Below are 72,089 nucleotides of genomic sequence, written 5' to 3'. Positions count from 1 at the left end.
AGTTCTTCTGCCTGTCATGCTTTTCTGCTGAAGGTTTCCAGTTTCCTATAGGCTTCTGTGATTCCTATAGATATTTTATAATGGCTTCTGGGAAGCTGTGACATTCCTTGCATTTATTTATTTATTTATTTATTCATTTATTTATTTTAATGAACCTCTTTGGGCTGTATGACTGCATCACCTGTTCTCCTAAGCAATATTCCTATAAGTAAGACCCAAATACCTATAAGTATTAGGTCAGAGGTTGGACTCGATGATCTTGAGGTCTCTTCCAACCTAGAAATTCTGTGATTCTGTGATTCTCTAGCCCTGGGGCCAAATGATACTGCTCAGGCTGTGTCCATATGGCTTGGTTCTTTTGCCCCAGCACAGAGTGGACTTTTCCATGCTGCCCATCAGGAACATCCTTTGGCCTGTGCCCATCTCTAGACCACTTGGGCATTGCCTCATCTGTTTGCTGGCACGGGACAGCTGGACTGGATGGCTCGAGGCCAATCCAAAGTCAGTGAGAGGGAGCTCTCTTTGACAGAGGCCCTGAAGATGTCACAGCTGGGAAGAGAGATGGTCAGTAGAAAAGGGCTGACCCTTCTGCACCTACCACATCATGCAGTGGCATTGGTTCGGGCTAATTCGGGATGATAAGTAAACATGGATCATCCAAACCTACTGCTGAAGAAAACTTCTCAACCATAGCAGTTATCTATGGCTGCAAACTGTCAAGGGAAACAAAACATCAATGCCACCTTCTCCAGCTCTTCCTATCTCCCCCTATCTCCTACAACCAGAGGGGGACATGTTCTAGCTCTTAATCAAGCCTTGATTATGCTGAAGCCTGAGTCACAATCTGTCTGATGCCTCCAACACTGACAAGAGAGGACCCAAAGCCCTCACCCTCATCTGTTTGGCTTCATGCATCACTGCAGCAGTTGCCTATACGACCTCCAGGCCATGAAGTTAGCGAGGACATTTAGTTTTGTTCATGATACAGCCAAATCATCATCTCCCCCTGTCTCCCTCTGAGCTAAACTAGCAGCATCACTAAGCTAAACGAATTTAAATACAAAGCTTTTTTGACACTGTGATGGGGCAAACTGGAATCTGGCTAGCAATAAACTTTATCTCCCTTTGTAACAATGCCTCAGCTCTGCTTAGTCAATGATTCGGATGGTGTCAAGGGTTTGTTTCCCTGGAACAATGTGTCTCTGCCCTGGAACAAGGCTTTCTTAGGATGGGAGGGGTGCTGAGAATGGAAGGGGGGTTGGCTCTGGGGGAGAGGGCTGGCAGAGTTCGAGGGACTGCAGAGAAGTGATGCTCTGATACAGCCCCTTTCTCTACTGCAAAAGTTAAGATGCTGCAAAATGGGGATTTTTCTGTATTTTTTTTTTCTTGCTTGTAGCTCCTTTAGCATCAGCACAGATGTCCACTCAAGGGAATTGCTCTCTTTTCCTTTTTTTTTTTTTTTCCTTTTTCTGCCAGACAATGAAATAACAGGGAATAGCACTCCCATCCTTCACTGGATGTTTATAACAAGCCAGTTCCAGCTAAACAAACTCCGGAGGAGACATGTATATTTTGCAAGCCCTCAGAAACAAAGGCTGCTGATAACGACTCATAAAAACCTTGCTGGAGACCATGCCCCATGGCCAAGGAGTGGTGACTGCATTCAGTACTCAGCTCCTGGATGAGTACAGCCCAGTTCTGGCAGAATTGCAGATGAAAGGTGCTTCACCCTCTAAAGAGAGTCGCTAAAGTAGGTGCTGAGAAGCCTCAAGGCTTTGCACAGGGATGTTAGGAGGTCCCTGGAAGATCACAAAGTTGGGTACAGATCCAAGGTGACCTTTCTTACCACGTCCTTGATTGCTTAGGTACGGTGATGCCTGCATCCCAGTCCAACAATTCCTGTGTCCACACACAATCCTCAGCTTTGAAAGGACAAGATATTGCTTTGCATGAGCAGGAAAGAAAATGAATTCACTTGGGTCAGAGTCCAAACCCCTGTCACACAGAATTTACAAATTAACACTTTTACCCTCTTTGTTTTTTTTTTTTCCACATTGGTTTTGGTAAAATCTGAAGATGGAAGCCATCTGAAATATAGCCATGCTGCTTACAGCTGTGATTTGCTAAAAGAACCTCTCATTTATGCCTCTGGGCTGGGAATTTAGTATTTGTATTGGGATATGAGCACTCTGGATGGTCATTGTGATGGCAGGCTGAGCATCACAAAACATGAGGACCCCCCGGCCTTGCCATGTCCAGTTTCTCTCTGGTTTTCCCCTTCAAGGTTGTTCTTGTCTATCCCATGCATCTCCAAGCCTGTCTGCTGTGCTTGACCACGTTCCTCCTAGGTAATTTCTGACCAGTTTCTCCTCCATCCCACCTTCCTAAGTCCCCATCCTCACCAGTTGCCAGTGGACATGGAAACAAGCGATGGTGATGGGCAACCTTCAGCCAGGCAGGGCAAGGCTACCCCTGTGAAACACCCAGTTCCTTCCCTCTCCTTCCTACTGGGACCAGTAAAGGGATAAATCAACTGTTCTTCCCCTTCTGTCCTCACTAATGAAGAGGGACAAACCCATAGCTTATCTCCTGTGATTCTGGGATGATTTATCAACCACAAACTCCAACGCTGCCCAACGCGGAGTGAAGTGGGAGACCCAGCTCACCAGCCAGGCACCACCACCTGGGGCTGAGCATCCCTTTAATCACAGCTGAGGGCATTCCCTCTCCCCGGAGGAAGGAGCCGGGGTGTTTTTCAAGCGTCATGCTTCATTAAGTGTTTTTATAGCATTACTTTGCAGCTGCAGGGCCAGGGCAAGCGGGGGGCTGCCGCTCTGACTCGCTCATTAGCGCGAGGGCTCGTACACACTTGGCTTGATGAGACCAGCAATCATCTGAGCAGGAAAGAAAAAAAAAAAAAAGAAAAAAACAACACACAGGATGGCAGAAAATCAGGAGTGGTTGTGATAAGTCTGGCGTGTGGGGAGTCCTCTGAACTGTCTGTCATCCTCAGACACTCACCACGAGGGAAACTTAATTAAAGTGACACATTGCGAGGGGCTCGCTGCTCTTCTCTCACTGCTTAATCAGGGAAACAAAGCGCTGGCTTACTGGAATAACCGAGGCTCTTTGGGACAGGAAATCCCCAAATATGAAAAGAAAGGCTGAAGGCATTGAGATATATTTTACCAGCACTGTTTTCAGCTTGCTCGGTGAGGATCAAAGTCCGGCTGGTGACAATTTAGTCTGGATGACGAAGTGGCAAATCACACTTGTAACTTGCACTTGGTAAAACGCGTGGCTGGGAGAAGAGAAAAAACCCTCCCTTGTCATGGTCTTCTGTTTTGCTTACAAGGGTTTGTGTCCTGAAGAAATATTTTCCTGGGAAAAAAATAAAAATTACAAATTATAAGACCTAATGCGTCGCGTCCGGTTCCCAGGGAGCTGACTTTGCTGGGATTTAGGGGTGAGAAGGCGACTGGAAAGCAGCCCAGGGACCAAGCCACCCTGATGAGCTTCTTTCCAGTTTAACCAGTTGGAGAAGTGTGTGGTCTGCCAGAGAGGGAGCGCTCTCTCGTGGGCTACACAAGGCATGAGCATGTGTCAGCTGCATTGGCTCAGAGGTGATTAAAAAGGAAAATAAATGAGGCTGTGGAAGAACGACATGACATAAACCAGGACGGCAGTAAAGGACAACCAGATGTCAGGTTGTTTTGATCTTCTCAAGGAATAGGGATGGCAAATAAATGCCACAGCCAGCTTTGGCACCCGCTGGGATGAAGGGGAAGGTCCAACACATCGCACGTCCCTGGCTGGGGGCTGCAAGCTGCAGCAGAGTATGGGACGTCTTGCTGCAGGGCATAAACACACTGGGTTTGCTCTGCCTTCCCCATATCAGGGCTTTGGCAAAGCAGCATGTGAGGGTGGTGGCAGGACCAGCGTATTCTGGGTGTGTGTTAGTCTGGTGAGAAGGGGGTAAACACAAAGAGAAGAGGATGAGAAGAAGAACCTGTACGTTGTTGGCTCAAGGCTGACTCATACCTGCCCTTATAATGTCATGCAGCCGTGTTTCCTGTTGCTGTATGGATGAAATGATTTTATTTGTGGCCTTAAGCAAGTCTGTGACAAAGCAGGGAGGTCTGAAACCTCTTCTCCCTACCCCTGCAATACACTCACCTCTTTGGACCTGCCTTGGTACCCAGTGAAGAAGATGCATATTCCTGTACTCCCACTGCATTCACATACCAAATTTCTGTTACATCTCAAGGCACAGCAGCTTTCAGAAACTAGAACAGCCACCAGAAAACCCCAGAAAGACAGTGAGAGCCTTTTGCAGCCCAGCTCCAAAACATGGAGATGAGCTAATTTGCGAAAAGTTGATTCTTACAGTTAATCATATCCTTACGTGCTTTAATGTATAGAGGTTCTTCCTGCCCCAGGAGAAAAAACCCTTGGCCTTTCCACCCCAAGGATGTTGCCCAGAGGCTGGAATAGGACCAGAACTGGAATTTGATATTACTATATCAATAGTAATATAAATAATAATAATATTAGTAATAAATGGTAATAATATATCAATATTCAAAATACATCAAATATCAAATATAATCTCAAATATACCAGTTTGATATATTACTATATGACTATATCAAACTAGTATATGTGAGATTATATTTGATATTTGATATATTTTGAACATTGATATATTATTACATTTGATATTTGATATTACTTTATCAAACCATATTAGCATCGGCTGAATACCTGACTGCATATTCACACTACTCCTTCAAGTCCTCCCTGCCAGTCAGGCAGGCGTGAAATCCTTTGGCAGACCCTGATCTAAACAGTTTAGTGCTCGGGAAGAACAGTGCAAATTGCTCAATATGGAGTAAAACGTGGCTTGCACATATGTCTGCAGCCTTAGGGAAGAAGCAGAAGTGACAGCTCTCTGCTGCACCTGCTGCATTATCGGCTCGGTGTTTCAGTCACCCGTAGTGGTGCTGATCCAGATGTGGGCTTGGAAGTGTTTTACGCTTTCTAAAACACAGAAAAGTTATTCCAGGATCCAGTACAGACAACATCATCTGCTCTAGTGACAGCTGCAGAAGGTGAAGTGTTAGAAGAAAAGAGGCAACAGCGGTATCTCTTTTTCATAGCACAGAGCTGGCAGTACTAGTACCAAAAGGCAGCCTTGTCCCTACTAAATCTATCTAAGGAGGCAGCCCTAGGACTGGGGAAATGATTTCTTACCAGGCCTCTCTATTTGGCCTGCCTTTGAGGGCTGCAAGCCTCACAGTGATACTCTGATATCAATCTGAAAGGTGAAATGAGAACTGGCTTGTCCACGGTTTGAGTCTGGGCTTGGGCTGGCTGTAGAGCTTAATTACCCTTAATGGGAAGTGAAGACAGCTGAAAATGGAACCTTGAGAAGTCAGGACCAGCCCACAAAGCCACAGGCAGTTTGGGACTGGACTTTTCTAAGCCACCTCTGATTAGTCTCCCTGCAGCTCTCTCTACAGATCCCTGCAGACATCCATGCGCCCTGGCCTTGCCATTGGCAAACCAGCTGGTTCCTTGGGCAGAAAACCCTTCAGTGAGGTGCAACACAACCCAATGGCCAGAGAGAAAGCTCATTCCATTTCCCAGCACTGTCCTGGCCATGTACCCCAGGCAGACATCTCCTCGGGTCTAGAAATGTGGTCCAGATCCTGCTGCCCTTGTCTCTGGCCCTGCTGTGTCCCTGCCTCTGCCCAGCATGGATCTGATCCAAATCTGATCCAAATCTGACCACTGCTCATGCCAGCTACTGCTGCCTGCCATTGTCACTGATAAAAGCCAATAAAAGCCTTGTGCTAGGAGGAGGCCTCTTTGGATGTCAGCCTACATCATGATTTAGGCAAACAGCGATATCAGGATAACCATGACCAGAAACTCCAGGGAAGCTGTAATGTTTTGCACCAGAAATGCCACCCCTGGAATAATCATTCTGAGCCTTCCAGGTGCAAGAGGGGTGAAAAGAAAGCAGAAGGAATCCATGGAGGGCAATTCCTGTTCTTCGTGCACTACAGAGAAACACTGAATGAGATTTAGAGCAACAAGGAGGAGACCTCCATTCAACAGCAGCCAGAATGCACCCCAAGGACAACTGGAAAACTGGCAGAACCTGGCTCTTAGGGGTCCCCATCCAACATTTCCACAGTTCTGTAGATAACTGAAAAGCTTCTCCCAGGCCCAGATCAGAGGACTGGCCCCTCAGGAACGTGCTGCTTCACCAGACCTGGCTGCTGCTCATCAATTTTCCACGATTTCCAAGGCTGGATTGCAGAGCTACGAGCACTAACTACCAGCATCTCGTGTCTGCTGCCCATCCAGGCCCTGCTGGACCCAACAGAGCAACACACAGCCAGCCTGAGAGGCTTATCATTATCGGCTTAGGAGATGTAGGTCTGCGGGGAATTTTAATCAGCAGAAACACTTTCACACCCAAAGAGACAAAGATGTTACCAATTCCCTTAAACAGGCACCAGAAGAGCTGAGCTGCAGGACTCTTCCTCCATGCATCCTGATGATATAAGTCACTCCAAGGACCACAGCAGGGCCATGGGGATCCCTAGCAGTTAATCCTATGGCTCTTCAGCCATGGATGTACTTTGAAAATTTAATTTCCTGGCCACAGAAGGATTTCTTTATCCACTTGAGACACCCCGCTCGCTTCTCTTGCTGCTCTGAAATGTACCCTACATGATTGCCACCCCCCCAAAAAAAAAGCTGAACTGGGTGACATAAAAGTGACTTGCTGTCTTTGGAACATTTTCACGAGTCGTTTTGATCTGTTTTTTTTTCTCTCCCTCTCTGGCCTGCTGCAGTGTGCCATGCTGTGCAGCAACAGATAACAGGGACTTAGCGAGGTGTTAGCCCTGCTCTGCGTGTTTCAGACTCAGGGATTAATACCTGGGGGCTTGCTTGGGACTGACTCCTGCAGAACCTGGGTTTGAAGTACAGCAATATTTACACCAGCATTCGGTTTTTGTCTTGCATCTGTCAACACTATTCATGAGAGTCTCCTTAAAAATCACACAGTTGGCATGAATATAGATAAAAGCACTTTATTTTTACTCTCTTTTTTTTTTTTTTTTTCATTGGGTGAATTGTAGGTTATTTGATGGCTGGGTCACAGTTCAGGCTGATTATTTCTTCGTGCTCCAGGAGGCAGAGAAAAAGAAACATTGGGGGTGTTTTCACTTTGTTATCTCAGGTCTTATCTTTACTGAAGAGTTCAAGCATGTGATTAGCAGATGAGCTGCTCCAGCTGGATTAACTGAGCTTGAGCAACACTACAAAATAACCATCTGCAATGGTCCCTGCAGTTTGAATGGCCTTCAGAAACAAACATCTCAAGGGTTATCTTTATGAGTGGCAATTAAAGGGCATTAAAAATAGGTGTGGTCTGAGACCATGTACATTGACCCTCATTAAAGTTTTGTGCAGGCTCTGGAAAAGAAGCAGGTGAAATCAAAACAAGATTGCTTTCCTTCGGACAGGATCCTCAGAAAGACTCTAATACAATTTAAATAACCACCTGTAGAAATTCCTTTTCATTAGCTTTTCCGCCAGTCTGAAATAAGGCCAATTTATTCCCAGTTAACCGAGAATATTTATTCCCAGTTAACCATTTCCTCAACCCTGTAGGCACAGTGGCAGTGGAAAGGTTTGGGAGGACCACGGGGTCTTCATGGGAGGGGGTTTTGCAGGGAGTCAGCAGAGACAGAGCTGCAGGACACTGCCAGAGCAGCCCAAAGGGCTTGGACAACGTCTGAAACAGGAGAGATGAAACCCTGGTTTAGATAGCACAGTGCTGTGCCATGCTCCATAGTTTGTTTATTGATTGATTGATTGATTTTTCCTTGGTGCTCCCAATTATGGATGAAGTGGTATTAGAAAATGGGGATATAAGGAGATCATTGCATATGCTACTGGTAAATTAATAAAGTGTGTTGTGATGAGAGGGCTCTTATGCAGAATTCAGGAGCTGGGCAGCCCAGATGCTGGTAGAGAAGTGAGTTGGGGCTGCATGGACGTGTGACTTGGGGCCTGGGGTGGTTTCTTCATCTGCTGCTGACTGGTCTTCTGTGTAACATCTGAAAGGTCATGCACCAGATGATCTCAGAAGTCTTTTCCAACCTAAATAATTCCACAAAAACAAAAACAAAACAAAAACAAACAAACAAACAAACAAACAAAGAAGACCTGGCCTAAGTCCTGCATGGTAGAAATTATAACTGAGGGTACATAACTCTTGAGTTTTTCTTTACACTAAAAGGAACATAAAATTTGGGGAGAGTACACTCATTTCCTGTGTAGCCTGGGGTAGTTAGTTAAATGTTGTGTTTCTTCCAAAACTTTAAATGGTGATACTGGTTCTCTTCTACCACCAATATCTGCTAGAGATTTGGGTAGCCTGATAACAGGGGACAAAGGTTTTCAGGCGATGGGCAGGACTAGAGATGGAGGAAGAGAAAGAGCAGTAGTATATGGCCAGTGCAGTAGTTCAATATCCAAGTTAATGTCTCTCCAGTAAACATTTGAAAGTTCAGATATATAGATAAAGTTGTAAAACTGGCTATTTTCCTCAAGCTGCCAAAAATGCTGGAGGCTAGGAGCAATTTACTGGGACAGAAATATCCCGGGATTATTTTCTCCCTGGGGTTTGTAAAGTCTTGATGTAAAGCAAATGCAAGCCGGTGTCATGTTCAAACTTTATTTTAGGGAGAAACGCTATTTATCAGATCTGGCAGGATCTGATAAACCCTCCAGTGAGGTTATGTGGTTGCGGGAAAGTTTGCAACATAGCAAAGTGTAAGTCATCATGCAAAACGCCAGCCAGCCATTCATGAGTCAATTGACGCATTTGGAAGCCGTGTTACCATTCACCGTGAACAGAGCTGGCCAAAGCCCATCATTCTTTGTCTGCCAGAAGGTTTTGTGTGATTTTATTTCTTTTTCCTTTTCATATTTTTGGCTGGGCTGCACTGAGAGCGTTTATTTCTGAACTGTCCGAGGAACTGTGGGCTTCCTGAGCTCTACAAGTACAGGGTGGGTTTGCTGTTCTCCTCGGGTTTTCTGTTAAAGCCATCAATGAAATTGTCATTGTCATGGAGCTGCTGTGGCTGGCTTCCAGGCTCCTTTGCAAGAGCCAGGCTTGCAGGGTTTATATCAAACACTCACCTGCTTTCAGCTTCCCTGCCTACGAGACAGACCTGCTCGGTATCTTTATTTACAGACAAAACTCCTGGCAATTTCTAAGGTCTCCAGACACAGATCCAGGCATGTCTCAGATCTTGTTGAACCATACTGCAAGAAAAACATTTTAGATTAATTGGGCAAGTGCTTTTTCAGTTGATACCACGTGAGACACTCACTCCATCTCCTCCAACACCTAATTTTAACTTGCTAAATAGTCCAGCCTCACTTAGCCTCATGTAAAGAAAGCAGTGAACAGTAGCCACTTTTTAGGTCAAATCATAGAGGGATCTAAGATGTTTAGAAATCTCCCCTGGAAGAGGAGTGTTTCTCTATTTATTGCTATGTAACGAGCTTCTGGAGATGAGGTTGTCAAATTAAACACTCGGGTTTTGATGCCTAAACAAATACAGATATTAATACCTCATCTGGTGTCATAACGCCAGCCTCTGCCAGCTCTAATATTGACTATCCAAACTACCTGCAACGTCATATATTCCACACAGGTCAGTGCCAGAGACCTCAGATCTCACAGGCTACAAAAGCAGCATCCAAGAAAATCGAATAAATGGAAACGTTTGGGGAAAGAAATCACCTGAACCTGACTGTACAGGACTGCTCGGGGGCTGACAGGTAGCAGCCCTGGTACAAAGCAGATAATCTGGGGAGAAAAAAAAAAAAAAAAAAAAAAAAAAAAGGAGAGAAAGGGATTCCATGTGAAAACTTGAAAACAGGGTAATGTGGCACAGCAGGACACTCCCACCCCAAAAAAACAGAACTGTCAAAACTGTGGGACATCAAACCTTCCTGTGCTGGCCTGCCAAGAAACTGATGTCAGATCAGGTTGACATCAAGCTCACTCCAAGTCACAGAAAGGACAAAACGAAGAGGAACTCGTAATTGAAAATTACAGGATGGAGATTAACTAATGCCAGTCAGTGATGTTGAGAGATGATAAATCTTGTCGGTTTGACTTTACATCATTTTCTGATGGAGTCCTAAGTCTGGCAGATAAAGACAAGTGGTGATGTCTCAAACTCCTACAAGGTATCAGCTAACAGAAAGGTGATATTGAGGGAGAGAACTAGTGCTGCACAGTCAGTGTGCCCACATCATAAAGAGACAAAAAATGATTAATTGATAACACGAAATAAGATAGTAGATGTGAATGCCTCATTTGGCATTTTCTGGTGGAGCCTCTGGGGAATCTCATTTTTTTTTCCAGTGCTGTTCAATAACTGTATCACATTATCTTGAAAGAAACAGAAAAAAAAAAACATTATTTATAAAACTTGCAGATTGGTCTGGACCTTTCATTTAGGAAACACATTTGAAAAGCGTCCTTTAAACCGAACCAAAATGGGTTTATATACTTTTGGGAATAAAAATTTCATGTCGCACTTCCAAGGCAGGGGGTTTCACTGAGGAAAGCAGAGACGAGCTTGCAAGCAGTGATGCTGCAACAGTGCTCATGTGAGCAAAAGCATTAAAGTGGAGAGAAATGAAATGAAATGGGTGACAAAAGATGCTATCAGCTCTATATTCACCCATTATAGAGTGGGGGATTGCTAACAAGTGCTGTTTCTAATTTATCCGAGAGAGGGAGAAGGGAAATTTTGAAATGAATGTGGAGAGTGCTATAGGGATGAAATCCTGAAAGGCACGCTCTATGGCAAAAGCCTGAAGGAGTTGTTTATTTATTTTACCCAGAGGATGACTAGGATGTGAGCTAATTATGGTGTGCAAGTGCCTTCAGAGAGGTGATATTTATTGTGCTTCCCGGCTTTTTGTTTCTCAGGCAAAGGCAGAGAGACAGCCAGGCGCAGGAAGCAGAAGCCAGACGCACTAGACACGAGGTGGATATTTTTAATGTTGACGGTAATTAACAGTTGGAATAATAGACAGGGGAACCTGGCAGATCCTCCAAGGCTGGAGCTTTTAATTAAGGCTCGGAGGACGTGAAGAAAGGCTAACGCCGGAGTTGCCATCCCTCAATTTTCTCTAAAATCTGTGGAAATGGAGACTTTTCTGCAGGAAGAGTCAGAAAGGGAGCCAAGCCTTCCCCTGCCTCTCTCTGCTGGCTGCAGAGGGTTTCCAGCTTTAGTCAGCAGTACCCTGTGGGAGAAGTCATTACAAAATGCATTTTATTTCCAGCACGCTTGAGGAGCTCAGCGCAGCAGCTCCTGGGAGGCTGCTTGGCCAGGCTGATGCGGGAGGTCAGAGCAGAGATTAGAGCACCCTCTTCTGCTCTGAAAATTTAAAGCAAAGCGAGACAGCTGTGCCTCAGCCTTCCCTGGGGAAATGTTATGGATGTACAAGCACACGCATCGCTTGCTTGCTTTGGTGAATACTGAAGTGTTGGGAATCCAATGGTATACAAATAATAAATCACATCACAGACAAACACTGTATGAGGTGGTTGTTGCAGCAGTGATGAGCCGCAAATTCGAGGAAAAAGCAAGGTTTTGGGGACATAGGATCTTTAACACTAATTCTAGACAAATAAATTATCTTATTAACATTTTTTTTTTCCTTCAGCTGCAAGACTTGCCTTACTGAGACAAATCATGCAATGCCAGGACCTGAGCTTGTTTTGCAAGCATGGCAGAGCCCTTTCGGGTGAGAGACCTGGCAGAGCTATTTGGGGTAACCAGCTTGCCATACAGAGGGTGGACTCCTGCCACTGGCATTATTTGATTGCACGCAGTTCTGTTCTTTCACTGGGGAAACAAGAAGCAGAAGAAAAAGGAGAAAGTGGTGCAGGTTTCAACCCACTTGGCTATGTAAAAATACAAATTGTTACATGTCAGAGTAAGCACACTAGTAAAAAGACCTCCACATCATTATTTTTTTTTAATCTTTCAGTGGGGGCTTAACACACTTTTTTTTTTTTTTGCTTTCTTTTTTTTTTTTCCCCCAACATGGGACATTTTAATGCTATAAACATCCCCCATAAATGAGCCAGTGGAGCTACTGCAGGAGGCTTTGAAACTGCTGATCCTGAGTGGAATTAAACTGCGCAGTACCATTGTCAATATAATAATATTGAATAAAATAATAGTAATAGTAATAGTAATAATAATAAAGACAACAGGGGACATATTAGACATGTATGTAGCTATAGGTATATTTGGTTATAGACATATACATAAATTAAACTTTTACACTCAGTTCAAAAAATCACACTCCTAGTGCACAAGCTTTATTTTATTTTACTTTGATCTGAGCCTGGCGTGTAAGCCTAACGCACGAGTAGCATACATAGCAGTGTTCTGAGTTCAGGCCTGACATTTGATGTCTTTTAAGTACTTTCCAAAAGTGAAGCACTTTGGTAATTCCTGATAACCGTCTTGAGCTGCTCCAGTCCCCAGTAAAGCACATTTCCAGGAACCTTCCTGAATCCTTGCAAGGAAATGAATGAACGGAAGGAAATGAATAAAACAAATGGAAAGAGCTGCTCTCCCCACTGCATCTGAGTGACTTTGTGGCTTCCCCTAATCATTAGTCACAAAGAACAAGCTACTACTGAACACACGTCAAGGAGATTGTATGATTTATATGACATATTTCAAGTTAATACCGCTAAAAGGTTGAGTTACAAATGGTTCCCTCTAGACAAAATGCTGGTCCTACGGCCTCGGCTAAATTATTGCAAGGGGCTTCCTAGCTGGGGCAGGTGTGGTAATGTTCGAGGTCTTTCCAGGTTGACAGTTTTTTTGCCAGGTCTGCTAAGGAATGAAGGTGTCTGGGAATGTGGAGGGGGTTACTGGGGGCTTCAGCTGTAGAGAGAGATCTAAAGAGCCCAGGGAGACAGGAATATTATGCTGCAAATGTAAAAAACTCTGTGTATGTTATGATGGGTACTAGAGAAAAACAAGGAAGGTGGGACTGTAAAAAAAAACATCAGCAGGATGGTGGGGTCTGAAATCAAATATTTTGCTTACCCCAGGCCTGAAAAAGCTCTTGGCTCTGCTGCTTCAGGGTGGAAGGGGAGCTGTGGTGCAGAGACTTAAGGATCTGTTCTGCAAGGGGCAGATCCCAGGAGCTAAATCCCACTAATCCAAAGGCAGAGCCTTAAGACGCCATCCCTACAATTACTGAGTTAGATATGAATAAGTCCTTGCACTGAGGCAGTTCGGAGTAAGGCAGCCTTGGAGTTCTGCAAGACCTTCACCGAGGTCCAAAGATCTTGGGGTGATGCACCCCGAGTCATGAAACCCTGGAGGAGAAGGATGGTCCTCACCAAAGGGGGCACAGGAAGATTTTGAGACTGCTGGAGGGTCCCAGAGCTCCAGCTGGGGGGTCCTGTGCAAACCCCAGCCTGAAGGAGGTGGGCACTTGCATGGAGGCCCACCATGCATCGCCTCTCCCTGGGGCAGGACCCACGTCCCAGGAGATCCATCACCACCAGTGAGATGTTGCTCTGCTGGTGGGTGGCTTTTCCTGGAGGGCTCTCTCCATAAAGGACCTGTGGGTGTATTTATAGCTCACTCAGCCTCCGTGGATGAAGATCCAAGATAAAAATACTTCTCTGGTGATGAACAGGTAAGCTGGTAAGGGGGCTGCTGCTTTTAGAGCACAAACTTGTTTGGATCAGCAAATTTTCTCAGCCATGGGATGACGCTATTGATGGTGGAGGAGCTGCTGCGGGTTTGGGATTTCTGTGCCTGGCTGTGAGGGGTGGGTCCTTTACTCCCCAAAACATATGGCTCTTAGTCTTTAAAAACAGATATTTTACGCCAAGCTTGAACACAAAGCTTCTGCCATGGCAGTTGTTTAACAGTTCTTAGCTAAATTCCAATCATAATCCTGCTTTTCCCTTGTTTTGTGACTACCTGGATTTCAACCTTTCCATATGCCAGGTTTAAAAGACACTGGCAAATGAGATAAGTTTGACCTTGAAAAACCTTTTCAGAACATTTTAATATCATATGCATTTACATATACAACTCTAAGTACCTACATATATGGGCCAGTACCTGTTTGTGTGCGTGTGTTTATGTGTATATGGGCTTTGGTTCATTTTCACAGCTCACTGAGGTTTTGGGAGTGGCAAAAGTTGCTGGCTCAGTGCATTTTATCTTTTTGTGCTCTTATTTATGTGTTTTTCTATGTGGTTTGGGATTTATCTTTCGAAGAACTGAAAAAATGCTGTACGCATAGGCTGCATTTTTTGCTGCAAACAGAGTCACTCTTCACTGGCTTGTTTCAAAATATATTGCGAAACTTTAAAAAATGTTAATATAGGTGTGCATTTTAGGACCACAGGGAGTTTAACTGGCAATCGGTAGGGTTTTCTGTGTGGTACAATGGCTTTTGTGGTGCATATCCATGGGGCTATGCAGGTTTTTGGCACCCCATACACTTGCACCTTGAGAGCTGTTGTATAATTTGGGCTGATTCAGCTCTACCTACATGCACCGAGCAAATACGTACACAGGAAGGCAAATGTAATCTGCTTTTCTTCCAGCAGCTGGTAATGCACTGCTTGGCTTCCTGACGAGCTCAGCTTCGGTCTCCCTGCCTGTAAAACAATGTCATTTCTCCTACCGTGTCCTAACAGCTTGCTCTGGGTGCTGTCGAGGCACATTAAGTTGCAGACGTTCAACACTGGAAATTCATTCAAGACATTTTTCCACGCTCTCTGGTGGCTGCTGTTGGGAATAATCACAGTTTCCCCTCCGGTGCATTGTTCCATTTTTAAAATTGGACTGCTCGGACCCTGGGACTGTGATCCCTTCTTCTCCAAAGCCTTTCCCCATGCGGCTGCCAGGTTAGCGGTGGAACGAATAAGCAAAGACCCTTCGCTAGACCTTGGCCAGAGATTGGATTATGTGGTCCTGCAAGAAGATTGTGAGACATCAAGAGCTCTGGTTAGATTCATTGACTTTGGAAAATTTTCCTCAGCTTTCGTAGGCCCTCTGAACCCTGGCTTCTGTGAGGTGGCTACTCTTTTAGGGGAAAACTGGAATAAAACCATCTTCTCATGGACGTGCATCAATTATAAACTGGATTCCACCACCCATCACCCTGCATTTGCCAGGACCCTGCCCTCTCCAACCCAAGTTTTGTTTACAATCATGAAATATTTTAACTGGGCTCACGTTGGCATCATTGCTTCCAACCAGGATGTTTGGATGGACACAGCCAACAAGTTAGCAAGTGCACTCAGGAACGAGGGGCTTCCTGTAGGCATTGTTACAGCCATGGGTAAAGGAGAAAAAGGCATTGAAGACACTTGGAACAAGATCAAAAAAGTTGGTGGCATTAAAAGTAAGTACTTTGAGTGCTTTGAGTCTCACTCCTTTTCTTTTTACTTTTTTTTTTTTTTTTTTTTTTTTTTCTCCAGGGTATGGCCTGCATTGTTATCCATGAACATAACCTAGAGAATGAAATTCTGAAGTTATTTAAGTCAAGCAGAACTTTATCTCTGACCTTAACAGAGCCAGGGTTTCATGTGAAAGAATGCTGGGCATTTTGTATGTGAAGGAGATAGAATAAAATTGTAGTCTACAGCATCAAAGTCTGTGTCCAGCTCGTGTGAAAAGACAGTATTTAGTAGAGATAGGTGTCTCAGCTTGACCCTATCAAGTGTAAAGAGGGGTTTGTAGGAAGGTTTTGTATTGTTGGTGTTTTGAATTATCAGAAATCTCACGCTTTGGAAATGCTGTGTCCTTGCTACCTGGGTTCAGTGAATTTTTGGGGGTGAAATCCAGTGTTACACACCGCATACTAAAGCAACAAAAGCATCCCTGCTGGTGTACAACGCATGTAGTAAAGAATGCTCTGTTTTCTCTTAAGAAAATGGGTAAAAGCCTTGTTGTCCTGGTTCAAAGCCCTTCAGAAAGTCTGTGACACAGCTCTGATCCTGGATGTACATCTTTGCAATCAGCACTGCAAATCCAGCTGAGGATGCATTTTAAATAAAATTTGCTTTTTAGGCTAAAGGCGAACAAAAAGGGGTAGGAAGGTTGTGTATAACTTGAGTTTTATCAGTGCTCAGCTCTATGACGGAGAGCAAAACCACCTTGGGTGGGTTCATCTCATCTCCATCACTACTCTGTTTGAGCTAGAGATGATAGGCTGCTTCCATTAACAAAGAACCAGTCCCTTCTCAAACACGATTCATCTGGCCAGCTTAAGCTCCCTGCTATGTATAGTACGTGACAAATCACTGCCTAGAAGTACCTGCTTGTTTCCTGTAATTCAAACACCTGAAAAAATGCTCTTGTTCACTTCAGCTCCTCATTTGTCAGGAATACTTTCTTTCCTAAGGAGTGTCCAACCAAAATCTCTATAGCTGGTGATGGGATGAATGGGTGGAAGTTGGGCACTGCTGATGACTCTGTGGTGTCCTTCAGCTCAAGGCACACGAAGAGAAAGCTCACGTCTCAGTTAATGACAGCATAGGATCATGATTGCCCTCCTGTTTTATTTTGAAAAGCCCAAATGGATTAATAACACTGTCTGTGGTCCTTGTGTTTCAGTTATACTTCTGTGCATGCATTCTGTGCTCATTGGAGGGGAGGAACAGGCCACCTTGCTCACAAAAGCTCGGGAAATGGGACTAACGGATGGAAGATACGTCCTCATTCCATATGACACTTTACTTTACAGTCTTCCTTACCAAAATATCTCATTCTATGCCCTCGACAATGACACCAAGCTCCAGGAAGCATATGATGCTGTGCTGACTATTACACTGGAATCTGGGAACAGGACTTTTTATGATGCATTCAGGGAAGCTAAAGAAAATGGTGAAATAGCCAGGGAGCTGGAAGCTACACAGGTAAATATTCTTTTTCTTGAGCTTTTCCGGGACATGGTAACAGGACACGTAGTTCAAGCAATAACTACAGAGAAAGGACAGGGGAGAGAAAACCCAGACTGTGCGTGCTTGTATTTTGAGAAAAATATGGTGAAGGTTGGGTGTTGTCTGCACTTGTTTGGAAAAGGTATTTCTCCTGATTGTCTGGCAATCTAAGTCAGTTCAACTGCAGAGCCATGATGGGAATTCAAGAGAAATGGGCTGTCTCCAAGGCTCTCAGATTTAGTTTAACTTAGTTAACTGCAGTAAACCCAAGCTAAAGTGGTCTCTCTTCAGGTGGATAAAGTCTGTGACCCCAGCTTAAAGCACCAAAATAAGATTCCCACATCTGATAATTTTTGGGGGGGCTGCAACAAACAAAATACTGGATGGTTCTAGGTGGAAGTGCTTATTATTATTGCTGCCTCGTGCTTCTTAGTACTTCAGTCAAAGTTGTTCTTTTGAACATGCCAGAACAACTATCTCAATGTCTATCTAAAAAACAAACAAACAAAAAACAAACCAAACCCCACAGTCAAGTTCTACCTTTTAGACATTAGAATTGGAGATCTGTTGTGCTGGTGAGGAGATGCAGGATTCAGCTGCACTAATCTTTGAATCTCACTAGGATCTTCCAAAAATTTAAGCACTTTTAAGGCACAATTTATCAGATCTGCATGGGTGTCTACTTTAGAAAGAAAGGAATCATGTCTTAAGCATCCATATCTTTTCCTTCACTGCAATGAGAGCCCAGGGTAACTATACTGAGTGTAGGATTCTTCACTGTAGGTGTCTACATCTGGTCAACAAATCCTTCCATAGACATCAAATTCTGTAGTTCCCAGCAGCACTTCTCATTTTATAATGAGTGTATTGGCTATAATCTCTCTTCAACTACCAACTGTGAATGATCATATGTCTACAAAAACAACCATTTTTTGGGGGGAGAGGGAAAGGTACAGACTCTTAAATCAAGTCTGGCACAGAGGGGAGCAATGCAAAAGGCTCTGGTACCCCAGAGGACAGGTTTTCTGTGGAAGTGAATTTTATGTTTTAGGAATAATCAATGCTTTGACAGAGAGGACTGATAACCTGAGTATGACATTTTTCCTAGCTGGGTAGGGAGCCGAGTCTCTTGCTGTGATCTTTTATTTGTGGAAGATGTTTTAGCTCAATCCTTTGAGGCTGGCTGTCATAAAAAGCCAGATGAACGTCAGGTTCATAGTCTTGCTTCTTCCCATAAAGTAATTTGACTTGATTTTAAAAATATTTTGAAAGTGTATTTTGGGAAGCAACCATAAGAAATGTTCACATATGTTTTGGACAGAGCTACCTTCAATCTAAGATTCTTCAAACCCGTTTTTCTGTGAGCCTTAATGCTCACGGGTTCAAGTACCTCCCTTTAGCATTTTTGATACTTCAGATGGCCAAAAGTTTTCAAGATCTTATACCTAGACTTAATGTTGAATGGAAAACAAAGATATTCAAGTCCTCTAATATATCCTCCTAGATCCAGCTATCAGTCTGAATTTGCACAGAAGGTCTGTGACAAACCTGGAGAACAAAACCTATTGTCTCAATTCTTGAGTTTACAGATAAGCCAGAGGGACATCTTCTGATGTCGATGTTAAACCAGAAGTTAGCAGCAGTATGTCCTGACCAGAATTTTATCTGTAATTTCAGGTTTCTCCACTCTTTGGGACAATCTATGATGCCATTTACTTCATGGCAATGGCTATAAGCAGTGCTCGGAAAAAAGGAGCCTGGGTCTCAGGAGTTAACATAACAGAACACACAAAAAATGTCAGTTTCCCTGGATTTAGCCAGTGGGTAGAGACAGACAGCTGTGGGAAGTGGCTGAGCAACTATGTGGTACTGGACACAGATGGTCATGGGAGCCAGCTCTTCCCAACCCACTTGCTGGACATGTCTTTAGAGGATGTGACATCCCTCGGCCAGGACATCCACTTTCCCAGTGGAGCCCCTCCCAAGGCAGACTGCAGCTGTTGGTTCAATCCAGACGTTCTCTGCACTGGAGGTAAGAAAAACAAAATATTATGGTCAAATGTCATCAGGCCTACCCTTCTTATTTATTTCATCTTTTTTTCTTACGCTGTGTAATTATCTACTAAGTTAGATTTCCCCAAAGAGAAAAGACCAAACCTAAGAAATTCCCATGAAGATGACCGGTCTTCACACTACTTGTAGTGGGAGTCCTGTGCAGAGATCTTACATTTATCCACAAGATTCTCTTACTGTTTTTTCAGATCAATAATGTAGTTGCCACTTTTGGATTCTGGAAAGAGTTTTCCAGGTCTAACAGTCAACATCTGCAAGTAATATATGCTAGATAGCAACCAATATATGCCAGTGGCTCCACCCAGCAAAGTGTCCCTGTCCTTTTGAGGGACAGGGAACTAAGAGGATTTGTGCTGAAGACATTGTTCTTAGGTTGCACATGGCTCTCACCATCAGCCCTGGTAAACTCCAGCTTCTTTAAAGAGTTAGGTATGTGGTGTTAGGGCTCATCAGAGCTCATCAAGAAAAGAAAATAATCATTACTCAAACTGTTGGAGTAGACAAATGAAGTGGTCATTGAAGACCTAAGAAGACTGAAGAAATATTTTCCTGGGTTTGCTAGACTGAACACCGGTTGCACTTACTGTTTTTAACTTGAGGCAACTGTGCTGCAGTTTTAAAGTCAACAGGGAAACCTAATTCTCAGGGTAGGATACTTAGCTTCCACTTGACATATTTGTTTATAATAATACACGTTTATTCCTACTGTTCTGGGATATGACTTAAATAAACAAACTTAACCACTTCTACAGAATATTTCATTCAGCAGCTGAGGAAAGCACTCCCCTTGGCTCAGTTGTAGCTGATTTAAGTCAGAGTAGCTCCATGGAGATTGGAGATATACTGATCTTAGAGCAGTCGACAAGTATATATAATCTCGCCATATATCTAATTCTTCATTGTCACTAGGAACAGTACAGCAATTCAGCATCCCATTGCAGTCTACAGAAAGATTCCACTGACTTTTAGAGAGATCAGGTTTTATGTTCCCACCTTTACAAAAGCATAAAAGCATTTGTCAGGGAAGTGGCAGTTTATTATTATTACTGATATTTCAGAAACTGGATTTTATGACTGGAACTAAACCTAGGCCTCAGTCTGGCTTTTGTATGGAGTTAGGGGTAGAGGAGGTGTGGATGTGAAGCTGCCAAGGTGCTGAGAGAGGGAGAGAAGGGTCTGGAGATCCCCAAGGAAGAGCCCCCAGCCCCTCGCTGGGCAGCCTGTGCCAGGGCTCCGGCACCCGCCCAGCCCAGCAGTGCTTCCTGAGGGGCAGAGGGCACCTCCTGGGCTCCAGGCTGGGCCCAGGGCCTCTTTGGCTCTCCCCAGGGTGCCAAACCCTTTGATCTCTCCAGGAGCCGGCTTCCACACCTACCGTCTCTGGCAGCAGGCTCCCAGACCCCTTATCTTACTCACTGATTTAACTGACTTGATGCCTTCAAGCATCACACACAGGCAGCATAGAGAACACCCTCACCTAGGAGAAAAAAAAAAAAAAAAAAAAAAAAAAAAGGAATAGGAGATGGTAGGACAGATTGTGATAAGCATGTGCAGTGTTTAGCCAGAAAAATGCACGTTTGTGTATGACCAGCATCCCATCCTCTCCCTTACCCCATTCTTGAGCTTCAACCCATCCCCAGTGATTCCTTTTCCCCATTTTTATCCCTACCTCTATACATCCCAGAAGAAGTTTCACATACTCTCACCGTCCCTTTAATGAGTGCAACACAATCCCCCAAAGTCCCTTGAGTATGACTTAAATTTGCCCATTCTGGTGAGCCCATTTTAACCTTGTTTTCACTTCTAATGAGTTACAAAGTTCTGACTGAGTTTCCTAAAGGCTTTACATGGTGACATGAGCACTCTCATCTTTGGTATTGACTCTGCTAACTCCTGTTACTTAAGGTTTGTTTATCTGGGTGCTTATTTTTCACTTCTTTTGTCCTTTTACTGTCTCTCATTCATCCCAGTGAATTTTGTGCTTCAACCAGGTCTCACGTAGCCTACCAGGTGCTGCTTCAGTGAAGGAAATGGGACTTAGGCATTTTTCAGTTGTGGAAGAGTCCTTTCACCATGATGGGTTACAGGGGGCTATCTGAGGAAGCTTAGGAGACAGCACTGGTAAAAAAAAAAAAAAAAAAAAAAAAAAAAAAAAAAAAACACCAACAACAAAAATAAACAAAATAAACAACCATACCAAACACAACTGGATGCAGAAGAGAACATCAGCAAACTCTACATTATTCCTACCACGATGTGGTCTGGCATACAGATTCTCTCTGAAATTGTTGGATGACCATGCAGGGATGTGAGATGGGATTTTCATACCCCTACACTGTACCACTATCTAGTTGGGAAGGCATTTGCTCCTTTGTGCAGCAAGAAACCCAACCCATGCCCCTGTGACTGAGTTATTCGAGGGTATTCTCTCTTCAGTAATAGGTTTCCCAGCAGATAACCACAGGTGCAGAGCACCAAGTGTCCTGCAAGTCTGCCTCTAAGCTGATCCAGTCCCTCTTTTTTCATGGCTCTAGACATGAAAGCAGAGTGACTTATATGCATAAGGACAATCAGGGACTGGAGCCCTGGGCTGAAACAGAAAATTAGTACAAATCTAGCAGGAAAATTTCGACTAAAATGTTTTGTCTGCCCCTGGAAAATATGCAATTTTTCAAAAATTCCTGCAGCTTTCACTGGGAAGCTCCATGTCTCACAAAATGCCCTGAGACTTAGGTGCAAGAGAGACTTAGAGTCATGAACTTTTTATCAACCCAAATTTCTGCATGCTTGTTTGTGTTAGAGGATCTCTGAACACAGAGAGAATAAAGTAAATATAAATCAAAGATAGAAGAGGCAGAGGCAGCAAACTCTTCCCGCTGGAATTGAGCTCATCCATTCATGTCAGTTTTCCTTAGCTCCCTAGCAAATAAACTCATGAGCAAACCATCTCCAGTACATTCTGTCAATGGGCCCATTGAGACATCAACCTCGTCTCCCTGCTCTTCTGCTCTTTTCAGCATTAGACATCAGTAGCAGGGAATGAAAAATCCCAGATGGACTGGTGACTCACACTGGCAGTCAGTTTGGTACCACATGATAAAGCTTCTTCAGTGTTTCAGTTCCTGGAGAGAAGAGGGTCAAATGTTCAGAAGTTATGAACTTTGTAGAAGCTGTCTGTACGACTTAATTCTTGTCTGTGAGTCCAGTTATTTACTATTTTTCCCACTGATTCAGGACTCTGTATCTCATTAAAAAAAAAAAAAAAAAAAAAAAAAAAAAGGAGAAAAATGTGCATGCATGTAAGTAAAAAATTAAAGTAGTTTCATGCAAATACAGTGAGCCATTGTGTATTCCCAAATTAACATTAAATAAGAACCGTTTTCTAGCATCTTTCTAGCTTAATATTTGACTTTGTAGTCTGAAGGCATTATATTTGTTATTTTAATATTATTGCCTAAATCAAATTATTTTTTCTTATTTATTCTAATTATTTAAATATCATTCCAATTCTTAATTATTATTCTAATGAATCAATTTTCTAATCCACCGATTTTTCCCCCTCTCTTTGCACAGGGATTGAGCCTACAATCATGATTTTGGGAGCAATGCTGATATTTGCCCTGGTTCTTTGTGCTGTGGGCCTAGCTTATCTTATCAGGTGAGAATTGCAGCACTTATTTGATTTAGAGCTAATTTTACCTTCTGTGGGAGGCTTGCCAGCAGCTTGGGCCATGTGTTGCAGGTTTGGTTGCGGTCTCTGCCCTCCAGCCAAATGTCTCTTCATTTTATTAAGGGATTGAGGCTTGGGTGGTGTGATCACTGGTTCTGCAGTCTCGGGTGGAGCCATTTCACACTTAATCCAGTCCAGTTTTAGAAGAAGATTGTAGTTTGCTGCAGGAAGGATTAACTGGATGATGTCTCTGAAGCATTACAAAGATGAGTATCTCTTTGGAAGTGCAAAGTATGCCCTACAAATCAACAACAGGAATCTGCTTTGAGAACTTCAGGGTGGAGAACAAGAGGGCTGCCATTTTAAATGTCCTTTTTCTTATTCCAGATCATTCTTTTCTGCATTTCTGTCTCCTATGTGATTTACCTACCTAGCACATACGCTGACCCTCTTCCTTTTTTCCATGCATTGGAAAGAAAGAGAGAGAGACTCTCTCTGGAAAGGGTTTGGAGCAATGAACTAGAACACCTCTTTATTGTCAAGCCAATTTATTCCCTGCTATGAGCTGGAGTCCAGGTCCCTGGTCACTCACATTACATATACATTGTTCTGGGCATAGGATTTGCTCTGATGAGGAAGAGACAGCTTCCACCAATTGTACAAACCACACTTCTGTCCCAACTGTATATCCAAGGTGGATATGAGCCAACATGAACTTTGGTGGCTTGATCTTTGTGAGGACAGCATAGCCACAATCTAATGTGCTCTTCTACTCCAAACCCTCCCCTGGAGGAATCTGTCTGTCATTGGTGACACCTACATGGTACAGGACTGAAATGAGAAGGCATATTTATCCAGCAGCAATGGGTTCAGCAGAGCAGGGCTCCTGGAATTTCCCATCCAGCTCAGCCTGTCAGATCATCCTCAAACGTGTTCTCTCCCCACTCCTGAATCATTCCTCCAAACCCATATGATGTAAGGCCACCCAACAAGCAACACCTCAAGCAGCACCCCCGTTTATGACACACAGCTGCTTCTAATACTTGATAATTGCAGGCACCGAGGAGGTGGCCTCCATCCACCCACATCTTAAAGCCCTGCTCTATGCCTTGGCCACCAGCCTCTATGATTACACAAATAAAAGACTTTTTTTTTTTCTGCCTATTCTACGTGAAAGCTCTTCCACAAGTACCAGACTGTGCCTGGGAAGGCTTAGTCGTAAAGTAAAGATGTATGGCCATCTGCAGGGGAAAAGAGAAAAAAAAAATAAAGTCCAGTGTGACTCAGACAATGATTTATGTTAGGGCAGGGCATGTCTGGAACTAAATTTAAACCACAGCGTGGACTGAGTTCAGATGTGGGAGCACTGGTCTAAGCTCTGCCAGGGATCTGCTACATGACCTTAAATGAGTCACTCCACTCTCTGTGCTTTGCTTTCAGCAGCAGGGTGCTTTCCTCCATGCCTGGGGGAGAGGATGTGCGTGATCGAGCAGGGTTTTCTGCAGGGCAGGTGAAGGGTACATGAGTGATGAGCTTTTTGCATGGAACTGACTTGGGTGGCTAGGGACAAAGCAGTTAGAGAATGATGATAATCAATCAGCCAAGGTGATGCAGACATATGGATGAGCCTCCCTCTGAACTCCAAAGAGCTGTGCTGTTCTGAAATGCCCAGATTGGTACATGCAATGAAAAAGTAAATCACGGTGATCTGCGGACATATTGCAAAATGAGTTCTTCCACAACATGGTTAGTAAAAGGAGTCTTACTGCCAACAAGATCAAATATGTTTCTTTGGAATCAAATATGGTTTTTTGGGATCTCATCAGGAAAAGTTCTAGTTGTCTTAGCAGGCAATCAAACATGAACTTAGTCTTACCAGATGACCAGACATCTGCTGGAGTGTAAACAAAATACTTGAAAAAGAAAAAAAAAGTAATAATGGGGGCAATTGAGAGCTTTTATTTCCCTTTTCTGTACTTGTCTGATGAATTTTTGACTGTCTCATAGACAGGATGTTTCGTGCTCAGTGTTAGACCTTGGCATTCATTGAAAGAGTAGTGTGTGACTTCTATCTTGTTCCTGAGTCCACAAAATGTCCAAGTGCTGTCATGTCCGAGTGTCAGATGAATCCCAGCTGAAAACTACCCATGAAAATCTGGAATGTTTCATATTAATTTGTGCAAGACTGTCTGAACTAGCCCATGAACGTGTTGTCCTTGCTAGTGCATCCTTTCCTGCTATGCCAGTTTTAGAGAAGCTGGGCAAGTAGCAGGCAACATCTTTTTTTTCTGACAAGTACATTGAATTTCCTATCTCCCCTGAGGCAATTCTGCAAATCTGGTAGTCTTTCCAGGAGTCCAGAGTCATCCCTTGGAAAACAAGCAGCAGCATCCCTGGGAGATGCCAGAAGAACATTTGTCCTGTGCTGCACAGTATGCGATAGACATCCCATCTGGCTCAGATCCTGGAAGTAGATCTGAATCAGCACAGTCTTCTGCTTGATATAATCACTCATGGCCAAGAAGAAGAGCACTGTCTCAGCAATATTGCTTCCAAGACCTCCACGCTGCATTGCCACGTACAACAAACCTCTCATCCCTTGCAGACTTCCCCTCTGTTATGAGTTTGCAGTCATTACAAGGAGGTAGCTTGCTGTGGGGTTCGTACTGCACCATGCTACAATATTCATCTAGCATGCTTGGATGGTGACTGTTGTCCGGGCTGCTTTTATAAATTACCAAAGGTTCAGCCCTAAGAAAGGCTAGTGTGCCTGAAAGCTGGTTTGTTTTTTTCACCAGATAGGCTGGTCTAATAAATCCTGCTATTCTCCCTAGTACAGAATGGCTGGGGATATGAAAAAGAAATGCAAGCAGAACAAAGTATGCAATTACATACACCTCCAGTTCATATTTGTAAGCAGATTAACTCAAAGCCTCTATTTGTGCTGAGACCCTCTGAGATTAAAGATTTTGCTGTTTGTGAATTGGTGACCCTTGCTGTTTGACTCAGAGGATTTCAGTCCAAGTCAGGACATCTTGGCTTGTCTTCTGCTTTCACCCACATCCAGCACCACTGCACTTTCCTAATACTGCAGTGAAGCCAGACATAGGGGGATCACTGTCAGAAACTACTTACCTGGCTAAAAGTGGTAACTGTGGCTCTCTCAATCTCCCAGGCACAGCATCCTGAACAGCCAGTTATTCAGGGGGCCTAACAAGATAATACTGACCCTGGATGACCTTATCTTTATCAACCCAGAGCTACATAAAAAGGTAAGTCTTTCCACTAATGCAGTTAATCCTGTGGGACCCTCAAAGACAGGTTTTCTGCATGGCATTTCCATACCCCTGTAGCTCTGGGAAGGTCCTTCACTTTCCCATACCTCATTTCCTCCTGCACGTCAAATATTTTCCCATATGCTGAGTGGTTTTGAGTCTCAGGTTAGATGCACTCACAATGTTAGAGCTGTTAGAAAGTTAGAGGTTGGAAAAGCCCTCCAAGATCATCTGGTCCAACTACCCCCCTACCACTCATGTCACCACCAAACCCTGTCCCCAAGCACCACGTCCAACCTCTCCTTGAACACCCCCAGGGACGGGGACTCCCCCACCTCCCTGGGCAACCCGTCCCAAGGCCTGACCGCTCTTGCTGAGCAGAAATGTCTCCTCATTGCCAACCTGAGCCTCCCCTGGCACAACTCGAGGCCATTCCCTCTGGTTCTATCACTAGTTATGGACTGCTGCGGGGCAATCCCATTGCTTAAATTGATGGCATGTATATATTGGGCAGAGCTGGGATGGAGGATCACAACCAGAGGTGTGAACTGTCCTGCATCTACTTTCTTTGCCTTTCAGAGGCTGACCTTGGACAGCCTGACTGATGCAAACAGCGTAGCAGCTGAAACCAGAAGCCAGAAGTCCCCAACCCGCTCCTTTTCCTTGAAAAGCACAGCTGCCACCCACGAAACCTCCAACGTGGCTTTGTATGAGGTAGGTATGGACACCATACAGCCTCCCACTACTTTGGGTCACCGAGCTGCTTAGGTGGGGAAAATCTGGGGCTGCAGTACTGTAGATCCTGGGATGCTAGTACTGTTGATGGCCCCAGAGGGTGAAAATAGAATAAAATGAAAATAACGAATAAAATAAAATAAAATAAAATAAAATAAAATAAAATAAAATAAAATAAAATAAAATAAAATAAAATAAAATTCACTCAATTCTTTCCAAAAATACAACTTTTTGATAAATGGCATGGCAATTCTTGTAAAGAGACAAAGGAAACCAGATTATTAAGGCCAGAGAATCTGTAGAGGGTTACTTTCTCTTTTAATCAATGTATCATTGTTTTTTAGATACTAATAATATTAATTTAATAATTTATATTGTTAATTAGATACTAATAGGTACTTCCAGCTATGAAGTTCTGTGCTAGGTAAAGGTCCTGCCTCAACCCCATTTTTGTAGTGTTTCCTCTGGATTCTCACTTGGGTGCAATACAGAAAGAACCTACTGCCAAGGACGTTGAAAATCCCCAACCACTTTTAGAGTCAAGGATCTGGAATTCGGATCTAGGTCTCAGTGTTAGACGTTGTTCAGAGACTTGCTCTATCATTCACCCACCTGTATTGTGGACAGGGTGACTGGGTGTGGCTGAAAAAATTTGAGACGGGAGCAATTCACCATCTGCGGCAAAGCTCCACCAGCATCCTGAGGAAGGTAGGAACAGGGGCTGAGTGGGGACGCGGAGGGAAGGTTGTCTGGGGGCCTTTGCAACAGCAGGGAATTTTTATTCTCCTTGTCTCCTGTTTATACCCATTGAAACACACTTCCTGGCTTTCAGTAATTCTTGCCTGATTAAACCTGGGAGAAAGGACCATGCAGGATTGCATCTGACAAACCTGCCAGGGACCAATGTGTCCCAGCCCATCCTGGGCATCGTACTTCAGAGCTGGTGCAAGACTAAATGTACAACGAGTCCTCTAAACAAAGTTGTCTGCAAAGACAGAGTGGTTTGCGGGAAACCACACCATTTTGTATCAGGGCGGGGTAATGCACTGCTAGCTATTTTTATGTGCTGTTTGCTGACGGTCTAGCAGTTTGGCACAGACATAGCTGTGCATTTCTCTGGGATTTGGTTTGTATTTCCAGCTAAGGCTCCCTTCAAAAGTTTAGTTTTCTATCCTATTATTATTAGCTGACAAGCAAACGCACTTATTTTCCGTATTCAAGGCCATTAGCTGTTGGCAGTTATTGCTAACAAATGAATGGCATTATTATGCATAGAAATACAGCAAATTTACCAGTGTATTTAGCCAAAGCCACCATTGATGGATGACTTTGGATACTCCAGGCATGGTATTGCTTTTCAGATCAAACCAGAGCTGAAGCAAGGCCCCACATGCTGAACTCAGCTTACGCCACCTAAACCATTTTGTCCTGGTGAAAAATCCAGTCCAGCTTGTCTGAAGAAAAACATGTTGCGGCTCAGTTTGTCTTTGATATCTTACTTTTGTTGTCTTAATGGTTAGACTAAGATGAGCAAAGCTTAAAAAAAAGTGTAGGACAGATGAATGTAAGCAGCAAAGATAATGTTTTCTTCCCCATTCTTGTGTGAAAGGTTGTTTGGAAAGACAGGAATGGTAAGGGCATCTGATGATGCTGAGCAGATGTCTGGCTGACTTGGTCTCCTGTGATTCACTGTCTTGTTTCAGATGAAAGATTTGCGTCACGAAAATGTGAATCTGTTCCTGGGCTTTTTCTCTGACTGTGGCATCTTTGCCATAGTGACAGAGTACTGCTCCCGAGGAAGCCTGGAAGACCTACTGAGAAATGAAGATATGAAGCTGGATTGGATGTTCAAGTCCTCCCTCCTGATGGATCTAATTAAAGTAAATCCATTGCTTCTGCTGAGGCCTGACCAGCATGTGATTTTTAGATTGACATAGCTATTTCCTCCAGGACTGTGAGATTTTAAGAGTAATGTAGGGAAAAACAATGTGACTGTAATTATTCTGGTATACGTGGGTTTTTAGTAGAGACCTCTTACTCCCGTTCTGTTACCATCTGAGAAATACTGTTTAGAGTAATAGGACTACATCCTCAACAGCAGGTTGAGAGGTTAAAACCACAAACTGGAACTGACCACCTAGAACAGTGAATTTGGTGACAAAATCCTACTTTCCAGAGGCCTTTTCCTGTCATAAATCAGAAATGGTTCCAGCACAGAACCAAACCATAGACATCCTCTGCCACTGGGTGGATGCATCTGTGGTCACTTTGCAAGAGTGTTCACACACTTCCAGTAGTGTCCTGCATGTTTTTATCCCATAATCATGAACTAGGAGTCCGGGGTAGATGGCTTGAAGAGGGTATACTTCCAGAAACCCACCTTCTGCTCCTCCTTTGAGGAGGAGGAGGATGTCAGGGCATCCAGCTCTCACCACCTCTGTAGCTTCCCTTCATTTAACCATTTGGTACCACTTGTGTCCACCTTCATAACCTCATCCAAAAGTACAGCTTCTGAGTGCAATGAGTCCTAAGGCTACAAAGAAGGAGGCATTGGACTCCTAATGGTGCTAGTCTTTTTCAGTATTACTTCAGGGTGCAGCCAAATTCTTGTTCCTAAGCAATTTCTGAACTTCTCCCCTAGTTTCCTGGACTGATTAATGCTGGTTGTGTAGTTTGGAGCCTTCCAGATGATGATATCTTAATTGACTTCTGCCTTTGCCATGGAGTCAGTGCTGTATTTGGTGCTCTCCACAGTGGCTTAGTGCCTCTGAACGCTGATGGATAACACAGTCTCAAAGAATAGTCTCAATCTTTTCTGTATTTTATAGGGAATTAGGTATTTGCACCACCGAGATTTTGCCCATGGACGTCTGAAGTCTCGTAACTGTGTTGTGGACGGACGGTTTGTGCTGAAGATCACTGACTATGGTTATAACGAGCTCTTAGAAGCACAGAAATGCCCTTATATTCAGCCACCCCCTGAAGGTAGGTGCCCTAAGGAAATATTCGGGGGAAATATTGATCCATTGATTTATCAGCCAGTGGTCACATGAGGATTTACATCTCACAACATCCAGGTACCAGTATACGATGAATTGTTGTAGAAAAGAACATGCAAAGTTTTTCAGACTTCCCAAAGGTTTATAGCAGAGTGTCGTGGTAATGGAAAGAGATTTTGTTGTAAATAGTGACAGAGCTCAAGCTTTTTGTAATTGGAGAAGGGTTTAAGTGCACCTCAAATCTGAAGCAATTCTGAATTTCTCTGACTGGTGGAATTGGCTTCACGTTCTTAGCTCCAACCCCATCTTTGAAGTTTTATGTTAAGCCAAATAAAAAGAGATAAAAAGAGCCTTTTTTAAAACAAAACAAGACAAAACAAACAAACAAACAAACAAAAAACTAATTTATCTGAAACACAGGATGATAACAGTCTCTTTGAAATAGGTCCTTCACATGCCAGTCACCAAAGGCTGCCACATGACATTACCACCTCTTAGGGACAGCATCTCAAGGGACTGAGTTTGAAGATTTTGATGAGATTTCTTTCCGGGTGAAAAGAAATTGCCAGCACTCGTCTTGAATTCCTATTGTATCCCAGCTTATCCTAGAAAGCTGGTTTCAAGTGGCATGTAGTGCTTTGATCCCTCTATCACAGGTTTTGGTTCCTATACATTACCAGTTTCTCAGCTGTGTAAGCTGCCAGAAGACCCATCTTCTTCTCCTTTACTTTAATTATATATATTACAGTAGCTGAAAATTTCTGTATTCCCATTGCCCACAGTGCACAAATGCCAGGGTAACAAAATCCCAGTTTGAAAAAAAATCATTTCCTGATAAGTCTGGGTATGTTTTTTCCAACTATGTCTTTCATCACTTGAAGTATAGGACTATAAAGACTGGTCATACTTCAGACTGCCACAAACTTCTGTGATGGAAACTGCTTTCATCTGAGAACTACGTAAAATACTTTATTAACTCTTTCGTCATTGATAAACAGCACCTGTAACAAGAAACCCAAGCTTTAGCACCAGCATATTGTCTGAGTGATGTTTTTTCAAACAAAAAAAAAATAATAGTTAAAGATTCTGACACTGGTCAGACGACTCCTTATATAGAAGTTCAGGACTAGTGTTATACAATGTAAATTATTGGTACAGCAGACTTTTTTTTAAAAGGTAGAGTGAAATTTGGAAAATTTCTCAACAGTATGGAAGTTTAGTATTTCTAACACATTGCAAGAAATAAAAGATTCAATAACCAATGAAATATGTTCCCACCTCTTCTCAAATGACTGAAATGAAGTATGCATTTAAATACGGGGAGAATCACTGCAATTAGCAAGTCTGAAGCCAAATATAAGAAGTTTGATGCCCTTGATTTTTTTTTAGAATTGCTCTGGACAGCCCCTGAGCTGCTGAGGGACCCAGACATGCGCAGAAAAGGCACATTCAAAGGAGACATTTACAGCTTTGCGATTATCCTGCAAGAAGTGGTTGTTCGGGGCCCACCATACTGCACATCAGACCTCTCAGCTGAAGGTAGGCCATGATTTCTGTTCAGTTTTAAGGCTTTACACAGAGCACTCACAAGAAGTCTGCTCAAGCCCCTTGGGTAAAATGTTGCCGTGAAAGTGATGTCTCAATCTCATGACCATTCTCAGTGAAAAAAAAAATCAAATGTATATTTTCAATAAAACATCCATAATGAACATCAAAATGTACACTTCTGATCTCAGCCTTGGTTTATGAGTAATCTCTCCTGTTAGTGGGGTTGGGGCACTGGGTCACCGCCCTAGATGCTTCAGAGCTGGCCAGCTCTGCTGTAGTTTCTTCCCACCCATTATTCCTTTTATGTCTGTTGTAAGAGGGGTGAGGTTTTTGAGCTGGACCCCATGCTAGCCATGTCTTTTTCCTGCTTTGTCCATCAACCCATCTATTTTTCCTTAATTGCTTCCCCATTTAAAGAGGTTCTGTCTCCTTGGCAGAGATCAAAGTGATGCATTATGACCCTGGTGACTTCTACTGAAGGCAGCTCAGATCAGAAATAGCAGATAGGTGAATTCCTTGGGAACTGTTCATGGTGCAGCTCACGTTTGTTCAAACCCTGTTGGGAGGGCATAGGAAGAGCAAACACACTGCAATCAGGGTCAAGTCACAGCACTTGGACAGGGAGGGGGGGTGAGAAGAGTCAGAAAAGAGCTGATTTCAGTGAATGCCCATTGTAAACCCACTTAGGTTGGACAGTCACCAGGTGGGGTATGGCCATTTGGTGCCTGGAAAAACGGCAGTGGTCCAAGCTGCTGCTGCAATGCAGTGACAATGATGATTATGGTATAATTCAGAGCTGGACTATGATGCAATCTATGATGTAATTTGCAGGTGTTCTCCCTCCTGGACCCCTAGAGGAACCCCCAGTAGATGTTGAACATAGTGCACTCCAATTCCCAGACCTGATAAAATGATAAATTTCTATTCATTGCTTCCTAATCCTCAAGGATCTTTTGTACATGGTGTGAACTTTAAAACTCTCTGCAGAAGGCATTTCCCCTTGGCTGCCCCTGGAAATACTTAGCCAGGTGTTTTGGTTAATTCATTTGGTGGAGACTGGTGGGATGGTCCAAGGAGCTTTAAAGTAAGCTGTCAACGCTGAAAAGCTCTTGGTACTCACCGTAACAGCTGTGGAAATGCAGGGTCTCTGCCAGAAGGAGGGTGGTTTTCACTCCAGATGACTGCTCTGCACTTCACAAGATGAAACCTTCGAAAACAATCACAGTTGTTGTTGTTTTTTTTTGTGCAGGAACATAAGAGTTCTACCTTACACTTTTTTTCAGGGGCAAGGTTGGCTCCCTGAAGGTATCTTCTCAGTTTAAGTTGCAGAGTCAGGCTAAAAAGCAGTAAAACAAACAAACAAACAAACAAACAAAAAAACACCTTGTCTCTGAAAATCTCTCTGAAGTTTCAGGGCTCTGGCTTGCAGTGAGCTCCCCAGTCACCTCGGTGTGGCTGCAGGAGTGCAAGCTGCTAATGTGGGATTAGGACTGAAGTGCCAGGGCAGGGAAGAGGGAGCTACAACAACAATTTCCTCCAGGATATTCTTAACAAGAAATACCTAAACTGAAGTCAGGGTTGGGTTCAGACGTCACACTCTCCCATCCATATTCCAGCTGTCAAAGAAACCCGCAGCTCAGCTCCTTCGTGGTAGGGCTGCTTTATCTAAAAACTGCAGATTCAAGGACTGACTTCTCAGGACCTGTGAGCCAGGCATTCATTAGGTTTCACCTCTAGCCAGGGAGTCACTTCCCAGATGTTGTTTTGAACCCAAGCTCTCCCTCTTAAAATACTTTCTTCTGCCTCCATTCCCATCAACCTCCTACGTACTGGTTCCCAGTTAACAATGGAGCGTCAGTGGCTGCTATCCTTCCTGTCTGGGCTTGGACATAACTCTCTAATCTCTTAGAGGACCACAAATCCTGATGGAGAGAGTCGGAGGCAATTTCATTAAATATAAGCCTGAAGGCTCACACATCGATCTGTCACACAAGCTTCCCCCATCCAGCCACTTTATTGCTTGTAACCTGTCTCTCCAGGGACAAGAAGGCAATTGAATTTCTTGCCTTTTAAATCCTCCAAGAGACTCCTGACAGAGGAAAGCAGGAAACCCCCGTCTCATTTGACACAGCCATGGGGTTGTGAGAAATAATAGTGATGGTGAAGGAATGAGCAAGGCAGGGACGAAGAATCCTGTGCTCTCAGCCCCCATTTCACCGTGTGTTTTGGATTCTTTTTGTCACAGAAATTATAAAGAAGGTGAAGAAACCCCCTCCCTTGTGCCGCCCAAACATAGCCCCTGAGATGGCACCCCTGGAGTGTATCCAGGTAATGAAGCAATGCTGGGGTGAAGCCCCCGAACGACGTCCCACCTTTGAGGAGATATTTCACAAGGTCAGTGAACAGAGCAGCAAGTGCAATCCTTTGTTTTTATTTGGCAGGAAAGTGGTTTGGTTTATTTCAATTTATTTATTTATTTATTTTTGTAAGCAAGGTCCCAAGAAATGATTGAGAACGTCCTAGAGCTCTAGTCTTGCCTTTACTCTTGGGCTGTTTTATGCTTTGTGCATGTCTTACCCCTTGTCCTGAAGTTGGACTTCAATGGGAGCACCACATGGGATGTAAAGCAGGAAAGAAATGGTCTTGGTGTCATCACATTTGCAGTGTACCTGTCCTGATGGTCTCATGGAGATCAAAGAGCTGTGAATTATGTCTCCTTCAGATCAATATGTTGCTTGATCCTATAAAGTTTCATAGAGAAAAGTGTTTTTTGGTTTTTTGTTTTTTTTTTTTTTTGTTTTTTTCTTCTTGGCCTCAATCTCAAGAAGATTTGTAAGATCCCAAACTGACAGCAAACTGAACAAAACTGAATGGCTTTTGGTACCAAAACAAGGATGAATGGTTTAAGACCATGGTTTAATGGTTTAAGACTCTTTGGCCTGGAGATGAGGCAACTGAGGGCAAATATGAAAAAAAATATCAAATCCTGATTGCTATAGAAAAGGCGATTAGGTAATAACTGTTCACCATTGCTCATAATATAAGAAAAAGGAACATCAAATAAAAGGAGCAAATAAACAAAACTCCAAGAAACAAAAGGAAGTGCTTCCTCACATGGTACATACATGTATATGAACTGGGCAACTTGTTACTACAGGTTGATGCCAAGTATTTAAAGGCAGTTCATGAAAGGAAAATTCACCAAAGGCTGTTAAACACAAAGACAATTTTTGATATAGAAGGTCTCTGAACTTCAAAAACTTCAAATTGGTGGAGGCTGGGTGCACATCCCAGGGAAATATGATTGTACATTAACCCTGTTTGAACATCTTTCCCAGATACCTGTTACTGTTCACTATCATGGATAAATAAATCTTTTGTCTGATCCAGTAATGCGATTCCTATACTCTTTTAAGGTCAAACTAAAAAATATAATATCCATCATTCCATCATTTTTACCTTCCAATTCTTTGATGCTGTGATTAATTTCACACCCATGTGACTTCATTCTTGAGTCTAATACAATACCTGAGTCCACAGATTATCCAAATGGTTCCAAGGCCCAGTTTCAGGTCAAGAGGAGATAGCACAACATATTGTGGTTGGGGGTGGCAGTACACATACATGCCTGTGTGCACAGGCAAAATTAAGACCAGTACGACAAAAGTAAGAATTTCCAATGCCCTGGAATTTTGACCTCTGAATGGAAAGGGAGGCTGACGGGAGGCCATCACCCTCTACAATTAGCTGAAAGCAAGTTGTAGCAAGGAGAGTGTTGGTCGCTTTTCTTGGGTTTCAAGTGACAGGACATGAGAAAATGGCAGCAAGTTGCACCACAAGAGGCTTAGATTGGGTATTAGGAAGAATTTCTGCATGGAAAGGATGGTCAAGGATGTCCATGGCAGGAGATTGGATACATGCTGTCATCCCATTGGAAGTGGTGCTGCACTTGAGCCTCATTGAAAGTTACTAGAGAAGCAATATGCCCCTAGACAGTTTCCATAGTTAGTGGCACAACTTCACCATCCACTTTACCTTTTTCATTACTAATGTAGTTTTGTCATTGGTAAAACCTGTATTGCAGAATTGTGACTTTAAAATGAGTGCTTGCTTTTGGTTTCTTTCCAAATTTAGAGTGCTGTAATGATGTACTGAGATAGGGAAATAACCCTCCAGTTTGATTTTCCAGTTCAAAACCATCAACAAAGGCAAGAAGACCAACATCATTGACTCAATGCTCAGAATGCTTGAGCAGTATTCAAGCAACCTGGAAGATTTAATCAGGGAGCGGACAGAAGAGCTAGAGATTGAAAAACAGAAGACAGAGAAACTCCTATCGCAAATGCTTCCTCCGTAAGTACTGCTACTTTAGATGGTAAAGAGTGCTTTGGCAATACATAGCTGGGCTGTGCAAAAGTGTTCTCCACTGTTGAGCAAGTCGCAGGGCAGATCACCGGTTTTGGCAAGCCCCTTTCAATCAAAGCAAGAAACTTTCATCAGTGCTGATTACAGCTGTAAAGATCCTTCAATTTATTGGAAGATCCTTTAGGCATACTAGGGCAAGGGTGTCTGAGCTCTTTGGCGTGCTACAGGAGCGTTTGCCCTGTCACCTTCTTTGTGTTATTATTTCAGATCAGTGGCAGAAGCCCTCAAGACTGGTGGCACTGTGGAGCCTGAGTATTTTGACCAGGTCACCATCTACTTCAGTGACATCGTGGGCTTCACAACCATTTCAGCCCTCAGTGAACCTATCGAAGTAGTTGACCTCCTAAATGACCTTTACACACTGTTTGATGCTGTTATTGGAAATCATGATGTTTACAAGGTGAGAGTACCCAGGGATGAGGATCAAATCATTGCTGAGTCACGTGCTCACAAAATTTGATTCTACTTCTCTTTCCCAACTTCAATTTTTATCTTTTTTTAATGCCATGGTATATGCTAGGTAGAGACAATTGGTGATGCCTACATGGTTGCCTCAGGGCTCCCAAAACGGAATGGAAACAAGCACGCAGCTGAGATAGCCAACATGTCCCTGGACATCCTCAGCTCAGTGGGAACATTCAAGATGAGACACATGCCAGACATCCCCCTCAGGATACGAATTGGGCTGCACACAGGTAGGCAGCAGCACTTGCCTGCACCTAAACATCAAAGAACTCCTGCACAATTGTATTTCCAGCTTTGAATGCCTTCTTCCTGCTCACCCTGAAACTGGATACCTTTAGAAGGTGTTTAAAAATCTTCCATAGCAACAAGGGCGTTAAAATGAAAGTGCAAACACAAAGCAGAAAAGTGGCTCAGTGTCATTAAGGGGAGAAATTGTGTATTCCATCACTGTCAGGAGTTACATCAGAAATGTTAGTCCCAAGGGTTGCATTGTAAGTGTGGCTTTTTGATGTGCCATAGTATTTTCACTGGTATGATATGGAGACATCCACAAAATGTCTTTGTAACTCTGTTCTGAAATGAAAAAAAAGAAATGCATAGAAAAGCCATCATATATAGTGAATGAAGAGATTGGTATTGTTTATTGTAGGTAGGATGTAACTGGAAGAATATATGATACAGATATAAAAAGCAAGTTATGCTATAAAGAAAGTAAACTATCTCTAATACAGAAGTCATAATCTATTAAATTAACAAAAAAAAGTAGCTTGTTTAAAAAGAAATGGTTTTTTTGTTTGCTTGTTTGTTTTTTAATACAAAGTGTAATTGAACTCCAAAATAACAACAAAACCAGAAAGATTGAAGTCATCATATAACTGAAAGCATATGATTTTAAATGGACTGGGATTTTAAATGGAGGAAAAGACAGCTGCTGTTATCAGAGTCTGTATGTTTTGTAGAAATATGAACCTTCATAATTTTATACCACTGTCAGCCATTAATAAATTTCTCCCAGCAGTTCATCGTTGGACTTCCTGCTTCTTCCTCTAAAGTACCAGGTACTGGCTGTTGTTAGAAGCAGAATAATGATTAAGGCTGTCCAGCAGTCTGATCCAGTATTACAGGGTGTTGTTTTTTTTTATCCTGCTGCCTATCTAATAATGCCCACATTCTTGCAGCTGTGGCACTGCAAGTGTTTTGCAGAAGTCAATATCCTGTCCCTGTTGTAAAGGGAAACAAGAACAAAGGAAGTATCTCACACAGAATACCCCAAGAACAGAGCTGTGGCTTGAGCAGAACTAAAATCAATATTTCATATCTCCTAGACCATATAGCTTCTTCTTTTGGAGCTGTCTCTGAAAATTCATTTCCTTATTGTTTTCTTCGCAATATGGGAGTCTCAGCTGACCCTTTACAGAAGTCCCGAATGTTAGGGGATGATTGCAGACACTGTGAGCTTTACATTCTTGTAGAAATCAGATGAGTCTATGGCCCCAGCTTGTCTTGCCCAGAGCAAGAACCTCTGGAGCCACATCAGCACATTTTCAACATGGGAAGAGAAGAACTCAGCGTGCAACATCTGCTGCTGCCTGTTGACAGCACTTCTGCAATGTGCCTTCCATGCAACCAGCCAAAAATCTATCCCTAGGCGATGTGTGCAGGGGGTTAGTTATGTTTTCAGTTGTTTTTATGGACAGTTTTTCAGTTATGTTTTTATGGTGTCTGGAAACCGGTGCTGCTATGAGCTGTTGTGTAGGGTGTGAGAAGAGGGAAAGGAGTTGGTGTTCTTTTTATAAAGAAGCAGAAGCCAGATCTTATTTTGCACAGATCTGTCAATGTCAAGCTGTCATGGGAGCAGCAAGAAATTCATGTTCCAAGGCAAAACAGTTCTCTGAACCTCTAAGACATCAGAGTTTGATTAACCCTAGACCCCATTTCTCCTGAGAAAAGAAACATGAAGAGGGAATCACCAGCATCATGAAAGCACTGAGGAAATGCTCAGGGAGAGGAGGGCTTGGCTAGCAATTTAACCCCCTGGAAAGGATGGAGAATGGGTGTGACCACCAGCTTTGTGGGCCAGCTGCCCTCTGGAAAGTGGTGCAGAGAAGAGCTTGTGATCCTGCCTCTGAAAAAGCAGGAAATGCCATTACAGAGTGGGCTGCCCACGTCCCTCCTGGCTGCTGTGTCTTCTCTGACCACAGCGGAGAGCTGCAGCTCTGGGAACATCTGCTGGCCCATGCACATGGCCTGCTCATGGCAATGCGTGGGGAAGGCGGAGGACAAGAAGACCGGTGTTTGGTCTGCAGTTCCTCCCCTGCTTTAAATGCACTCTGGATTCTTGGCTCTCCCCTCTCAGCTCCACTGCTGGTCCAGGAAAACTCAGCTGACTCTGCTGTTTCCACACCAGCTCTGTCTGGGCTGAGGCTGGATGGCGATGGTGAGAGGACAAGCATCTCCACGGAGGCCTAAGGGGGTCTGTTTATCGGTCAGGCTCTCTGGCAGGTAACCCTGCGTTTTGATCAAGCTTATTGACCTCCACGGCACCACTGATGGTTGCTGCAGAGGCTGAGCCAGCACGGCTCATTAACTGACCCTGTAAGCCCTGGCAAAGCGCCATTTCAAAACAAACTGGAGAACCTGTATAATTAAACAACTAGGACCAGAGCATTCGCGTCACGGGGTGTCTGGTTTCCTCTGAACTTGTTACTGTGGGAGATTGGTATCTGGAAGTTTTAGTTAGCCCTTTGCTGAGGCTGTCTAGACAGGGGGGAACACACACAGGCAGTGAAGGCAGCAAGTGAATGAACTCTGGGATGCTTGCAACACTGAGAAGTCCTTTTGTCACGCTTACATCGTAAGGTTGGCTTTGAATAAATCACCTTCTGCAAAGGGAGGTCAAGGTAATAAGCAAAGTGTTAGATATTAGAATAATAGAATAGTTTGGGTTGGAAGGGACCTTAAAGATCATCTAATTCCACTCCCTGCCATGGTTAGGGACATGTCCCCGAGCCCAGGCTGCCCCCAGCCCCACCCAGCCTGGCCTTGGGCACTGCCAGGGCTGGGGCACCCCCAGCTCCTCTGGGCAGCCTGGGCCAGGCCCTCGGCGCCCTCAGAGGTCAGAATTTCTTCCCAATTTCTTCCCGAAGCCTCCCCCCTGCCAGGCTCCAGCCGTTGCCCCTTGTCCTGTCCCCCCAGCCCTGACCAAGAGTCCCTCCCCAGCTTTCCTGCCCCTGGGGCCTTCTCTTCCCCAGGCCCACCACCCCCAGCTCTCTCAGCCTGGCTTCGTGGAGGTGTTTCCAGGATTGTTAAATGGCCTGCACTGTCTGTGTGGTTGGTGGAGATCTGGCGGACATGATAAGTGGGCCTTGGAGATCTGTTCAGCTGCAGGAGCCTTCTCTGTGGTGAGCAGAGAGGTTCTTTACAGATCGGTTAACTGCATTGACCTGGCCTCCACCAACTACAGCTGGAGCTCAGCTACCTCAATTTGTGCTTCTTAAAATAGAATCAAATCCTCCTCAGTAAGAGCTCGGTTTCAACAAGAGCTATTTATTTGCATCTTGGTAACATCTATTACAGATGGAGCTTTGATCCTTTCTGAGATTTCTGAGTGCAGCACCATGCCATTACCCAGATGATGCTGGGCTAGTCAGTATTTTCTCAGGGAAAGCTCTTTTTGAAGTATGAATTATAATGTCTCCAACAAGACCCTTTTGTATGCCATAGTGAGTACACATTAAGGACCAGTTACAGATGCATTATGTCCTTAACCCAGCAGCATCAGCAGTGCCTTTACAATTGTGCTATAGAGGCATCTAGACTGTCAAAACTAGACCCTGAAAAATCTTCCTCTAGTGCATATCGCTCCTCTCCTGAAGAACTTGAACAAAAGTAGAGAGTAATGGTAAGAGTGAGAATTAAATTAGAAGAGACTCTGAAGGGCAGTGAGTTTTCCAAGGTTGCACAGCGTGTTGTTGGCAGTAAAAGCATTAAACCAAGTCCTCCTGATCTGCAGCATTCCCTGCATGCTGTTTCATCCAGGCATGCTGTTGAAAAGTCCTTGTAACATTTGTGGTATAAAGCATTCTTCCTCTCTATTTTTCAGTTTTTGAGTAAGTGATGTCTCATCAGACAGGAGTTAAAATCAGTCTTTCCTCTCAATTTGCATCCTCTCAGTTTGCATCCTCTGTAAGTTGTATAAAAATATTTCCTTTGATGAAGTAACATTTTTTCAGAGATCATAGCAATAGGTGTTCTTCTAAAGTCCTCCATAACTTTCAACTTTACAAGTGTGGTATATTTCAGAGTGCTTTTGATTCCATACATGCATACATGTATATATAGGTTAAGGTTAAAGTTAAAGTTTTTGTGTGTGTGCCCTGGTGGAGTTTCATTTTCCTTAAAATACATCTGAAAACTATATGAGGAAACAGTTTTTGTGGCAAAGGAGGTTAAAATCACAGATAAATTACTTGCTTTGTTACTTTGTGATAAATACCCAGCAGCAAACGAGTAACTGATCTCACTTCTAAATTAGGCTACAATTATTTTTAAAACATTTTAACCTAAAACTTTTTGTTTTATGAAAACCTTATATATAACATACCTTTAAATATTGTTGATGATGTACTACATTCACAACTCTTGTAACTTTGCATGACAAAAGTTTTCCTAGATATTATTTTTGCGAAATCATAATGCAGAAGGATCATGACATTGAGGAGGTAGGTAGGCAGAGCCTGAAAAGACATATGTCATAAATGCATTCAATATAAAAAAAAAAAAAAAAAAAAAAAAGACCTGCCTTTTCTTGCATATATCCCGCATCTCCTAATGTTACTGAGAATATTCTTTTTTGTGTGTGTGTATGTGCGTGTGTTTATTTTGCAAGCCTGATACTGCAGAATGTGGGTGATGAAATTTAGCATCTCATCCTTCAGAGCCCAGTCCAAACATTAGCTGATCCAAGCGCCCAGATGACACTTGTCTATGCTGCTTGGCTGTCACACTTTACATTCTGTGTATGTGCATCTTCAAGTGAATCCTACATGCATAGCTCTCGCTGAAAACTTGGCACCAGTTCTTTGGGAGCTACTCAGAAGGGAGTGATCTTGTCTAAAGGATGAGAGAGAGGAAAAATAAATAACTTTTGGCTAGACAGGCAAGCTAATGATGTCTTCCTTTCCAAGGAGGGGACACAGGGTGGTCCAGCGTGCTGCCAGCATCTCTTGATTCCTAACGCTGACTCTGAGTCCTGATTCACTGGGACATAGGGCATGTCACAGTATCTCAGCTTCAGCTTTGTCAGATGGAAAAAGAGGTCAGAGATGAATTTTAAAATGAGATTTCAACAGTCCTTGAGCCTCCATGAACTCTGAATTAATTTGTCCCAGATGACAATGAACTGAGACAAGAAGAACTCTATTAGGCATAAATCACCACTGTCCAATTCAGAGAAATGACTGTATTTTGACTACTTGTAGCAAGCATGAAGGCCAATGACAACTTCAAAAATCCTTCTCCTGTATTCCCAAGTGGAAATTTTTGGATATCAGAAGGGAGGATGAGATTTGCCTAGGAGTGAACCCCATTGTACAGTATTATCAGTTGGGTTATGTCTTTCAGGGCCTTGTGTGGCAGGCGTTGTAGGTCTGACCATGCCACGGTACTGCCTCTTTGGAGACACGGTGAACACAGCATCGCGAATGGAGTCCACAGGCCTGCGTGAGTATTTGGGACAGTGCCTGGGGTGGGTGACTGACAAAATTCTCAGGAGAGATGACAAAATGTGCATCTTTAGCTGTAGGCATCACAACTGAATCAGCTTTGCAGAAAGGGGCAAGTCCATTGACGAAATTAAAAGCAGTCTGAAGGGGAGGGTGTCAGCTTTGCCCTCAGACGGTCTTTAAGACAAAGAGATCATTTAGTTTTATTCTCTTTTCCTGCAAAATCTCAAAAAAAAATGTTCAGTTTGGTCCAGTGACCAGTGTGACTCACACCCTGCATTCTAGCTACAGTTCTTTGATTTGGATCCCCTCAACCCAAATGAACACGAATCTTGACCTAGATTTTCCTTCCATGGGGGCAGCTAGTTGTATCTTGCTTTCAGACTGGTCAGTGCTGAGGACCTTTCATTCAGAGCTGTTCTTGTTCAGTAAATAATGCACCTACCTTACTGGCTTACTGGCATATTTTGTGATGGCTTCATGTATCAGCAGTAGAAACTCTTTGAACAAGTGGTGGCAGGTCCTAACAAAATTCCTAATGAAAAAAGATTCCCTTCCCCTTTGGGTTTTCTTAGTGTCTTGATGGGTTGATGTTCCCTCAAGTCCTTGCTATTATTTTCCCAAGACTTCCAGTTACAAAAGTGGAATATTAATCTGCATTTCAGTCATATGCATAAACAGCTCTGTTTTCTGCTGGTGTCCTTGACTTAAACATTGACCTCAAAACCATAGTGGCTGAACTGTGGGTGACACAGTGGACAGCTAGGGACAGCAGTGTCAGGGCCCTGGGTGAGATTTCAATTGGCTTTTGATGTTCAGGCCATCAGAACAAGCTGCTTTCCAAAGTCAAAGTCTCTCACATGTTTTAACCCTTGCTCTTGACACTCTCAACAGTTCTAAGAGATTAGCCAATACGTCTAGTTTACAAACTACAGGAAGTCTGTGATATTTAATACTGAAATCTTGAGGACTTGCCAGGCTAGAAATACATTGTAATATATATGTCACATAAGAATTTTTCTTTTTCTGTCACATAGCCATCACATTTCTAGTTCAACTAGTAATTTAAACTAGTCTAATTAAGACTAACAATTACACCCATAATTAATTAAGGAAAATTGTCTCTCTTATGATTATGTCTGGCTTATTTTAAGAGGCATGCACAGAATTTGGAAAGCAGTGGAAAGGAAGAAGTACTAATAGAAAGGAGATATTTGAAAATTCTCAAGGTTTAGACCCCTGGAAATGCAAAGTCTGAGACTGGAACCTGCTAACACTGCAGAAACAAGATCTTTGTACATTAATAGAAACTTGTACAGATACACAGTAATAGGTAGACTGTAGTTTACTGTGTCACGAAATGTAGATCAAAGCTGTGGTGTTCTTCTGTATCAGTTTCTCTAAGCTGATACTCTTTTTTCTGATCATTCTGATCAACTACAACAATAAAATATTACAACTATTATGGGGGAATATTTCCTGGGTATTCAAATCAATCGCACAACAACAAATTTCAGTGAGTTCCAGCAATGGCTGTAAAACAAATTGGGGAGATGGGAATTTGATAAAGATTTCTGCCTTTGCCCTTTTTGTACATAAAATGTTAATGGCAGCTCTGGGTGGAATAAATTACTGAAAAGTCTAGTTAAATCTACATATATAGCCACGTTCTTGTTATGTCTCACTGCAAACTCCATCTCTTTGCTTTTAATCCCAGCACCTGTTTTTCATATGATACTGCCTGTCTGGAGCAGGACTTTGGTTGGTTATTTTTCTTTTCTTTCTTGCTGCCTCATTACACTGTGGCAATAGCTATTAAAAAAGACATTCTTCATTGCAGCCAGCACTGCTGCTCAAACACTGTTTGCTATCTTTGTGAAGAGCTGGACTTCCCATGCTTACTCTGTTTGGCGTTCTTCCCCATGAAGTCCCCACTGTAGATCTCCTCTTGACCTGTGCTTGTTACAGCCTTACCTGGAGAACCCAATCCATCAGCATCACACTCTGAGTCAAGGAACACCACACAGCTACAACATCTTCATGCCAGCATGGCTTGGAGAATTTTTCCTTGCGTGTATAAAGTAGTGGGGGGTTCACAGTGTGTGAGCAGTAGGCTGATCCATCTGTTTTGCTTTCCATTCCCAGCTTACAGAATTCATGTCAGCCAAAGTACAGTGGATACACTTCGGAGTCTAAATGAAGGCTATGAAATCGTACCTAGGGGAAAAACAGAACTGAAGGTAAGAAGGCCAGGGCTGTGTGAAATGCTTCTTAAGGGAATCTTCCTACTTACGGAATTTTCATGTTAAGCTTTGTTTGACCTTTATCCACAACTCTTCCATGCAATCTTTCCCAAAACATTCCCCATCGGTTGCTTCAGTAAGTGAGGTAATTCTTGAAGGACCATGGAAAAATCCACAGTGTCAAGCACACAGATGTATGTTTTGTATCTAACTATTTACTCTGAAAATTGGAAGGTGAAAAAAATGTTGAAAAAGTTGGTGGCAAAAGAGAAAGCATTTAACAATGCCATTCTCATTTGAAATCTTCTGTTGTGAGTAGATTCCTGGTGGAGAGGGTGAGTGAAAAGGTAAAGGTCTTATCCCAAGTTATTTTTTTTCCTGGTCCTTGTTTCTGAAGTTTATAGGGAGAGTTTATCTGAACCTCAGATCACATACCAAAATTCTTACCCCTGCCAGCTACTGCCACGCAGACAGAGTTCTGCAGGATATCAAATTCTGCCTATTAGTCAAGCCCAGTTCTGTCACCCTCTGTTTCATTTTAACATCATCCTTGAGTAATACTATACACACAAGAAGCCACTGGTTGCAATAAGACTGCTCTTTCTCAGGGAGGGAACCATAGCAAAATAAGGTCCTTAGTAGAATTTACCAGTCTTTCAGTGGTTATCAGAGAACTGCAAAATACTGGCAGAGAGAAGGAAGAATGCTCAGGGTATGAGGCAACTGTATTCCTCATTCAGAAAGAGCTTATTTTGCTTCTTGAGGTTGATAAATACCATGAGGAAGAAGGAAGGGGGTAATTCATTAGAAAAATTCCATGATTCCAAAGCATGTGTTTTTTTGTTGGTTTTGTTGTTGTTTTTGTTTTTGAGGCATTATGTAATCATGGGGGCTGACAAAGGTATAAGGGATTTTGTTGAAAAGACGCATATAAAGGCAAGGGGTCACTTGTTCTAAAGTTAGTATCTACAGTGTATGTGTGCATCTCCACCTGAGCTCTGTTTTCCCTGTCAATGAGAGCACTGTAGGTACAAGTGCAGCATCCTTCCAAGGTGGACATTCACAGAATCACACAGAATCACAGAATTGTCTAGGTTGGAAGAGACCTCAAGATCATCGAGTCCAACCTCTGACCTAAATTCAGAACAGGCCAGAGGAAACACAATGGAATCTAGAAGTGCAGTCTTCTTTCTCATGCTTACAAAGGGTACCTGGTGACTTGCTTGCCTAAAGGTATCCATATGACGGAGGTTTACAAATATTTACATGAATTAGTACCTTCAACTTACCCATAAAGGACAAAGTGGGTACATTCCGCTATTGACCATCCACTCACTCTATGAAATAAGGACTTTTGAGATCACAAGAATACCTCTTAGCATTCAAAATTTAACTAGTTTTCAGCCAGAAATGTTCCCAAAGTTTAGAACTCTGTTTAGTCCACCAATGACAGAAGATGCTATTTTTCACAGTCTTTAAACCAGACAAACTAAATAATTCAAAACATCACTTCTCCCCTTATGTAGTCAATAGAAGTTGGAGGTTTGCTTACCTTAAACACCTCCAGGAGAAAGTATGAATATTGCCCCAGTTCTCTCAACAATCTTTTATGAAAAGTGGAATCATGTCACCCAAGTTTATGTGGCTTCAACTGGATATATCAGGTAGCTATTCAAGGTTTATTCAATTGAAAGAAACCTTTACATAGGCAGTGAAGGTAAATTGGCACTTCAGGAAATTATTAACCTGATTTACTTTCAGTGTCCAGTTTCTGTGAGGATGAATGTCACCTTAGAAGTATCTGTTCTCCTCCACTGGTTCCAGTCAAGGATGATTGACTCTGATACAGTTGTCTACCTTGCATCAGATGTATCTCACTTTAAAAGTTAAATTATTGATGCAGGGAGAGGAAGTGATTATTCTGATAGTCATCCCAGCAGCAGCTGTGAAGTCTTTCTATTATTGATGTTAATACTGCAAAATAAGATGATTAGAAATCTTGTAGCTTCTTGTTTCTATTAAGTTATATAATTTCAATGACCCAAGTTAGTGAGACTCATTTGTGCAGTTTGAACAAGGCCTACTCTCTAAGGACAGTGAAATGTCCTTAAAGACATTTAGTGTTAGGTCAGAGGTTGGACTCGATGATCTTGAGGTCTCTTCCAACCTAGACAATTCTGTGATTCTGTGATTCTGTGAAATTAAAATTATCCTTGAACCATTGCAAAGGAGAGCCCAAGATTTCCAGCCATACTCTCTCTCGGGATATATATGAAGCCCTCAGAAACCCAGTAACAAAATCATATATTGAGCAGAGGGTGGTCCAAAAACTGCTCTTTATCCAGACTTTGTTTTTATTTTAGGGTAAAGGAGTAGAAGACACATATTGGCTAGTTGGGAAAAAAGGATTTCTGAAGCCCTTACCTAAACCTCCTGAAATAAAGCCAGGGTAAGTGTGACTTCATCACTGTTCAATACATTCATTAAAAGGTCACTGTTGGAGTTCACAGGCTAACTAGCAGTCTTTCCATGGTGTCTATTTACAAAGTCTACATCGTTTTTCTTAGGCTACCTACATTTTTTCATGCATAGTACTGGGACTCAGAAGTGGTGCACTTGCTTCAGCACTTCTCCTTAATCACAATTCCCAAGAAGCAGCAAGGAAACTTGTTGGTTTTTCCCCATGATACATTAGAAATGGAGCACCAGGGAGTTCCTTCCTGAATGTCCTTCCTCCTCTGTGTGCGTACAGGAGATGTACTGGTAGAGACACTTTCTGGCCTCTCGTTTCATCAGCACACGGTGACACTCAGATTTTTCTCTCATTCCATCAAACTCCTTCAGAAGACACCATCCTCATTACAAACACATTTCTTCCCTGTATCACTGTTCATTTCAACCAAACAATAAGGAAATTGTTTTGATTTAAAAATATGTTGGCATTATATAATTAAAGACTTAATGGTGTTGCTTCCTTATGAGAGGTGATGAGCAAAGGTTGCCTACTTGAAATCCATCCAGCCATTTTGCACCTTTGCAATGCCTGACTTTGCAAACTGAGCGCTCCCTGCTCGGCTGTCACATGCTGAATGCCTAGGAAGGATGTTGTGGTCAGGACATGAAAACCAGGAGTGGGATTGGTTTGAGAAGAACAGTGTAGTCACCCACATTAAAGTTACTCAACCTTGACTGCCTTTATAGTCAACAAAGAGAAATAAATGCTTGGAGGGTGTGAGTTGACTGGCCTGCTTAGAGTAAGATGAATTACCCTTGAAAGATGCCTGTTCTTGTTGACCGTAAAGAGGTCCTACAGTGACTAGCTCAGAGATGGATGTCTGACAGCAAACAGGGTCTGTTTTTGCTTTGACTCTGACTTCCCCTGAGTAATCTTGTTCTCAGTTTTGCCTCATTTCCTCTTAGTAAAATGAAAAGGGCATTTATCTCCTTTTGCAGATAATATTTAACTCCTGGACAGTTGCATTCAGGGCAGCCCATGTGTTCAGAGCACTCCCGGAGTTTTCCTGGCGTAGCATTGAATTAACAGCATTTTGGGACATGTCTCTTAAGGTATTTAGGTGTCAGACAGGGTGGAAGACAGAAGGTGACTGGAAAATAATTGTGAGAGAAGAACAGTGTTTCTTAAACTTGGAGGCATTTGGTACCAGTCATGCGTTTTTCTTGGGAAATATGAAACCTGGAGCACATTTGTCAGATTATTGGAAGGTGTCTCTGCCTATGGCACGAAGTTTGGAACTAGATGACCTTTAAGGTCCCTTCCAACCCAAACCATTCCATGATTCTATGATTCTATAATTACCAAGGTGAATTGTCTTTCCATGAAATCAAGGAAGCACTAAGATTAGGTCTTTCTCATCTGTGTTTCACCGTCTAAAAGTCACTCGTCAGGCCTCTGTTGACTGTTGAGGTTCCTTATAAAGCGCCTAAAGAGACAGTCTTCTGGCAACCTGTGCCTGTATTTCGTCAGATTTATGCAGGCCAGAGCTGATTCTAAACAAGGATTGTAAATGATAGAAAATACATCAGGTCTGGGGACTGAAGAGTGGGGCAATAAAAGCAGGAAAAAAATTCTCCCACACAACCAGGATCAAGGGATCTTGAGCAGCCTTTTATAACCTCAGAAGAATCCACCAGTAACACTGCTGAGAGGGAGGTGATCTTCTGCTCTTGCCCCAGAGCCTTGATCTTCACTGTTCTGTAGAATTATTCGTGTCCTCAAAGATCCAAATACAGCACTTGAATGAATGTGAGAGTAATCAGACAAAAAAAGCAGAGTTATATGAAACTGAATCTGTCCTAGGGAAAGGTTCAAAATGAAAACTAAAGCCTGCAGAACAACTGGATATCCAAGCAAAGCAAATAATTGGAGAACTGCCTCATGCACAGGCGAAGTTATTATCAGGCAAGGATCAGAAATGGTGCCCTGCTTTTCCAGCCTTATCTTGAGGTTCAATTTTTATGCCAGATTATGAGGTATTGACAGTTGCTCCTCTGTTATGGCTCTGTCTTGGTCAATATGGTGATTCAAGCCACTGCTTGACGTTCACCTAAATTTCCTCATCTGTAGGCTTTTGAGCTAACGAAGAATTAATTCCTCCTGGATAAAGGAGTGAATACATTTCTCTTCTACTCCTCTTTACACCTCATCCTGAAGCAACTCATCTTCCACTTAGGTCTTTCCTTTCTATGAGATCTTGCACGTTCTGGTCACTCATAATTGGTGGGATCAGTAAGCAGAAGTAGATTTTCTCTTTCTCTTCATGAGAGTGAAGAATGCATTCCTCATCACTTCATTCATCATGGATCACTAGAACTAGCAACCCTCCTCTGAGAGGTATGCTGACAGGTACTTTCAACTCATAGTTTGGCTTTCTGTTTGAACTCTTGACTTAGACCACCAAAGGGATCACACTCATTAAGTATTGAACAACAAGGAAAGGGAGTTGCTTCAATGAAGAAAGCTTCAACTCTTGGACTGGGAAATTCTTCTTACCCAAATGATCTTGTAATGTCTATTTTAATGTAACCATGCGGGGTATTTTGCTTGAGCATGTCCTTAATTCCTCGTGTTCTTGCAAGAGCTGCAGGTGCCCATTGCTCAGGAATGAATGGTTGCCAACAAGGCTGGATGAGGGTATTTCTCACACTGCATACTCTGAGGAATTTCACAAAAACAGAACTAAATTTAACTATATGGCTACACACTTTCCCATCTGTCAGCTGGATTACCGTTACTGCCAATGTGTGCTTTCCCCAGTCATTCCAGTTGAGAGATAAAGATGGCATTTGCTTGTCTCATGCTTTATTTTGCAACTTGGGTGACCTAAACATCTGCAGATGGGCAGTTGTGGTGGTCTTGCTGAAAGCTGGTGCTTGTTAAGAGAAGCTTAATAAATTGTGTTTGGTTTCATCCCCATATTATTGAAAGACAAACCTATGGGCCATGGATTTAAGGTTTGCATCCTGGGGTTGGAAGTGCTTTGTGAAGAAAGGTCTCAAAGTAATTCTAAGAAGATTGATTTCGTCTTCATAACATTTCTGGATCTGTGTCTGATCCCATGAGTTATCTCCTAGAACTCATAGGAACTTGGACTACTTGATGAGCTTACTCTCGCTGACAGTCTGTTAATGCTCCTTGCTGTCACAATAAGACCATGAGTACTGTCCATGACAATACTCCATGAAATATGGAGTATTTAAGGTCTTCACCTCAGAGGTTTGTGAAAAAGATGGCAGGTAACATCAAAAAAAAGTGTTAAATTTATCTGCCATGTACAACCCCTCATTGTAGAACCCATCAGCCAGACAAAGCTGAAAGCACAGTCAGTAGGAGGAGGATTTCTTGACACATGAAATCAATTTTCTAGCTCTGGTGGGCAGTCATGGGCAGATCAGGTAGCTCATACAGCAGTTCATATATATTTATGGATCAATCAAACTACATTATCTTATTTCAGGCTATCGCTGTGCTTGTAGTAGTCTTGGCACCCTCAGATCTGCAGAACAAACCCGGACTTTACATAGATGATAGACTTTGCATATATGAAGCTGCTAGAAGCCGAACTTCAGCAAATGTAAAAATGTGTGAGGATATTCAGTTATATGACTTGGTTAATACCAATAGCCCATAAAACACTGGGAAAACAACCCCTTCTGGCATTGCTGAAATTACTGAGAGAATACAGCTGATTATCTAGTAATAAACCTCAAGCCATAACCAAATGACTAACAAAGGAACAATTATTGCACCTACATAATTTGAATTTAATTGATATTCACCAACCTCTGTGTTTAATCCTAATTACAGACTTATTGGAGGCATTAATTGGAACATTCTCATTGATTTTCATTGCCTGCACTAGGCTTTCATACATTTGCAGTTGTATAATGAGGTTTGGGTAAACACACATTACTCTTAAAAGCCAGGTGCTGTGGGTAATGTTCACATAGGATACAATGCATTTTAATTAAGAAGAAAGTAAATACCATTAAATTACCTAACACGCTTCTTACCACCCCAACTTTCTTCCAACCGTGCATAAAATCAAATGAACAAAAACACTATTCTTAAAATTGGCCTTATGCCAAGCTGCTCAGGGTCTGTGTGTGTTTTTGGAAGTAAAAGCTTACTGGAAATCAGGTAAGAAACCCTTTCACATGCTATTTGTAAGAGATAGGGTGGATGTTCACTAGTTGACACAGGGCACAAGGAAAGTGGAAGTTTAATGGCCAGACTGCAGTGTTGTCTCCTGCTCCGGAAAGTTTTCTTTTTTGAAGGTTAACCTCCTTCTTTCTGGGTCTGGTCAAATTGCAGTTTTACCGGCTTTAAGAGAGACCTTTAGGTTTTCTATGCATCACAGAAAACAGGGCAGGATGTTAAACAGGCTCCTTAGTCCTTTCCTTGCTCCAAGGCAAATTCCTACACCTTCCCCGATAGATGTCTACCTTGTGATGGGTATTATTTCTCCTCCTTTCTTGCAACTTGTTAGGATTTGTGTTGCTGCATATCAGGATTGGGTTGGGGCTTCATGGTGGAGTAGTCACATAAGGCAAAGAAAAGGGATTTCCACAAAAGCCTTATACTTTATTGGAGGAAATAACAGCCAATTGGGGTGGGCATAGGGAAAGCATACCAAGATGATGAACAATTGAGCAGCTGCCTACCTGTAGACTAGATTATTTTTGGAGATTTCACAATCAGATAGGTTTAAAGGAAGGTTGGGAGGTTTCTTTGAGGGTATACCAGAAGACTAGTTTTGGGGCTGAAGAGCAGACAAGGAAAAAGCACAAAGATTCTAGATTACAGATGTGAGAAACTAGATTGGGGCACTCCTCATGCCCCAAACAGCACAAAAAACATGATGTTATACAAATCTATCAGATATAATCCCAATCTAGACTGAATTATAAATGCTTTTGGCAAAGCACTGAAATATTATCTACTGCTAGGAAATATTCAATAGCCATTGAAATTCAAACAACAAACAAACAAACCACAACCTTCAACAGGAGAAAGGATCATGTTCATCTGCAGTTCCATGGAGTTAAGTAACACAAAGGGTCTTCTAACTTTCCAATTTCTGTGATCCCATTTTAGAAATCCCTTGCTTTGGTACAGAATACAGGGCTTTCAAGCACCAGGAACCTTCTATCCCAGAAGGTAGCTTTATCTGGGAACTTTCCACTTATAACACTATTTTAAATTAAACAGAATATCAACTGGAGAAAAACAAATACGATTCAGTGATGAAAGATATACATGTAGATCATGGTTGCTCTCAAGGCTCTCAAGAGTTTTTAACCACAAACAGTGTCCAGAGAGGGAGCATGCAAGAGTTTTGGATTATTATCATCATTCACATATCCCTGCTCTTGAATCAAATGATGCAGAAGGTCTAAAGTCCAGAAGTGCCCGTAAGACACTCAGTCCAAGACCATCAGAAGTAGTAAGCACAACATGAAGCGAGAAATCACTGAAAACTGATGGTGCAACCAGGTACAGGAGAAAGTCTGGGGGCTTTCCCATCCTCCCATACATGAGGGCCACCCTTGGAGAAAGCACCAAGAACTTAATTTAAAATGAAATGGGTTAGAAGCAGTGAAGGATGCTCAAAGAATCCATCTCCAAACACCAAATGATAAATGTCAGGAAGAAAACACCCACTGGGACAACAGGGCTTCTTGTTCTACCCTATGGGAAGTTCTCTGATTCAGTGTCTGTAGGAGGCACTCGGGCAGGATGGGAGAGGATCAGTGGAGAATCTTTACTGTTGCTTCTGATGCTTCTCTCTGAGCAGCAAGTGAAAGGATTTCTCTTCAGGATCCCATTTGAAGTTTTTTACTCAATACACATTTTAACCTGAAATAAAGAGCTTGTAGAGCAAACAGTAGTGATTTTTTTTTTTTCTGTCCTTAGATGGCTGGACTTATATAATAGCATCACAAGATTTCATAAAAAAAAAAACTTTGAATAACATATAAGAAGAGTTTTTTTTGGGAGAAATAAAAGCATATTCTGGCTCATAGACTTGATCACCCAAAGACAGGACAGATACTTTTTGTTTCACAGTAAACGTTTGCTTCTCAAATGATTTCTGAACCCCTAATACAACAGCAAGATGAAGAAAAAGGAATGTTCTGCTCATGTTTATGGCATAAAGCAGGTGAGAAAGAAGATTTTTTTTTCTCTTAAGTTTGATCATTTAAAAGGGGGAAAGGGAAAGAAAGTTAGTGAATCATCTTCCTTTGAACAAGACTCTGACTTGGAATGCAGTTGCTTCAGCTGATTTATTTAAACAGGCTCTTTATGAGCAAGCTGAGGCTTCTGGAAGAATTGGCTGGAATATTAGATTAGAGAATTTCTGCCTATAGCAAGAAACCCCAAATGAAGTGTTCAGAAAGGAAGCAAAGTCAGGTAGGAGCACTGCCTAACTGGAAGATGTGATTCAATGTGTCACCCTTTCATCTGCAGGTATTCATATGCAGTCCTGAAATTGTGCTCAGTATCTGTCTTTGTTGTCTATTAAAAGTGAAACATGGGGAAGCCTGAGCTGAGATGTAATGGGCTGCCCAAGATCCCTGCACCTTGCAATAAAGTATGCTTTGCTCCAACACAAGGGGTTGTGTGAGCTGGGGATAAGAAAAGGAGAAAGAAGGAATGAGAAGACAATGTCTTCTGCAGTTTTTGCCAAAGGGTACAGGGTGGCCAAGTCATAACAATGCTCTCTGTGGACCTGAACTTTTCCCATATAACTGGGAACTAGAATTTGTACTGGCTGCCTCCGGTTCAAACCAGGAGATTGTTTTTTCAATGCTCAGGAAAAAAATAAATGTGGTTCTGTTATTGTAATACACCACATTCAGGAAAAAGAAGGCAAATTCCTTAACTTCTCTGGGCAGCTGCTGTAGGATAGGCAGGCAGATCGTGTCCAGGGAATTGGAGTGCAGGACTTCACATGAAATTTTCTCCAGCTGGCTTCAGAAACAAGGTGGAGGGAAGAGAGGATCTTGGAAAATAACAGCTGACAGGCAGAGGGGTTTTGCAAGAGGTTAGGAGGGAGGATGCAGAATCAGCAATCTCAGTTATTCAGACACTGGCAAGTTCGGGAGATGTGTCAGTGCTGTTTGTACTGGATCTCCCTTCTTATTATTGTGCTGTGGATTGTGCCAAGTCATTATCAAATGGTCATTTGATATTTGTGTGAGCAGTTTTTGGAGCTAGAGCTCAGATAATCTGATATTGTGCTTGACTCACAAAGACCTTGGTGCGGTCTTGGCCTTCCAGTGGGTCACAACCTCCTGCACCATTGTGCAGAAACAAGCAACAACTGCTTCATTCCCCTGTGGATAAAGTCCTGGAGAGTGGAATCAAAGAGCAAGTCCCCTCGTGCTTACTCTTTTGTGACTGAATTTTACCAATGCTTGCATAAAGGGTCTGAAATAGAAGTGTTCCTCCTCCCAGCCCAGTTGGTAGGATTTTTTCTTATGTAAAGTTATTCATCTCTGGCATTAGATACATCCATCTGAGCTCTCTTATCTTTTTGAGTCAATGTAGAGAAATGGGCACTTCTAGGTGCCACTCTTCTGCCCCGCATAGGACATCTGCTTTGGGATAAACCCTAACTGTGATCCAGCAGCTTCTATTTCCCTCCACTGGCTCAGAAGAGAGCCCAAGATTTATGCCTCCCATGGAGACATCTCTGTTGCTGGTAGTTAAAACTCAGTGGGAGGAATCCCACCTGAGTTGCAGATTCCCAGAAGAAGCCATTCCTCATCCAGCCCATCAGGATTATGTCCTTCAGGCTTCCCTGTCCTTGCAATCCAGCCCTGTAGGCTCCAGCGCTCACGGGAAGATTTATAAATAGAAATCATTGTTTCTGTAAGAAGGAAAGATGTTCCCAGAGCCGAGGATTTAGGTAAGGCATAGAGGACAATGTGGTTGGATGTTACCATTTGTGAAAAATAGGCAAAAAAAGCTGAAACCTGTTTCCTGTCTCTCACCAGAAAGGTGGTTAAGTTTGTGCTAAGTTTTCAGGGGAAACTGGCAGCCCTGAGGGACATTTAAATAGGATTTCCACTTGGAAATGTGCCCATAGTTTTGAGAGCTGAGAATCTCTGAAAGCATCACCCCATGGAAGGGCAAATTGCACTGAATGGAGCTGGACTAACCAAAGGCAAGGTCTTCATAGAAGTTTGGTTTTGCTCTTCTCTTTGATGAATTAAAGGGGGATCAGAGGAATAATGGAATGAGTCACTGAGAGTTCATCTTGTCGAATACACTCAGAACACAGCCATCTAATAGAAACCTAGTTTGAGCTCCTCCATCAACAAAACCATTCATCTCATCCCGGGAGAGGTGTGTAGGACATGTCAAGTGCCATCTGGAAGTGTCTGGCTATACAGATCACAAAACATGTCTAGGCATTACAAAAACATCTCAGGGCAACTTCAGGACATTTAAAATGGAATTAGCTAACCTCACCCTTTGCAATAAATCGAGCTGAAGTGATACAGGAGGGGAATAAATGAAATCTGAGCAAGGCCCAACATTTGTTTCCCTTTTTCACATCAGAAGACACATTTCACATAGTCTCCGCTATGGTCTGTTCGTTATTGCACATGAAACTGAATTGGTTCTCTCTCTAATGGCCTACATGTTCACTGCAGGTGTAAAGCTCATGGGTTACCCTCGGAAGAAATTGCCGAGTTCAAAAGGAGGAAAGCTGCAAAACTGCTTGAGAAAAAGGCCTAGATCTGAGGTAGTAGCTGTAGGACAGTCCCAAGTAGCTCTGCTATTTTAGTGTCTGCTTGTGTGTTATTTGTCTGCACTTCGCTGGGTTTAGTGCCACGCTTTTTCTTGTCAAAAATATGTATTACTCTTTTAAAGTGTCTTATTCAAAAAGGTGCTGGGAACTGCGACAGAGCTGTCTAGAAACTGTAATAACTTTGTTGGGTGATTTCCTAGCAAAATTATGACCTGCTCTTGCATGATTTGGTTGGAAATCAGAAGTTATATGTGTATAATAGCATGAACTGAGGTACCTGATCAAATAGGTGCTACTAGAATAAAGCTGGCACATAAGCTTGCATGCACACACAGGATCTGATGCCCCTTGAGAATGTTGCATGGTTACGGTTTTTTAGTATCTCTGAGAGCAGCAATAATGCTGCTACTCCATGCCACTGAATTTGTCTTAATTTAGACTTTCTTAGAAAAAGACAGATGTGGATGAAAGCCCCCAGTGCCTCTATACAGGCTGCTTACAAACTTCTAAGGTACACAATATCAAACTGATAAAAAAGTTCCATCCAATTTTCTCACAAGGCTGAAACCCAACAGAGCACTTCTGGGTGTGTTTCTCTTTCCCAGACATGACTTTTAAAGATCTGGGGGGTGTTAAGCTGTTTCAACTCCCTTAAGAGATCCATTTATTCATTTATTTTTCTGAGAACAAAATTTGGGACATACTGTGGAGAGACCTGTATAAATGGTACCATACGTGAACACTCACAGCTAAATATAAGCTCCAAAGCCCAGAGGACCAGCATGATGATCTACACCTATGATCACGAGCTACTCCTCCAAGGCCAGAAACAAAAGGACCTCTCACTTGGGTTAGCACTGCCTGGCAGAAACTGTACATATAGTAATATAAAAACATTTAGCACATATATCACCCACAGATATATTCTTTGGTTAAGGCTGATTAGCAATACATTATAGAGAACAGAAGGTCCTCGTTAGCTCATTTGGCTTGATTCATAGGAAACAGCAGAAAAATCAGTAAGATATTTATACCTGGAGCTTTTCAGTGATCCTAGTTCAATCCTTCTTGTGTGTCTGAAGCTTTCAATGGAGCAACTGCGTTCTCAACATCCACTTATCCCCATGTCTCTGCTTCATGTCATAGTCGTATTCCCATCTGATCTTAGGTGTACTTCATAAGATGAAAGGAATCATGCCATCAATAAGCTTGTTTTTCCCTGATAAGAATAAAGGGACTCTAGACAAGTATTTCAAATGCAGTAATCTATAATTCTTTCTCTCAGTTTACAGTCCAATTTGTTTGACATCCTTTAACAGTCTTGCTGTGATAAGATAAGGTTCCCAATCTCTACTTTTGGAACATTCATATGCTCTGGAGTCTAGAGGCGTGCCAAGACTGATCCTTATGCTCAGAAGATGAACCCTTTAGCTGTGAAAGGCTGTGGACTCTGTTGTCCATGCTGTATCCTCCTTTCTAAAACAAGTGATGGTTCTGGCCAGATCTTGATAAAAAGGTGCAGCAAAGCATGAGCACCATCAAAGTACACCTCAAGGCATCCAGAGATAATGTACTTTCTCCTCCACCAGAATCTGTAGGGATTCTACTGGGAAATCATAACGTGGATCATAACATGGGTGCAATGACCCACACAAGCAAGTGGGGTACAGCCTGGAGCACCACAGGTGTCCAAGGCTGTTGTACAAGTCTGGCAGATAAAACAGCAGCTGAAAGCACCAAGGCTCAGTTTCTTGACCTATTCTCTCTCTCGTTCTCTCTCCTCTTTTTTTGCCTCTCCCTCTGTTTTAATGACTTGTCCCGTGAACTCATCTCAGTAACAGTAGACCTCTCAAGATTCCTGTTTGGAAAATAGAGCAAACACCCAAATCACTGCATCTTTCTGGCCAAACCACAGACTAGCAAGGTGTGGTGGACCAGCAGTTAAGATCTGAAGGAGAAATCTGAAAGCTCATTCAGCACAGGGTGTGTGATAAATCTTCGCTCTGTCCTTAAAGGTGAAACTGACCCTTACACAGAAGCACAATACAATTACAGCTTACTATTTCTTCTTCCAGCTCACTGCAGGGATAATCTTAGGTGATTTTGCCTGCATGATCTCTCCAAAGACTAAAACCAGAACTTCAGAAACCAAACACTCATTTCTATTGATTATTATTTTGTCCATCACATTTTTCTTCTCTTCCACCTTTCTTCTGCTCTGCATCAGCTACTTCTTCTGCCTTGGTATGCAAAGATATCTCCCAGAAACACAGTGGAAGTAAAATCTTCCTTGTTCAACACTAGAAAGGCTTAAAAAAGACACTTAAGGATATTTATTTTCCTTGTTTCATTTGTGGTTGCACAACAGTTCTGATCATTTTGACAGGGGCATCAGTTCTTTCTCATAATGTTCAATGAATGAAATGTCAGGGTCAATTCTCCACTGAAGCCTAAATCACGTTGAGATGATATATTTGTAATTTCTTAAGACTCAGGAATTTGCCTTTATTTTTCTTTCCTGTTTTTTGCCCTTGGCTGTCTTTGGCTGTCCATGGTCTCCCACCAAGTGTGAGAGTGAAGGGGGCAGAGTGTGTGCTGAGGTTGGAGGCCCCAGACCTTCTCTTGTTACATCCAGATTTAATAGCCTGTCCTCAGTGGCAGGTATCTTATACCTTTGGGATCCCTGCTTTATATAGTCACTTTTACATATATTTTTATTCTAAAGCAATTGCTTGTTCATTGTACGACAGTGATGTTTACAGTTTAAAACCTTACATATCTGTGTGTGTACAAAACAGTTTCTCACCTATTTCTTTTCCATATTTATGTAATCATAACAGTGTTATTGATATGTGTTAGAATTTGGTTCTTTTCAGTTTACAACAGTTGGGATTATATTTTCTTCTTTTATACACAGTTAATTTGATTTCATGGGATGCTTTTACAGGACATCTAGAAAGTTGAGACCTACCTAAAACCCTGCTATTCACTCATCTGCTGGCCTTCTACAAATTCTTGATGTTTCATTTGTATCTGAACCCCCCGTTATATTATAATAAATCCATGCCTACCAACAAACGGTAGAACCTGAGCACCATGGACACTTAGAACTTCATTTCAAATGAACCTCTTCAGCTCCATCACATCAGTTTACCAGCTTGGATCTAGATTTAATCTCTGAATTAGACAAGCTCTTAAATCTTAAATCTTGCTCAGCAGAGCCTGTTGTGTTAGGAGCAGTGCCAGGCTGAGGCAGCAAAACTGCACCTGGATCTGAGGTGGATGTCAGCATTTTCTGTTTCTCTGTCCCTCCTGTGTTGGTAACGTTAGGATCATGAGGCTGTCCAAGCAGCTGAGCCTTCAGATTTCCAATAAGTGGCAGTGAATGACCTCAGACCCAAAGAAACCCACACAATTAGCAGGGAATCTCTGCTATTAGCAGACAGAGGCTTTATCAGGCTTGCAATGCACAGTTAGAAGTGTTCTTCATGAGCAGAAATGATGTTTACCTTTACGAAGTGGATATCCTTGAGTGAAAGCTCTGTCCACCCCATTAACCCATGCAACTTCTCCAGCACTTGTATGGTCTACTGGGACCACCGCATCACTGCTGTTCTGTATCAATGACCCTCCCTGCTTGATGCTTCTTGATGGCTTGAAGAAAGTCTAATGTTTTTGCTCTTTCTGATGCAAAATGATGTAAAATAAAAAGCTATTCCTTAGTGAGCAGGGCTGCTAATTCCTCCTATCTTCTGTTTTACAGCCACAACTGGTCGGGCATGCTGACCAGGAAACTCAAATTTGTCCTGAAGAACACAAAGAGGACACTGACAAAAGCAACCTTTAAAGAACTGGGGAGCCTGAAGGAGACTGAAATGAGTCTTGAAGAGGAAGAAATCTAAGAAGAACACGGCAAAGAACTAGTAAGACCAGGATGAACAGCATGAAGTCAGCCCCAGTAGGGAAGTCCAAACCCTCCTTTTAATTTCCTCCCATCCAAAAGCAGTATAGTTGCTGAAGCCTCTTAGCTCTTGCAGGGGAAGAGCCTGAGAAGGCAGATGAACCCCAATCACCATTTCTCATTGAAACTGGGCACTGGATCAGAGTTTTATTCACCATGGTTCCATATGTGGAATTTTTTGACTGATGTCCATTGGAAGGAAAGCAACAGTGCTTTCCTTCATCAGCACCTCAGTCACAAGGATGGGCCCGAGGCATATTTTAGGTAGGTCAGCGTGGCAGCACAAACATATCCAGCTGCACTTGGGTCTGTATTAGAACAATAATGCCAAGTGTTAACTCATTAACCATTTTGCAATAAATAGGTTTGTTGTTATAAGAAATGCTGGTTAAAAAATAAGATCGACACAATTCAGAATAAAATGTTTTTGACTACAAGAAAAAAAGATTTTTGCTCCCCCACAAAGGGAAATTTTGAATCAAAAGGCTTTGTTGCTGTATGCCAATTTAAGCTGAAACATTTTCTTTTGAATTGACATTTCAGCTGCAAATGCCATTTTAATGCTATTTTCAAACTAAAATGACTGTTTTGAAATGAAGCAGTTTGGTATGAATCAATATTTGTTTCCAAATGCCAAAATGTGATCTGATCAAAATGCCAAAACATGTCATCTTCACAATCCCAGATCTCAACTGGAAGTACATTTTTTTCTTTATAAACACACATATATAGCATATCTAAAACATTTTATGCTTTTCATCCCAGAGCAGGATGAAAAGAGAATGTCAAGATACTGGAAAACTGAGATGTAGAGAATGATGTTCTACAGTCCCTTTAGCTGAGTAATACTAATAAGACTAATGAATATTCTTACCTGCAGAAGTGAGGCAAAGGAAAGGAAAAGTTCATTATTTAATCAGTAGAAGAAGCCTAAAGCATCACAGTATTTTTCCTCCCCACTCTCTAAGTAGTGTCAAAGCCACTAATATCCAAAGTAAGCCTCACAGTGAGTAAAAATAGCTTCCTACAAAGGGCCAGCATTTGGCCTGTAGGCACTTCCCACAGAGAACACTTCATCAGAGTCAAAAATTTTTATTGTTGGCCACTTCTTCTTCCAGATTTTTTACTTCTGTTCACAGTCTGGCTTCTAACAGACTCCTGGAAATTGTTGTTGTCTCTCCAGCCAGGCTAAAGAGAACTGCAGATATGGTAATTTAATCAATATTACCACCAGAAAGTGCTCGTTGAAAACACCAAGACCTTTCTCAAGCCCAATTTGAACTCATCAACACTGCACCCAAAACAGGTTTTTACCAGTTAGATGACAAATAACAGTGAACAACTCTCTTACGTTATTGCAGATGACTTTATTAAAGAAGGCAAGCCAAACTCCACAAATCTCAGAAGGATACTAAGTGAACAGCTATTTCACCATAGCAAGTATAAGACGTGCACTGTCAAAGTACATGTAAAAGCTGTTCATGCTGTATCTATCTGAACAGTGAAAATGGGTCTAGTATCTACAATACCCAGACTGAGCTGATAAGTAAGACACAGGAGCAGTTTTGCACTGGCAGCTGGATTGCCAGACACCAAACCTTAAGATCTGAAATAATGCTAGGCAGATAAGTTTAATGAAATACACCTTTAAAGTTAGGGGTCGTAACCCCAAAGTGAAGTCCATCCCAGATATCCTCATTCAAATGGATGAATCGTGCCCTAAAAGTGCTTGCCATCGACTGTAACAGAATCTGCACCAGTGGAGAAACCTGCATCATGGATGACTAAAGTCAAGCTGGATCAACCTCATTCCCACATAGTTCATCATCAGTTCGGAGGAAGTGCTGGACTCCCTGACATTTTCCCTGGAAAACTCCACCACTGTGCTTGTCTAGATGGCAAGTATGTGCTAATCCTCTCTGAGACACTTCTTATTCCCAGCACACAGGCAAAGCGGATGTAAAGGAAAAAGCATGTGAGCAAAAAACATAAAATCCTGAAAAACTTCTGATTGATCCCTTTATCTGGTAACGTGACAGCAAGCAGGAGAGAGCAAGACTTTCTACTTCTGATATATGTCAAATTACACATTTGTAAATGTATGAGAAAGAAAAACACACAACAACAGCAAAACCCAACACACTTCTTCAAACTACTGATATGTATGTATTCTCTCAATATCTACCCATTTGCACAGATACATATGTATTTGAATTTTGGGGTACCCAGTGTTTTTGTTAGTCTGAGACAATTTTAAGAAAATGCTGGGTAGCTGCAAACTGAATTCTTCAGACGAAGACCATTTAAACAAGAAGATTTCAATCTGCCCTTCTGCACACAGTTTTTGAATTCCTTCTTCAGCATGCTGTCTTCAAAAATAAACAGCATTCTTTGAATTTATTAAAAAACACATAAAATAGTAGATCTGTGGGAAAGGAGAGCAGAAAGGCAAAGTTCTGATCACTGACGACTTCAGTAATCCCAGGATAATTCTTAATTCTCTTTGAAGCCAGTGTAGTTTTTTTCCCCTCTTAATTTCAACAGGAAGAAGCCAAGGACTCATCCCCAAGTGTGATAACCTCTGCTGTTAAAAAGCCATAAAATATATTTATATTTTCCTGGTATTGTTCTGTTTAGACAGGTTTAGGTTTACTCGTGAGATTTCTTCCCACACTAAACATAATTACTGTATCACACTCCTCTCTTGTTATTCTGCTCCTAAAAATAGTGTTTGGATGTTATGATGTTAAGATGGGGCCTGGAAGCAGCAAATGTAAATCTCGTAGCTCTGCTGCCAACTTTTCAGGTGATTGTGGGCAGGTTGCTTGGTTGATTTCTTGGATAGTGAAGCACCCACTCTAGAAAACACCATTGCAGGAGGGTTTACTGCTAATGTTATAGGGTAAAATTTAATGTAATCATGCAAATCTGCTGACAGCTGTAAAAGATGTACTTATGCACAATATAAACCATCTGAATATAGTTTATATTTCATACAGGATCCACAGTATTTTTCATAGTGAATTAAAACCAAATGCCAATAAAGATCCTTGGATACCTATCCCTCCACATGAAAATCTTGTTCTTTTATATATCTTTACCTTTACCTCAGATTACTTTTCAGCTCTCTCTGCAGATAAGGTTCCTGTAAAGAACCCCATATATTCAGTCCATTACTAATTAATTTAGAGGCAGACCCCAACAAGATCTCAAAATATGCAGGCAGTGGAAGTACGAGGAGATGCAGAAGAACCTAAGGATGGTGTGGAGCAGCCGTGGCATGGATGGGTGTCAAAACAGCCACAAGAACCTGTATCTGGGAAAGTTTCCCATACTAGGGGATACTGCAGTGGGGAGGGAGCAATATCACTCCCCACAGCACATTGCTCATTGGAAAATATCAAGATCCCACCCTGGGGTTTGGGATTGCTGCAACATGGCAGCAGAAGTAAGGCTGTGAGTAATTCTGCAGCATTACCCCTCTTTTTAAACTCACAAAATTATGTTGTCTCTGTCCTGGCATCCTCATGCAACAACACCTTCCCTGAAGCTCTGGTTATTTTCCTTGGCATTTACAGAGATTTGTCTTCCAGTGGTGAGGTCAGGGGCAGCTCCATGGTCACTGCAGAAGTTGCCCTCACTTCTCTACAACCTCCTGTCCTCACATCAGCAATGGATTTGCCCCTTTGTCAAATGGATGGGAGACATCAGGGCATCCTGCCCCCTTCTGTCTGTGTGACTGTCCTGGAGGCAGCAGCTGGATGCAAGTCCACAGGGATCACCAATGAAGGTGGGCTAAGGATTTCTTACCCCTGTAGTCACACATCCTTGGGTTCCCCTTTGGTCATGCCACAAAGTCCTAGAATGACCTCATCTGTGATAAAAATAATCATTTTGAATAAAAATGGTGAAGCTTTTCAGTGCTTGTCCTACCCCTGGTCTTTTTGCAATGATCAGCTCCGTGTTCTGAGCAGTGCAAGAAACATCTACCACTTTCCCACTGATGCTCATTACTTTGCAGCTGTTGGTATTGTTTTGTTCACCATCCTTTTCCTCACTCATAACAGTTCCTCACAGCCATGATACCTGGCTTCATGATATCTGCAGATCTCAGTCTGCCTTGGTTCTCCTTCCTTCCCTGACCAATATGTTTGAGCACCTCTAAATTCTACTGAACAGCACAGGACCCAGCAGGGATCAGCAAGAACCACCCACAACTGTTGTTGCACAATTAATCCTGATGATTCAATTCTGGTCTTTGCTTCCTGCCTCCGCTCCATGACATTTGCCCCTCACATTGTCATGGCTTGGAGCAACACAGCCTCCTTAAATATAGGACAAGTTTAAGGTCTCATGAAAGCTAATAAAAATTTTATCATCTGGTTCTCCTTTCACTAACAGACTAAAGTGTTTTTTGTTTGTTTGTTTTATTTAAATGAATTAAATCCCCCTTTTGCCACTCTTTCTCCTTGACGTGGTCCATGAACCAAACTAGGTAGGACAGGCTGCAGGCGCAGTTCAACAACTGTACAACAGACCTTGGAAATAAATATCCTCAGTTTCAAAAGGCAAGATGTCTAAACATTTTTCATTAACATATGTGGAGAAGCTCAGGGAAAGTCAATATGGGGCCAAGGACCAAAGCTGTCGTAGATTATTTCTGTGTAGGTCGGATGTCCAAATGAAATCCACAACGCGGAGCGTGAAATTCAAGTTGGTCTCGAACAGAAGGCATTTATTAGCGTTGAAGCTTTCTCTGTTATTGTTGCTAGAACTTGCCAAGCTGAGAATATTCCTCAGTTTCCAAATGGAAAATGCTCTGGTTGTCTCCCATTATCTGCCAGACCCCTCAGCTGCCTGTCTGCGGGGCAATCCCAGCCACCCAGCCCAGCCTCATGCTACAAAGCAGCCCCGGAGGCAGATGTCTCAGATCCAACCTCCGCATCCAATTTCCTTCTTTATTTATTTTGTTGTTGTTCAGAAGCTGGAACTGAAACGGCATTTCAAAATACTGAAATCCTGCAGGAAACCAACTGACCTTTCTCCACACTAGTCAGAAAGTTGTAGGCAGGAAGAGGAGACAGCAAACACGCTCTGCGTGCCTGCAGCTCGAGTCTCGAGCCCTTTGCTCACCAGCACCGTCTGAATGCCACATAGCACAGGGTAACAACTAATGGCAAATGTACCGCAATTAACTGCTTTAATAATCATCCCAGGTTGCATCGTTTATTCAATATTTCTTCTGCAGTAGTAGCAGAGGACTCCACTCATGTATTGAGATTCTAGTGCTGGAGAAATCACATAGAGTCTGCTCTGACATATTATTGCTTTAAAGCACAGACCTGAAAATTGTTAATCTGAACTTTTCTGAGTTTAAAGGAAGTTCAGGCTTGGCTCTGAGCACTCACTTTGTGACTCAGGGCTGTTTGTAATAAGAAAGCATCACAGGAGCTGAGCATTCCTTGCCAATCCTTGTTTTGAGCCGTCTGTGAAATCTTGGCACTGCGTCCCAAGAACGCTGTGTGGAAATAAAGCTTTTGTTTAACCTACTTGTGTGGGCTTCCTGCAGAGGTGATTGTCTGCCTGGCCAGAGTTGCAGCTCTAGCTCCCCAGCCACCATCATCACCAGAGAATAACCACGGGTTGTTATCCAAGCAAGGTGACAAAGGTTATTCCCAGGAAGATGTCATCGGGGTTGCTCTGGTTGACTGCACCATCACTGGAATGAGAGGTAAAACTATGGCCTGGTACACGTGCTGGGTCCAAGCCTCAGGAGCAATCTTCAGAGTGTCCCAGCACATGCTGGGGAGCAGGGGTCAGCCTGAAAACAGCTTCCCTACACCTACTTTGTAGCTTTGTCCTGGTGGCTGGGCATTGGAAAGGGTGCAGACTGTCCACCACTGGTGTGTGTGGCCAAAGAGTAGTAACTTCTTCATCAAATGAGGCTAGAAAATGAAAATATACTTATTTAGGTGGAATGAATCATTGCATGTTCAGGCACTGCTCTCCATGTGTGCCCAGCCAGCAGAAGATGGGCAGATGGAAACGTACGGAGTGAAGAACCTTCCTGCTATGGTAGAACAGCAGGCTTCACGTCCTCAGAGGTCTTCAGCAACTCATCATCATATCTGAAACTTCAAGACAGCCTGAGCGATGAGAGCAAACCCCCTCGCATGGTGCTTTGTGGTCTTAGAAAAGGAAAAGAAGAAATGGATGCTCCTTAGAAAGCAATGGTGATGCCTGCATGATTAAATATTACATGCCTCGTCTCCTGCTCTGTTGCTGGAGCCACCTCTTTCCCCTCTCAAACATCCAAAAAACCTGTTGGGAATATTCCTGGTGCCAGGAACATTCTCACAGACGTGCTATGAGATTGGTCGGGATGGTGTTTGCTGGCTGGGGGACAACCAATAGTAGCAATTTAACAGCTGAATCCAGCACCCAGGAACTGGTCTCTGGTTCAGCTGTAGCTACATTTGTTTTCCCAAAGTGAAAAGAATGCAGTTTCACTTAGAAATGTTGAGTGGAGAACCAAGGTGCTTAGATAAGAAGTTCCCCTGGTTCACTTGCCAGTAGTAGGCAAACCCCAACGTGAGCACAGCCTGAGAAGTCACCATTGCCAACCCTCCCACTTTAATAGGTCAAACCCAAAGAAAAAAAGCCTGGGAACAGTATTTTAGGCAATGTCTTTTAAATTCATGCAAGTCCTGATTGCTGCACTGTTGAACATCATTATCCTCACTACCCATGCCCAGGTGCTGGACACTTTTGCACCAAGAGCTGTTTCTGCCACCTTTGCCAGAGGAGTGCCCCATTGCAGCTCCTCCCTTCTCTTCATCATCCAGCCAAAGGAAAGCCAAATTGGTAAGAAAATAAGGAACCAGAGCCACCTCAGCAAGGAAGGATGACTTTATTGCCATTTAAATCCTCATTTCCTGCAAGACACTACCCTTTCTATGAATCTATTGATTTTGCTCAATGAACTGGCCAGAAGATGATTCCCTTCTCCTCGAACACAAGAGCTGGGGAACTGAAAGTTTCCCCTTCACAGCTGAAAGGGGAAAAGAGGGGAAAAAATAATGTCAAGCCCTTGCTGAATTGAAAATAGAGAGGCTGAAGGAATCTCTCTCCTCCAAGCACGCTGCTGTCAGCCCAGGGCCACCTCTGTCTCTGCGCCCTCCTGGTAACCCAGACTGGCATTGTGTAAGGAAAAGCACATCCATGCTGCAGTGGTTATTTTTATGCTGTCCTGTACTTGCTGTAAGAACTGGTCCTGCAAAAACATTTTGCTCTTGATTTTGTGCAGCTCACCCAGTTTCAGCGAGGTTTATTTATAGAGAGGAAAAGGACAGATGAAGAGCTCACAGGTCTCTCCAAGATGGAAAAAAATAATAATAATAAAAATAAATAAATAAAAAAATTAACTATGCTTCTATTATTTTCATGCTGAATTATTTTAACCGAACTAAATGTTAAAACAATCACAGTAAGGTAGAAAATATTCAGCATAAAAAACAAGAGCTAAAGCCCATGGCAATAAAAATCTACTGATCACATCTGCAACATTCAGATTTAGATTGCAATTTAGATGACAGCATTTTCTGCCATATGTCAATACATATACATAAGAATATACATGTATATTTATACTTGTATATGTGTACAGAAATATATGTAAGTATGAAAAAAATTAATCACCAGCCATCCACCACCAGAGGGCAGGCAAAGTATATGTAAATCAGTCATCCTAACGTGTTCCCTGCACATGTCAGTGAATGAATTTTTCAGTGGCCGGAAAGGTATTGCCAGTGTTTTCTTTGACCATCTCCAATGACTTTATTATCTTGAATCTTGAGCCTTACGACATCCTCATGTTGCACAATGTGCTTTCCTTTTTTATTATCATTATTAAGTAAAAAACTCTCTGCATTTTTCAAGGATGAAAGCTGGGAGCGGTGCACCATGAGGTAACCACAGGGAGCATCGCATGAATGGTGAGAAACTTCCTCAGTGCTAAGGCTGAAAGGGGAGAGGACATTGCCATGTGTGTATCTGGAGAAAGCAATAGGTCAGGGGGAGCTGTAAATATCCACTTTTCAGTAAATATAACCTAATATTACTCCTTCACAATCAGCAGATATCCACTGATGCACAGCAAAGGGACTGGTCCCTTTTGGGGTGTATTAAAAATCGATTAAGAGTGTATCACTTGACAGCAGAAAATGAACGAAATTGAGATCCAGCAAGGCTGATGTGAACCATTAAGCAACGTGGGCATTCCCTTCATCCTGAATGCTAGAAACATCTCATTTCATCAATTTACATGTGAGGTTGGTAAGCCAACCTTCTAGATATATACAATTAGCAAAAAGAAGAGCTTCTCTCCCTTTCATAATATAGAAAGGATAAAAATATGGGAGTCTAGTCACCAGAAAGTAAATCCTAAAAAGCTCACTCCTCCAAACAGGGCATGCTTATGGTATGGCATGGAAAGGCAATGACTTTCTAGATGTGATGGACCATGAGCTCTGTTAAGACCATGGACTAAATCCCAGTCAGAATCATTCCAGAAATACCAGTTCCCAAGTGGCTTCTCCCAAGGAAATTTGGAAATCATTTTAAGTGACTGATATGTCCTACCTGGGCTGGAAAGCTGGTTATACCCACACCACCAAAAAATCCAGTTGGTCCTCTATCTCCTGCCTGTGAGAGAGACTTGTTTCCTTTCCTGCTGAAGCTGTGTCTGTGTTAGTCACTCCTCACCCCTATTGTGCTCACAGTAGAAAGTGGGAGCTCCCCATGGGTGATTCATCTGCCCTATCTTTGATGTCTGCTGGAGAACAAAATGAATCACGATCAAGGACTCCCATTTCACCCCTGTGAGCTGTGCAGTATATCAAGATGAGTGGCTTGCTTGATAGATGCAGACCTTGCAGATGTCTACATTTGATCAGAGCTATCTCTTTTGTCTCTGACATCATTCTGGGGTTACACATTTGTGTAAGGAAAAGGAGACCAGGAGTTTACTCAGCTCTTCAATGCTGCTGCCATGGGTTCTTCTGTATGTGCTTGGCTGGGAACTGGTGATACAAATTTAAGCAAAATTGTATGTGCTTCTAAATTCTCCATATTTCATCATTCCGGTGCACTAAAGCTCTCAGTGGAAATGCAGCCTGTGCAATGGCTTTAAAGATTTTGCTGAGTGCTTCCAACCTCTGAAATCTGGAAGGCAGTGTTCAGCATCGAATTAAATGCTCACTGTTTGGAACAATCTGAGACTGATAATCAGGGTTAAAAAGGCAAAATTTCCTTCAAGTCGTTGTCCTGTGTCTGCTTTCTCTCTCCATTGAAATACCTCCATCATCCCCGCACATTTCCCAATGTACCCCCCACTTCATTATTTGGTGTGGAGGGGTTGCTAGATGGTGCAGGTGCCTTCCTCCTCCTTTTTTTTTGTTTCAGCAAAAGCACTGTGGAAAGGGACTGCTGTGAAGTACTGTGTCAGCACTGCAAGGAGCACGCCGAGGGACTAAGCCAGGGTTTCAATGTTTTTCCTTCATGCAAAATATCCAAAATACATCATTGAGTGCTGCATTAGATTACTCAAGGAAAGTCAGCATTTGTACAGAAAGCACAGACGTTTTGGAAATAATCCAGAATCCAGCTGTGGGCTATTAAAAAAAAATAAAAATCAATACATGATGACGTAGGGATGGATCAAGGGGCTATGGGAAGGATCAAAGGGTTTAAGGAACATGACAAAAATAGAGCATTTCTAAGTCATTTCTTCTATCCCTAGGATTATGATTGCAAACATTTTTTTTTTTCTTTTCTTTTTCTTTTTTTATTTTTTTCAGGGTTTGCCTGAAAAAATCAGCACAGAAAGAGCAAAGGACAGGGCAGATCACACTCTTGACCAACTGTAGAGAAACACTTTCCACAAGAGCTGAAAATTACTCGTTTCATGATCAGCTTCAAGACCTTGCAGATATAATGCCAGTAATCCCTTTACTACAGCTTCCCTGCAGAAAGATACCACCTACCCAAAGCAAACAGGGAAAGAAAAGGGACAATAGAAAAGGGAAAACTGATTGTCAACAGTGGTTGGTAGCTTAAAGTCATTTTGGCAAGGTCTGAGTCAACACTGGGGACTAAAAACACCAAGGGAGAGACTGGCTTTCCTCTTTATTTCCCCGCTCAAAAGAAAATGAAAAGAATGAAGAAAAGTGGATGATATTTCAGTTTGAATTGACTGGGGGATCTAAAAGGGAGAGAGATGATCTTTGACAGAGCCAGCAGAGCAAACTGTTCTCCTGCCTGTTGGCACCACCTGATTCATAGCTCCTCGTGTTACTGCAGAGATATGAGAAGTATTTGCAAGAGAAACCACATCAGACTCATCTGGTTTTGCCATTTCAAGATAAACCAGATCTGTCACATGGAGCACAGCTCCCTGAACCTGTTGATAAAGCTTGGGACATTTGAAGTGCCAGCTAGAAGAGGGCCCTGGAGATGGTAGAGGAGCAGGCAAAGCCCAGAGATGCTTGAAAAAGCGTGGGTCGGATGCTGCTGGACGAAGACTGCCACCAGCCATCAGAGCCGGCAGGCCAAGTGCAAGGCAAAAAGTCCCTGCCCTTATTTTTGTCTTCTCAAGATCCAGCAACTTTCCTGCAAGCCACACCTCAGAAGTCACTGGGGACGGGTGTGAGTCTGAGGCTCAGTCATCGGAAAGTAAAACCAGAGGATGCTGGAGACACTTTTAGCCCTCTACAATCCAAACATGAATCCTGCTTGCCTCATTCCCCTAAAAATTGTGGGAGTCTCTGAAACTCCTGAGCTATCCTTTTTCTTGCTCACGTTTTCCCTCCCTTTTTCTCTTGTTGTCTCATGGCTTCATGTTCCAGCAGCCTCCGTATCTGGCTGCCATTTCCTCCCCAGCTGTACTTTTTTTTTATCTCCTGCAGTCTCTCACTCTGCAGAAGACCCTTTATTGCCAAACCACCTCATCTAAATCCTGCCGTGATACCTGCTCACACTGAGAGTTTCAACAATATCTGTCATTCATGTGGTGTCCAGTGTCCCTCAAACACCACAAACATCCCAAGCACCATTACGTGCATTTCATTTTTTTGTCCAATTCTGGAGCACTGCCTGAATCCCACTGTGCCTTGGGATGGGCAGCCAAACAGCAGTGACAAGATGAGCCAGGAGAATGCCAACCCTGAAAAACAATGATTTGTAGAATGGACACTGCTGACCATTTCCTAAAAATTTACATCTGGCTGGAAGGGCGAGTCTGGAATGTCCCAGGAGAACTGGCCACGCATTTTTCACTCTGGTTTTCAGATTAATTTTGCAGATGCTTTTAGGTTACTGGTAGTAGGGTTAGAGTAGCTAAAGGATATCTCCTTTGCAGTTGTAAGTCTTCAGCTTGCAACAGGAATGTCTTCATGGTCCAAGGTCAGGTTAACCATTACCATAACCTGGGGAAGGTTATGGTTGGTACCAGAGGGCAGTAAATAACATTCAGAAAGGTGCTCATCCCCCTGGGCTCTGCTCTGCTGAGGCCACCCCTCGAGTGCTGGGTTCAGCTTTGGGCCCCTCACTCCCAGAAGGACATCGAGGCCCTGGAGCGTGGCCAGAGAAGGGCTCCGAAGCTGGGGAAGGGCCTGGGACACAAGTCCTGTGAGGAGCGGCTGAGGGACCTGTGGGGGGTTTGGGCTGGAGAAGAGGAGGCTCAGGGCAGAGCTTATTGCTCTCTGCAACTGCCTGAAAGGAAGGGGTGGGGAGCTGGGGGGCGGCCTCTGCTCACAGGGAACCAGGGCCAGGAGCAGAGGGAACGGCCTCGAGTTGTGCCAGGGGAGGCTCAGGTTGGCAATGAGGAGACATTTCTGCTCAGCAAGAGCGGTCAGGCCTTGGGACGGGCTGCCCAGGGAGGTGGGGGAGTCCCCGTCCCTGGGGGTGTTCAAGGAGAGGTTGGACGTGGTGCTTGGGGACAGGGTTTGGTGGTGACATTGGTGGTAGGAGGTGGTTGGAGCAGGTGATCTTGGAGGGCTTCTCCAACCTTCATGATTCTGTGATTCTGTGAGATGCCAAGAGCAGTGTCTTCCTCAGAAACAACTCAAGACAGAGTCCTGAAAGCTGTAGGCACCATAGGATGAAGCTGAGGACAGGAACCACAGCTACCCTGGTGACCTGCACAGCCCCTGTCCTGCTCCCTACTACTGTCAGCACCAAGGCAAGCCAAAATCCCAGTGTGTAAAGCATCAGCAAGCTCCCAGCGGCAAAATTCCCCAAGGAGCAACAGGAAAAGAAAAAGAGTGAAGAGATCAGAAATCTTGGCCCTCTCTTTCCTCATGCTTTTTTTTTTTTTTTTTTTTTTTTTTTTTAAAGAACAGGCTATAATCAGAGCTGAAGGAAACGAAGCAGAAATATCAAACTTTGTTTAGTCTGGGGAAATATCATTTATAATTAGAGATGGGCATCCTGTTGACATGATACAACCTATTTTAAGCGTGAGGTGAGCACGTGGTCAACTGCTAATCTTTTGCAAGTGATTAAAAACTGCCAGTTCATCTCTGAGTGGCTGATTTCTTTCTTTTTTTTTAAAGTGTCGTTTCTGAAAAGCAACTGGGCT

At 42.8% G+C, this 72,089-nt stretch overlaps 1 protein-coding gene across 1 annotated transcript; it reads left to right on the top strand.

The window, feature by feature from the left end:
* Positions 1-14,777: 14,777 nt before the first annotated feature.
* Positions 14,778-59,393, top strand: GUCY2F (guanylate cyclase 2F, retinal; the record flags this gene model as incomplete). Its single annotated transcript, XM_084305847.1, has 18 exons — positions 14,778-15,516; positions 16,731-17,032; positions 18,734-19,088; positions 22,700-22,784; positions 25,972-26,068; positions 26,651-26,785; positions 27,434-27,514; positions 28,510-28,686; positions 29,635-29,791; positions 31,195-31,344; positions 33,599-33,747; positions 35,543-35,706; positions 35,986-36,178; positions 36,299-36,473; positions 41,866-41,964; positions 44,112-44,206; positions 46,573-46,658; positions 59,255-59,393. 18 exons carry the CDS (start codon positions 14,778-14,780, stop codon positions 59,391-59,393), a joined length of 3,378 nt encoding a protein of 1,125 aa, XP_084161973.1.
* Between the last annotated feature and the right edge of the window lie 12,696 nt (positions 59,394-72,089).

This window comes from Netta rufina (assembly GCF_964035555.1).
Source record: "Netta rufina genome assembly, chromosome: 1".
NCBI lineage: Eukaryota > Metazoa > Chordata > Aves > Anseriformes > Anatidae > Netta > Netta rufina.
Note: the sequence above shows the minus strand (reverse complement) of the source record. Positions and strands in the feature narration are given on the sequence as shown.